The 67,042-nt window shown below is 45.0% G+C and overlaps 1 pseudogene; it reads right to left on the bottom strand.

Moving 5' to 3' along the window:
• Positions 1 to 9,259: 9,259 nt before the first annotated feature.
• On the bottom strand, positions 9,260 to 40,239 carry LOC119456780 (uncharacterized; annotated as a pseudogene).
• Positions 40,240 to 67,042: the final 26,803 nt, after the last annotated feature.

The following is a 67,042-nucleotide window of genomic DNA, read 5'->3' as shown; positions in this document are numbered from 1 at the left end:
TGGTAGGGCGCTCGCTATCCAGCGGCGCCTGCTCTTCGTGGCTCCCCGGTTTCGTTGGTCGTGGCCGGTGGTTGTGGCGATAAGGCAGTCTTGATGTCATTTCAAACCACGTCTCGGGGGAATCCTTTCGCACAGAAAGACGGACATGCTGCAATTCTCCGAGTGAAGCTCGCAGTAGACATTTTACCCATGTATTCTGTCACACCATCCTTGTGTTGCTTTTCCTTATCATGTTTTTTTTAAGGTTTGCCCGATGCTTTTCACTGCCTTTCTGCAGCCTCCCAATGGTCTCCACGTAGTTGACCGGTGCGCGCCAGTATCGTGCAGTGATGCTCGCTTTCCTCGGACTTTCCAGCGTCGTTGTCATAGCCACCCACAGTTCTGCCTTCACTGCGCGGCACTCTGACCGGCACTCAACCGAAGAAGAATAATGCTTTTTATGGAGCAGTGGCCGACGTGTTCCGCGTGTTCAACGACAGCGCGAAGCAGGAAAGTGGATTGACATTCACGACATGTGTGCACTGGATAGCTACTCGACTGTTTCCTTGTTTTTTTTTTTTTTTTTTTGAAGGCTGAGCCTCACTGACCACGAGAGAAAGAGAGAGGTGGCCACCTTTGTGATAACCTCCTGATTTACGGCCCGAAATATATAGCTTTAACATCGTTTCGCGCGGTCACGAGAGAAACGTCGAAAGGCACGTCGGGGCGCTCCCGTGTTTTGTCTCGTTCTTCAGGTATAGGCTGTTTTTGAAGTACTATTTATGTCCTTTTCCTTTACCACATCGAATTACTGGAAGAATGACAGCAATGTGCCCACATCCATTCAAACATTTCATGTGATGCTTCCATTACGTCTGAGGTCATCATGTGACAATGCACTGAGCATTTTTATTTTGGCTTAGTGATATCACTATAATTCTGAACTCTCGGTTAGGTAATGTCTTTAATAGTTTTAGTCGTGGTTGATATTGAGAGCAACGTACGGCTATAGCCTATTATTCTGTGAGTATATGTATTTATCTCCCGTGAGCTGTGTTTAAAATGTGGTAGAGAATATAAGTGGGGCCTTTATTCATAAGTAAATAAGTATTCAGTTGGGGATCGCTTGGTAGTATGCAGGGGGATAAACGTACCGTAGATTTCGTTGTTCATGTTTTGTGGAATTAACAATTCAAATCGCACAAACACCACTCGATATTTAAGCGTTCTTGCTTTAAGAACGGTCTTAACCAGTATACAATCCAGTGAATTCAGAAGTATATGCGCTTTTACTTTGCAGAAGATGCATCAGGCTTGTACATTCTACTACGCGAAAGGCTATGTAGGCCAAGTGCAATGAACTTTCTTTCTTTCTTTCTTTCTTTCTTTCTTTCTTTCTTTCTTTCTTTCTTTCTTTCTTTATTGATACTGTTAACCCTCGCTTGGGGGTTCTTACTAGAATCCTCACTTGTTATATAAGGGCTCACAGGGATCTTTGAAAGATAGGCAACGAATTGTGTATGGTGTGATATCTAAATCTGTTTTACTGTTCTTTTGAGAATGTCCCAGCGGAACACGGCTTCCCTGCAATCTACAAAACAGTGATTAATCGTTTCAACATGTGAACTCAAACGGCAGTTTGTCAAGCACGGCACAAAACAGCCCTTTTTCTGACCAGGTTTTGACAGGAAGGGTTGCCGAATGTAACTTAGAGAAGAACGTTTCAATTCCTGGACGAATGATCATTCGACGGGCACGCTTAAGTACATCTAGGTGATAACATTCCAAATAAGGCGCATGTGTTCCTAGCAGCTCGACTTATGTATGTCCTGCAGGTATTACACTGCTCGGGGCTTAGTTTGCAAGCTCTCCACCGTGTGTTCGCTACCTATGTATGAAGCTTAAGTGTTCAGGTCACGCGACGTGATAACCAATTTTTCCTCGTGAGAGTGCGTGTGTCGGCCTAGCTCACCTTTTTGTTTGGCAACTTGTCTCCCGGTTATTCTTCTTTCGTGATGTAAACAGTACATTTCTAAGAGAGATGTTACAAATTTCAATAATCAATTTACCTTCGAGAAATAGTGCTGTCATCTGTCAGAGATGCACCACCGGCTCCTTGGGGCTTCTTGAAGGAGGTTTTCACTGCCTTCCGCAATGAAATTTCTGCTCCACTCATAGACACATTGTTTCCTGTTCCCCATTATATTGGGTTTAACACCCACGCTTGCAGAAGGGAAATACATCTGAACCTTATGAAAGTGTTGTACCAGCGGCACAAAAAAAGTCATAGGCCTGCGCGGCACACGCAACACAGTCACAGCGTAGGCTGGTTGAGCGACGCAAGAGTAGCTCCAATTTCGGCACCACGCACAGCAGGGTCATCGTGGCAAAGTAACTTCGCCTCGATTTTGAAGAGAACGATTTGAACTATCTGCCCGGCGTCGATGGCGAGCTGCAGCTTGTAATGCTCTCTGCTGAGCCCAATCAAGCCTGGTTGTAGTCGCGCACGTAGCCCTACGATTCCCTTCTTCAGCTGCGGTTCATAACGTGCACCGAAGAGGTACCCAGAATACGTGGCGCACATCTAACATCGGGATAGCGTTGATTGCGCGCCTCGTCTGAATCGCATCTCGTCGTCTGCGCAGGCGCGCGCGGCGGTTGCAGGCACTTTAACTAGATAGCGCCACCATACTGGCGGAGGCTCGGGTCGTCTGCGCCTGCCTATAGGGCGCGTTTAAAAAGAATATTTCTGCTGCCTGATAGCAAGCGCTTGCGTTGCTCAGTGGTAAATTATCCGACTCCCACGCAGCGGGCCTGGGTTCGATCCCGGCTGAGAACGAGGACTTTCTTTCGCATTTCCGGCGATAGCGATTACGGCCAAACGCCGGCGGCGGCATCATCGCGAACCGAAATGGCTATTGGAATGAGCCCATAACAGCTTGCGCTGTAATACGTTGTAAAATGTCAAAGCACAGTTTCTATGAAGGGCTTGTTGAAAGATTTCGTGATGGTGGAATAAAAGTCATCTCTAGGACTACAATTTAGAGCCGACATTATAACATTAGGAAATTACGCATTGTAGACATTAGGAAAATTTCATTTTGCGAAAATTTGATGCCAAACACGCCACATCCCCGATGAGTTTCGGTGGTCGCGGGATGCGCCTCCATTGGGGCGCTCCTTCACTGACCGAAATGCAACCCATATATGCAACCCTTAGGTGCTTCACGTGACGCAACACACAGATGAGCACTCAATGATTTGTTAAGGAGTGATGTGGGGCTATGTGGGTCTCATGGCGGTTGTTAAGAGTTTGACTAAGATGGATAAGGTGCTGAAGAGCGATAAGGGCTTATAATAGTTGCAATCTTTGGGATTTCTCGTTGTTTATATGCTGCGTTGAAGTGCTCGGAAAGGACGGCACTCCTTTTCTACCACCGCCCTCTCCCCCTGTGGCGGCTATGACAGAGGGCTATGGTGGTGAAAAAGGAGGAAAGTGGTTGAATTCCACGCCGGCGCTAGTGCAGTGGTTGACAACACACATATGATGAATCGGCTATATGATGAACACGTATGGCAACCTATACCAGTAGTGATGTGTGGGTGAACGACTGTGTTCTCTACAGAATTGCGCAATGCAATCACAAGCGCTGCCTAAATGTCCTGAATGTAACAAATATACAGCTTCATACACATAATTTTTAAAGAAAGCGAATAGGTTATTTAACTATGTGAATGCTTCTGAATAATTTAACATTTAACATCTCGCCGAAGCGTATACCTTATTTAGCAACCAGTCGCTTTAGATGACACAGCAGAGTCGGGGACTGTCGGGTGGAGCAAGTTCTCGGCGAACGTCGTTCGCCAGGGCGATCACCGCATTTTCCTTCAAGGAGGCAGCGATGACAGCGGAAGGGCCATTTGGCGAGCGATGAGGAGAGCAGGAGAGGGACGAGGCTGCTTTCAGAGACTCGGGGGTCGCTGCCTATGCGCCTCGGGGATGGCCGGTATCGACCCCGTCAAAAGGCAGGAAACAATGGCTCGTGGCCTGAAATGACTTACTTCGCGTCGTTACACGATAGTTGGAGGAACGGCAGGACACACAGGGAAGATCACGTCGCGCGCCATATTAACGCATTGATGTGGAATCGTGACACATGTGTAAGGGCATCGGGGATCAAGGAAATTGTGCCGCGTATCGAAAATGTTTATTGGCTGTGCTGTTTTGCTTACGCGTGTAAGGTGCTAGCGTTTTTACGTCTGTTGAAATGGCATGTGCATAGCGAAGGCTAATGCTTCTGTCGGGGCATCGGCTTGTACGTGCTAAGGAGAGGCTGTTGCTTTCTAAAAAAATTATTACTAACTTTGAAAAGGCTTTGAATCCTCTGCCATGTGGTTGGACCAAACTGCGTGCGCTGTTAATATGAAAGTAGAGAGAAGGATTAAATAAAAGCACTGGCTTCGCTTTGTGCATTGCTCTGGTGATATAATTTAACAATTACCTACTGAACAAGTTTCCCGGCTTCAAGTGTTTGTGCTAGTGGTAAGAGGAAGCAAAGGAAATAAGAAACGGAACAAATGTCGCAATGTTTGTGGGGTGACACTGCTCTTGGGATATGCAAAAACAGGTTTAATATAGATTAGTTCTCGATTTGCTAGCTCGATGCGTTATTTAATGGAAGTCATTGTGCCGTATAAATCGGTTCTGTTTGAGTTTTGGATATGAACTAGTCTGCAGTCAGCTTACGTTTCGTATTTGTGCTACTAAATGTGCTTCCCGATGGTGTGGCTTCTCATAAATTTGTATTCATTCATTGCCGGTGTGGGCAGTATCGCAGTGATATAACTACGATGAGCCTGATGGCCTTAGTATTCTTCGAACATGCATATTTCACATCACCGTCTTGCACTTCATTGCTATAGCAAGAAAGTTCAGTAATAAATATATAATTATGTTATATTTAATTATATTAATAATATTACAATATAATAATAATGATTATGTTATATATATTATATAAATATATTTCGGATATATCATAATTCCTATACCAGCAACTGACTTCCAGCTTTCCTTCGAACAAGTTCATTCTGCTTTTTAAAATGAAAGATCAAAGGGACAGTCTTATGTACAAAGCAACTTTCGAAAAAAAAATCTGTAACTATGGTTTAGATCAAATTTACCTAATTGCAAGATATGAAATCAGGCGAATTAAACGATTCAGCAACCACACACTCATTATTTTGTGTTCGCTGCAGTCGGGGGGGTGTCACCTAATTATGTTAGCACTACCACTGTATGATTTGCATGTCATCGTCTTATGACCTTTAAAATAGGTGTTTTCTAAAGAGCTATGTCGTTTTCTGCCCTCATTTCATTACGCCTTAAAAAAAAACCTTGCACTCAGCCGCGCAACGCTGGAAACAGCGAAGCTGGGCGATCGTAGCCAAGTATTTTCCGGAAGTGCGCATGAACTTTTCATCTTATTATTCATGATGATGATAATGTCTTTTCGCACGTCTCGGACATATGGCCGTCACTGCGCGTTGTATAGCGCAGCTTGCAACACCGACACCGCGTTCCATGAGACCCGCTCCGTGAATGCGTCTCTCTCCCTCGCTCTCATAGCGCGCAAAACCTCTTCACCCAACACCCCCTAGGCTAGGGGGTGTTGCTTCACCTCACAGAGCACGAGCCTACGAACGCGCCAGCTGTGGGCGAAGACGACGCCGCTCGAACGCAATCATATAGTTCGTATAAATGCATGTTCTGCCAGCCTGGCTGTATAGCCTACGACGATCGCTTTGGGACCGGGGGTACGCGGGTTCGAATCCCGTCTCGGCAAGAAAGTTTATTTTCTTTTCTTTCTTGGTCGTGTCTTGATACGCACCACAAGTTACGGCAGGCTTAAACAGCTTCGCTGTTAACATGCTTTCTGGGCTCACTGGGAAGATGTTTACCAGGACATTACCTCATGTTATTATGAAGATCATCCGAACATACGGGAAAAGTGTTCCCTAAGCATGCTTTTATTCGTTGACTGACTACTCTATCTTATCTCAAAAAGATACATCATGTGCAAGTGGCCGTGCGTGCTATACTTCCACGCTCCGCCGAGAGAGAGAAGAGAAATAACTTTATTGAGGTAAAATAGGGTTAAGGGAGCCGGATAGTGGGTCCTTAGTCCAGGACTCCAGTGGCCACCGCCATGCGCCATACCTGGTCAGGAGGCTCAATTGAGTCTCCAGGTCAGTTCAGGCGAGGATGGCTTCCCAAGGCTCCCTAAAAGAATTTTGTGCTAATAGAGTTGAATTTGAATTTTGTGGTCGTGATTGACACTCCCATGTCAGATGGGGCAAGGATGGCCTACGCCCACACTAGGGGCATTGATTGGCATATCTGGTTGGCCAGATGGCATGCCATCGAAGTAACCAACGTGCATAATGGATCAAATTTGACACATTCGCTAGGCCAAAAGTGTTGATGTACATGGGATAAGTATTTATCCATAAAGTGCCACTTCGCTTTAACTTTTTGGTGGTTTGCTCAGCCCAAATGGGTCTGAGAGATAGAACGCAACTGCTTACACTGTGTTACAGGCACCAGCAACATTGGAGTCATGAAAAAAAAATGACCCTTTGTCACTGAAGGCTCTCGTGTTCGTGTCTCTGGAACGAAAGTGCAATGGGAGATAACTTGGAGAGTTAGAGTAAATACCTTGGTAAAGAGAGGGAAAAATGAATAGATGATGTTCTGACCGTACCATGTAATCGACAGTTTGCGTTAGATGAGCACTTAGCAATTAGAAAAACCAGGAACTAAGTGGACTTTTGCACACGTCATAATGAATATGACTAAGAGCCGCTGACACTTTATCTTGGTAGTATGATAAGTTTATTTGCTTTCGTTTAACACTTGCATTAATGTAAATACTTTTCCTTTACGTACTAATAGAATTTTTTGTGAGTTTATGTTGTATGTGCGTACAAATTTCAGATCTGTTGTCATTATAGCCACTGGTCTATTTTCATTATAGTTTAGAGTGTTTGACGTGCGACTGTTAATTAAGAGCAGAGGCGTAGCCGGCGCAGTCTGCAGGCAATAACGTATTCTTGAGCATGTTTTCGTCTTCAGAGCTAGTTTAATTTTGAGTTGCCGTGTAACAGAATAATGTTTGCTCGTGTGTTCAAATTGCAATCTGATGCTGTCATCTCTACAGTTTGTGTGTAAGTCGTACTTTAAAAATTCTGTGACACACTTTACTTTGAGAAATTGAATTATTTCAATAACGCACTTGCGCCAGGGGAAGGGTCTACTAGAATGAGGAAAAGTCACCGGCCTGCGCGGCACACACAGCACAGTCACAACGTAAGCTGGTAGAGCGGCTCAAGAGTATAGCTCCAATTTCGGCATCACGCGCAACAGGGTCTTCGCGGCAGTCTCTTCGCCTCGTTTTGACCAGAACAATCTGAACTGTCCACCCGGTGTCGAAGGCGAGCTGCCGCTTGTAATGCTCTCTGCACAGTCGTCTGCTGAGCCTGACGATGCCAGGTTGTAGCCACGCACGTAGCTCTACGATTTGTTTCTTCAGCAGTGGTTCGTGCCTTGCGAGGAGACGGCATAACGTGTGCCGACGAGGTATCCAGAATACGTGGCGCACATCTCACATCACTTGACTGGTGGCACAGTACGCTGTTGTTGGTGATGATGACGATGATTGTTTATTGGAATCTTCAAAACGGGCTGGTGACAAATAGTCGCCTAGCCTGTTTGAGTTAACCAGGCAACTCCTATATGCAACTTACATGTCGGGCACGCTGTGTTTGCAGGCGCCTTAACTAGATGGCGCCACCATACTGGCAGAGGCGCGGGATCGCGTTGATTGCCCGCCTCGTCTGAACCGGATCTCGTCCTGTGCGCCTGCGCGCCTGCCTATAGGAGCGTTTATAGGGCATTTTTTCGCTGCCTGATAGCAAGTGCTTGCGTGCTCAGTGGTTAAGAATCCGACTCCCGCGCAGTGGGACTGGGTTTGATCCCGGCGGGGACTGGGTACTGTTGTTCGCATTTCCGGCGATAGCGGTTACGGTCACCGGCAACGGTGGCGGCGGACACCATCGCGAACCTAAACGGCTATTGCAATGAGCCCGTAACAGCTTACGATGTAATATATGCTGTGCTGCGGTGCACCTGCGTGCACGCATGACGAACGTGTGCACACGATGTATCTGTACTTGATGAGGGGGCGCTCTATCCGTTGAATCGCTCTCGCAGAGTGTGTTGCGACCGTTATCGACAACAGGGCGCATGGACGCCGCGAACGTGCAGCGCGGCGTCGAAGCAACAACGGAAAGGGCGCGAACGCGGTCATGGACGTTACATTGATCTCGACGGTGCGGCGCCTTGTGGTGGTGGCGCATGTCCGAACGTTACTTCGACACACACAGCCGGCTGCATCAAATATCAAATGGAAGTTCAGATATATTCACTTTGTTACAAGCGACCATCTTGACTGCCTATTTCTAAGTTTGCTTTTCTTCCTGTCTACTGCAGTACTGCTGCCGGGACATCACAATGCTAGTAACTTGCATGGTTGCTTCCTGCTGTTTTTATTAAAGCAACGTAGCGCCAAGCACCATGATAGTTGAGAAACTGCGCTCTATAATGTCGTTTTTTATTTCCTCTTTCTATTTTTGTTGAAGTTTCCTCTTAAGGAAGCAATACCTAAAAGCACGTCACACGAAAGACATTATAGTGTGCGTATTTCCCTAATAACAAATTCACCTTTCAAATTACATAGGAAGTGTTGGCCTTACGTTCAAACAAAGAACGTGATGAATTGCTTACTGCCTTCCGCATTCTGGTGACAGCCAAAAGCATGCGTGGCTCTGGGCGACAATTCTCCAAACAACTTAAATAGACTTGCTTCAGTTGCATATATTCCTAGCCTTGAGAATTGTCATAAAGTTACGTTATTAGCCTTTATTGCTGTTGCTGATGAAACTTCCAAGCCTCATTAGATCTTTAACACTTACATGGATTATAGGAAAATGATACCTCTTATAGGGGATGTCATGCACAGTTAGCTGTGCAAAAGAAAACAATTGCTATGGCTGGAATTGAGACGTGGTAATACTGTACCCGTTGTTGTAGTCCTCCAGTGTTGTTTCTGTTTACCTGACATGCCACTTGTTTGATGTATTATGAGAACCGTGTTCCGACTCCCAGGAACAATTTTCTTCACAATTGAAGACAGAAATGTTCTGAACAAGAAACAACTCATTCATAAATAGGATATCTTTATTTTCACCTGTGCATCTCTTCTTTTTCTCATTTTAACAAGGGGCTATGTTATTTACAGAGCCATATTGTTTTATTCTGAGCTTTTATCCTGCGAAACATTTCGTAGAAGTGGAGGGCGATAAATTAAACATGAATAACAGGGAGTACAATGTTATTTCTATCAATGCAGCCATTTATATCTCTCCAATCTTTCTCCTGCAACAATACTGACTGTCGTCTCCCTCAGCAGTCAATAGCGCAGGACGAGGTGCCTCTAAATTTGAACAGGTTCCCAGAGAACGTGCGCCTACTGTTTAGTTTTGATGCGGTAGAAATGTACAACGCCTGTGTTCTTTTGATCTGGGCACTGGACTTTTTCTGAACGAAGTTGACTTGGTGTCCATAGAAGATCACCGGAAGCTGAAAAATATTTTAAAAAATAACAACATATTAGGCCGACGCCAGTAGTGCTTCGGTGAAAAAGTGAGAAGATTGTTACGGTAAATACAAGCAAATTCGTACGCAAGAATGATTCCTACGAACCACCATAAGTAGCATAAGTGAAGGTGGCTGTCCGTTGCTAAGCGTTTCGTAGGGAGTAAACATTTTTAAATCTCGCCTTTGTTTCATACTGTACATGTAAGCAGCAAAAAAATATAATTTGGTACTCACACATTTTGAATATCAGATATTACCACGAGTTTTTCAATGATCAGAATTTCGTAATATCAAGATTATCAGCCTGTGAAGAGTTTGTTGTCCCTGATCTACCTAATATCCGTACTTTTGACATATTTATTTACTGCAAATTAATCGACTACCACTTGCTTACCTCGTAGATGGGACCTCCTCGATGTTATCGTAAGGCCCAGATAAGTGAAAACATGGCAAGTGCGAGAGGCCAGCTGATCCCTCGGCAGCTGGCGCTGTCCATGTAGTATTCTGCGAAAGGAAAGAAATAGGATCCGTGGGGCATTACTTGAAAGGTTTCGACTAATGCGAGTCCCTAATATGTTAACACTGCACTTCATTAGAAATAAATCGGCACCTTCCACCAAAGACCTTCAAGGATCCCCAAAGAATCGTAAGAACGAAAGAGAAGTAGCCTTAATGCGCCGAATATATAGGTTCGAAAGTGTAGCTCGACTGTTATAAACGTTTATTCCAGAAATGCAACAGAAATGCAGTCATTTGCATTTCCCACATAAATCAAAAGAAAGACAGTGTCGTCTCAAAATTACAATTTACCATCTGACAAAGCTAAAGAATATTGTACATATGAGTGCTTGTGTTCCCAAATATGGTAGAAGATTTCGCGGTTACCATAATATTATGAACGCTTTCGCACGAGTACACGATTGTACATCTTAAAAAAAAACGCACGAATTATTCCCGATAGCAAAGCTAGTTGGTGACGAATATTCTCATTACGTCTTGTACACAGTCTAACCAAAACGGGCAGCCGGCCACTGAAAAATAGTTTTGCTAGTTAGACTTGCTCATTTGGCCTTCGCTTTTTATTACCAGCACATTGCTTCGAATGCCTAGACACGTCGCTTTGCGGAACAGATTGGAGGGATGGTGTTCTTTTTTTTTTAATTTGAGGTATCGTAAATTTCTTTCCACGCATGCCAAATGAAGTAAAGAATGAACGAAATTGTAAAACATGGAGAAACCTAAAGGATGAAGAAAGAATAACACTTATACAATGTGCCATAGTAAAATAGAACCAAAGCACGAGTAGCACGAACAAGTAAGAATTATTATTTATTGATAGGGTTTACGCTCTTGGCTAGCATGACTCATATTTCTACAGAAAATTTCATTCCTTACGTCCATAGCGGACAAAGCTGGCATAGTGAAATAATAAAAAAATACTACCAGAAAACTTCCCCAGCAACAGTAGATCGACGTGGTCCAAAACCCATACACAAATTTCGCATCAAAAGCACATCCGGATTTCGGGCACATTAAAAAATCGCCAATCACTTTGTAGCATTATTGAATTAGTGAAGATAAGCTCGAACAAAGCAATAACATTCAGAATTTGGTAGGAGTTGAAAAGAAGCGATAACGAACAGAAAATAAAATGTTGGTTTCAGCATCACTGCTGACCTCCATTCGGGTGCCGGTCCTTTGTTTGGTGCTGGCGTCGGTTCATCCATAATTCACCACCAGAAATTACAGCCTTCCTTCGTGCTCTCTTCTACGGTAGGGAACTAAAAATACCGGGTCCGAACCAAAGCGCACCCACGGAAACGAGAACAGCTTTACACCAGCGATCATTTGCCGTAAGGCCCAGGGGCACCGCTTAGGGTTCACACACTCTTCGCCCGCGTCATTATCTGTAATGCACTGAAAAGCCATTCCGCCAGAACCATCGTCCGCGCTGCCTCATAGGCCCTTCAGTCTTGGCGCTCCATGCGCTGCAAGCATCGCGTGGTTCATGTTTAATGCTAACAGCATTTCCACGAACTACAGAGCGCACGCTACGCTTCCACCTATAAATTTGCCTCAAGAGTGATGCATGTTTCAGAGGGCCGCTACGAAATGTACGTAGCATACAAAGTGACGCTTACTTTCCAATGCATCAACTTGGGCTGCGGCTTGTGCGCTCATAAACGGGCAGCTACGTACGTCGCTCGTTAAAAAAAATTGCGTGACAGGAACCTTTCACTTTACAGAAGTGCCTACGTTTCACTAAAGCGTGTATAAACTGAGTTGATATCTTGCGTCTCTCGTGTTTACATAGCAGACTGCATCTTAGCCCAGGATGTGGATTCGTTCAGTTTGTTTCATTGCCATACACCAGAGGGTTGCTGGTGAGATCGCCATCTTCATTAGGAATTCGGTAGTTCTCCGAATGTAGATCGTGTTAGGTGCAATAAATAAGTAACGCGAAGTTTTAACCCTGGGGGAAAACGATCAACGAATAATCACCGAGATCAGGTGCTGTAAAAGAAACTATTAGTCTATAACTAAAGAAACGAAGTCAGGGATGAAAGATTCAAGGACAGTCTAGTCAAACTTGCTGCGACACTTCGAAGCTTCTGAAAGATCCGTTCACCTTTACTTCGCTATAAGTACATACAAATCCAAAATTTAAAAAAAAATTCTCATATATAATAAACGAAGTGCAGACGCACGTAGAAAAGCACAAACATTGAACTTCGACGTGTCGGCCGGGCCCCAGACGAAACGTTGAAGTTAAATGTTGCGTTTCTACGTGCGCCTGCCCTTCTTTTAATGTATGAAACACCGGATCCGGAGACATACTTCCTTCACACATATATATATATATATATATATATATAATATATATATATATATATATATATATATATATATATATATATAAAAAGGTCGGTCCACCGACCGAAACTGTTGGGAAAATAATAAACCTAAGATAACCGCGAAGTTGTGCTTCTGATTTTCCCATATATATATATATATATATATATATATATAAACGAGAAGAAACGGAACTGAGGGGCCCGATTTTTATAAATCATATCATAAGAAGCCAACAAACACTGACACCAAGGTCAATATAGGGGAAATTACTTGTACTTACTAATTGAAATAAAGAATTGATTTTCCCATCCACTTTCTGGGGTATTTATGTTTTTACAATTAAAACTAACCCTGTGAGTGTTAGCCAGCGCCACAACTCACAAACCTCGGGGCGGATGTTCTATCCTTTCTGCCGCAGGCGTCACGAGCACCTCCCCTATGTTGTCCTTGGTGTCATTGTTTGTTTGCTTCTTATGATATATATATATATATATATATATTTATATAAAGAGAGAGAGAGAGAGAGACCCGTCGCGGTGGATTAGTGAGCGAAGGCGTTGCGCTGCTGAGCACGAGCTCACGGGATCGAATCCCGGCCGCGGCGACCGCATTTCGATGGAGGCGAAATGCAAAAACACCCGTGTGCTTGCGTTGTAGTGCACTTTAAAGAACCCCAGGTGGTCCAAATTAATCTGGAGCCCTCCACTACGGCGTGCCTCATAATCAGAACTGGTTTTGGCACGTAAAATTCCAGAATCAATCAATCAGAGCGAGAGAAAGAGAGAAATAACATTTATTTTTCATGAGGTGGGGCGACTTCCTCGTAGCGTGGAGCCTTTAGTTCAGGGCCCCATTGGCTCGCGTCACCCCGTGTGCCCGCTGGATCAGCTGTCGCTGCTCTTGCGGGTCTGAGTTGGTCAGCGCAGTCTCCCAGGAGGAAGGTGAAGGTGAAGGAATAGGGGGGTAGCCAGGAGGGTGTGAGACTCCCAGGCGCTGTACTGTCTCCCAGGCGCTGTACTGTATACTGTCTATACTGTAGGATTCACTCCACAGTATAGACAGTATGAGGAATATCGTGTGGGATGGAAGAGGTGAATGTAAAAGAGACAGGGGAATGAATTGGTCTATAGCTGTCGCCATGCGACGGCATCTTCTCTGTTAAGAGACTGGTGTGGTGGGGGGAAGTGTCTCCTGCTATCTCTGTAATGTTGTAGAGTTCCAGTGTAGTTCAGTGGTTCTGTCGGTGCGTCATCTGGGTTGGACAGCTCTTACAATGGCACCCGGTTAACTAGCTGTCGGGCTACCGCATTAGCGCGTTCATTAACATGGAGAGAGGCGTGTCCAGGTGTCCAGACGATACGCACCCTGTGTAACGCTGTGGGGTGTAATGATGTAAGGATGCGGTGTGTGTAGGGTGTCACCACCCCTTGTGCCAAAGTCCTGCACGTGGTTTGGGCATGAGTCACAGAGAGAGGAAGATAAGAAAGGCAGCAGTTTAACCAGATGCGAGTTTCCGGTTTGCTACCCCTGCACTGAGGTGTGGGAAATAGAGCTTGGAAAGAAAGAAAAGCGAGAGGGAGAGAGAAAGAAAGAGAACGATCCGCTAATTGGTCTGCCTTTTCTGTAATTTTATTTTCTTCTTCTTCTATCTAGAATGTTGTGAAATACCGAGGAACGCACATATCAAAATTGTTTTTATTAATACTATTATTACTATAATCGTGACTTTGTTAATTCTAAAGTGACTTCCGTAAACTGAATTACATTATAACACAAAACGTGCTTCCTCCTCGTCTGGTGACAAGTTTCTTCTCGTAAGTGAACACGCGTTTTAGTGAAGATCACTCAGAACATTGTCTCACAGTTCTTAATGAAGCAAACACGCGGCGGTGGCTTATCGGCTATGGTGTTGCGTTGCTAAGCGCGAGGTCCCGGGATCAAATCCCGGCCGCCGCATCTTGATTTGGGCTAAGTAGAAGAACACCCGTGTCCCGTGCTTTGGGGGCACGTTAAAGATTCCCTGGTGGTGAAAACTCATCCGGCGTGCCTTATGATGAAATCGTGGTTTAGGCACGTAAAACTGCACAATGAAATTCAATAATGAAGCACAACGTCTGAAAAAAGTACCGTGGTCTATTATAAAATTGTGTACTCAACAATCTGTTTTTGTTACTTAAGTTGATACAAGGTATGTAATAGTTGTTTCATAGACATTGAATTTAATTCTAGGGTTTTATCATTTTATTATGAGGCACGCCGTAGTTAGTGACTCCGAATTAATTTTTACCACCTGGGGAAGTGTAGATGTCGCGGTCAGGATCTGATCCCGCGAACTAGTGCTTAGCGGCACGCCACCGTAGCCGTGAAGCCACAGCGGCTTGTCATTTTCATAGACTTTGAACTGTATAGTATGGCTGAGAAGTTAATATCCTAAAGCGTAAGCTATCAAAGGCTGTTATCTTAAGGTTCTCCTACGGTACTTTCACTCGGCTGTCCAGAACCAACACTGACACCACTCTGCTACTCGAAGTACTTAAGATAGCCCAACAAATCGACTTCAAAGGAAGAACAGTCATGTTTCAATGGATACCATCACACACAGGTATCTCCGGAAACGAGGCCGCTGATGCTTTGGCGGTGTCAGCCCATCCCTTTCATTTGACAGATGACAATTTCTGCACATTCGACGACACTGGACTATTTATAAGACACCACGTACCGCACTTACACCCGGATGAACGTGTAGCACAGGAATCGTACCCTACACCAACCACTGGCAGTGATCTAACTCGCCGCAGTAGGTCTCTAGTTCTCAGGTTACGCATCGGACGTGGTAATGTGGGAGATCGCCTTCACAGACAAGGACGTGCGCCGAGCCTTTCATGCCTCGCTTGCGTATACACTCCAGCAAAACGCTTGAAGACCTAATGTTACACTGTCAAACTTGCTGCAGTTGGCGCTCAGCGCTGCTGAGCTATAGTTTCAACAACTTGATCTTGCGCGAACATCACCTAAGGACATTTTGTTTCCCAAGGGTCTTGCATCCACTCTATATGAGGCTTACAAAGCTGTGCTGGAATTCTTGCCAACCACGTGATTAGATTTACGTCTGTAACGCTGGAAATCTGCCCCGTGGTACTGTGTGATGTATTGTTTATTTCTTACTCTCTCTCTCTCTCTCTCTCTATTATCTCTCTCCTTTTTTCTCTGCTCTGCAAGTGGGTGGGCGTGGTGTCCCTCTTAGGAGACAAATGCTAGCCCACTTTTCTACATCTTTGTGACGTTTGTACATGTTTACATGATTATTAATTGCAATATTACACAGGTTGTTGCTTTAAGGATCTCTGTGGTATTTTCTGTGAACCCTTTAGGGGTAGTTCTTAGCAGCCACTTGGGTATCATTAGTAACCTCAATAGGGACATCGTTTTTTGCACCGTTTCGAAATTACTTTGTGTTCCACAATCTAGCACACTGGTCGTCAGAGTCGAGATCTACCTCTGAACCTTTGTCATCATGCAAATCACCACAATAGAGATTAGCACCAGGTGAAGTTTTAGTATCGACATTTTTCTTTAAATATTTCAAAGGATACAAACAATGGCTTCCTTGCACAAATCGCACCTTTTTTTTTTAAACGGTTGCCAGTCTAGGTATAGTGGGAACGCCGACAGCATTAGCGGCATCAGAGCCAACTGTGGACGAAGAAGACGACAGGCACGCGAGGGAAGCGCGAGCTGCGGCTGGGCGCCCGTCGGCGCAGCCGGCCAAGACTGGAGCCTGCTGGCGTGGACTGCGAGACCGCTCTGTTTCCCACAGCATCAAGCACGAATTACTGTTAAATAATTATAGGGGCATTGACTATACAAAAACTAAAAAAAAAGTTGGCTGCCAGTTACCTACTCTTGTGCAATAACGTGTTCATAAGGCCAAAATTCCCCGTTCAAGATTGAGCTCAGATGTAGGCGTTCCACATTCGGCAAATAGCAAGCATAGCCCTTAACCCAGCTGTACGCAATCAGAAAAACGGCGCTGCCGTTGCGTCATTAGCTCAACGGATCCTAACGGACAATACAATGTAGAAGCTCCCACTTCTCAATCGCGAGTGGTTTTTCATTCTAGCAAAACGACACGAAACGCTTCATTAGCGAGGCATGCCAAAACACTAGCGGTCGTAACGACGCCGATTAAGGTCCACAACAGAATCTTGCGACAACGCATTGCAACCCCATTTGTCTCGCGTGTGGTTGCTTTTTTTATGCGGTTGCTTAATTGTTGTGCTTCGTTTATGTGTTTCTCTCCTGGCAAGCAGAAGGACTCTGGTTCCAGTTGAGAGAGCTTAGAGAGCCCGCCATTTGCAATGCACGCCCGTTGCCGCCCATGTCTCCCAGAGGGCCCAATTGCCGAAGCTCCCGGCTATTAGTAACGCTGAGAACAGCACGTCTCCGCCGCGAGGACGTAAATCGCGAACCACATTGTGCGGCCAGCCCTGTGTGGCGGACACGCCGCTAACGAACGTTCTGTCGTCTTCGTCTCACTCACACTCTGTGTCTCCTCTTCTTCCTTCTCAACCCATTCCTTGTGTGCGTCAGTAATGGCCTTTTCGGTGCCGAAACCCTCGCGAAATTAAGGAAGAAGCAGAACACTTCCGTTTCATTCGGTACTCTTCCCGTCTAGCACTCTCCCTTGCTCGCTGGCTTCACTTTTAGGTCTTTTCTGACTTAATTTTTTCCTTCCTGAAGCCGCCGTGTTCTGCAAGCAGTTCTGGGCTCTCCCCAAGCTCTCTTCCTGCCCAGGGTGTTTCCCTTCCCTACTGCACCGCAAGGAATGTGCAGACGCAGTCTGCACCGTGCGCGACAGCACGCATGAATCTTCGTGTTAATCGCGTTTGCCGCCGCCACTCCCCCGTTCCTCTCAAAAGCCGTTAGGACGGCGGATAGGAAGGAGGGGAACGCCTCCGCAGAGTGTGCGTACACTGCCGACGAGGCTTCGCATAAGTCTACGTCTCCGCACCTCCGTGCGTGCGTCTGTGTGGACGCAAACACAGGCAATACCCAGTGCGGCTGCCACGTCACGAAGGCCCCATCTGGAACTTCGGTTCCCTTGAACGTGGCGACAGACGATAAGCGCTGAGCGCCGTGATGTGTGTTCGGGGCTGCGAGAGCGTGTAACCGGTCAGGACTGTAATTAATTGAGGGGGTTGAAAGGAGTTGTATCAGAAACAGCACCTCCTGATTAGCGCACCCGACTCAATTCCCTCAATCTCCCCCCGCTTTTTGATGCCCGACCACACACCTCCGGTTATTTTCGCCCCGTATTTGTCTCCGACAACCGAGTGAGCAACCCATGGGAAACAGAGGAATGGGAGGTGGTGTACATTCTTCTACGCACGCCATTAAGGCACACAGTGCTATTTCGCACTCGCGTTGCTTACGCGATGGCAGCTAGAGTGAGCTCGGGATGTGCTCATGGCGACGTCATTGGAGAATTGTAGCTGCCCACGTGGAAAGCATTTCGAAGCTTTTCGCGCAGAAGCACGATTGTGGAAGTGCTCGTACTGTTCACAACCGCACCACGTGCAAGACTTTTCACATTCATATATATCATCTCGAGAGCGTAACTGAATACAGCAGTTAAGCACTCTCAGTTGCTTAAACTGGTGAGACGAGTTTAAAGAAGCATCAAGTTTTTGTCTTGTGCGTGCTATTACGTCTACTATCTTTTAACGGAGCCATGCTGTGACAGAAAGTAGTTGGAGAGATGATATTCCGTTGGCGAGCACATGTTTGTTATACAGTAGAGAGTATGTCATCTCCAGTGGGAGATGACATACTCTCTGGCAGAAGGGAGACCTATGCTGTAATGTTTAGATTTTTTTCTATTTTTCTCGCCATTTCACTACCATATTAGCCCACATTGTTACATACACACTAATTTCAACAGTTGGCTTGCTTGTGAAAGAGTTGTTAGGCTCTTACAATGTTCATCAATCTCCCCTATGCCGATACGAACACTCCCCTACTTATTGCGGACGTCCTACGCGTCTAGCTCCTTTCCCTTGCTGCAGTGAAGGGAACAGGACGCTTTTATTGTTGGTTTTTTCGTCAAGCTGCGACGCGAGAATAAACATAACCCACACTTTTCACAACTCATGTGCCCATAATATGAGACATGAAGTTTATGGGGAGTTTCATGACTGTTATGATTTGAACTACTCTGCAAGCTTGAAATTCCGCCAGACCTCGAACAAACATCTCTTCCTATAACACAGTATAGACAGGGTGCTAAGCTGAAATTAGGGCAGTCCAGCAATATCTGAGATAGTTTAGCGACTCTGACATTAACGATATTAAAATTGTGAACCTGGTCAATCCATGAAATTGCATCATACAGGAGAACAACGGCCGTGGCTTACCTGGGTAGAACTCGATAAGTCGCTGATTCTTGAAGTCCGTGCCCGGTATGGAGAGTAGGCACACGAACAAGTGCCGACCCGAGCGCGAGAACTGTTCGTCGGGCACTTGGCTGGAGACGCGAGTGACGTAGGATCCATCCTGTCGGGGCGTAACCCATTGTGTTGGGGCGAGGGCGTGGCGCCGCTGCGGGGACGCGGACGATCCCTCATCTAGCTGGTAGAGCGCCAGCGTGGGCAAAGGAAATGCGCCGGTCGCCTCGCACACGAACGTCGTCGCCGACTCCTCGGCGGCTCGCGAGAAGTTGAACACGAAGTGCTTTGGACGTGCTGCAGCAGAAAGTACAAAAAATTTGTCGTACAGTAGGTATCAAAACTTACCTCTCGCGGAATCTTACAAAAAGCTCAGTACTTCTTGCCTGGGCAGGCATCCGTCCATTCATATTATCACCCTGTGCTAGTGCATGCAACCAACATTGTTTTGTACTGTTTGTTACATTGGTTCCAAGTTAAAACTGCGCTAGTCTGTTTTTTTTTATAGAACTCACGTCCCGCATATTTCTGAATCCGACTCTACATAAAGCCCTTTCAGCCTCGTCCTATGCCATCACGCCTCCCGAATTATACAAGCGAAAAGACCGGAGAGGCCATTTCATCTTTCTGTTCACATATGGATAGCCAAGGAAAAACGTTTGCAATGACGCTGACAACCAGTCATAGCTCACGTCTTGTATCTACTACTTAGCGCTGTGGTGCATTCTGTCATGAGCTAAACTAATATGGCGATTTTGTCTTCGGAGTTTACTTGATGAGATTTCACCAACATGGGAATTTTTCCTTGCACAGGTGACAGTGAAAACTGGTGGAAATTTCCGCTTAGCAACAACGCGTAGCACTCACCATAGACGGTCATGAGTTGCGACTTTTGGTCCTGGTTATTGTGCGAGGTACGTGACACGAGTACCTGCCGCTCAGCTCGGTGGTCGGTCTCAACAGGTTGAGAGCGCGGAACTTTGTGAAGTGGTTCGCGGTGACCGTGAAGTCGGTGTTCAAGCGCCCCTTCAGCCTCTGAGAGACGTGGCGTGTCTCCAGCTCTGGTATCCACTGGTAGATGGGCTTTGGGTCGTCATTCAGGAACCACTTGACCACCAGCTGTGAGTCGTCGCGCTCCGTGTACGCGTACTCGCAGTCCAACAGCACTGAGTCCTCGGTGCCGTTCTCCACCCACGTGGGCACAGATAACCGCACAATCTGCACACCACTCGCAGTCCGGATTGCTGCAAACACACAGTGCAGGCCATCTCAGTTACGCTCGCCAAAGTCTCGAAAATACTATGCAGCTAGACAACAGTTTTCGTAGTACATTGTCAAACAACTACACTATGTTATCACCGTCGTATTAGGCTAATGATCACACCAATTAGAGCGAAAGAAAGTAAAATAATTTACTGCCCAAAGTAAACCTCCTCGCCGAGACGTGGGAGGCCAAGATCTCCACCCCGGACCTGGACGAACAACGACGTCTTGTCGCCAGAGTCCAGGATGCTATCGCGGCCAGAGGATTCCTGGAATGAGGGACCCTCCCGCCTAGAGTGATCCACAGCTCAAACGCTCGGGACACTGTCTCGAAAATTAAAGTTTAATTCATCTGCCCAAAGTGTTATTGAAGTATTTTCTATGCGGTACCCAAAGTATTTTCTATGCGTAAGCAAGCCCAGAGCCTCTGTTCGTGTACTTTTTCCTGCTGACAGGCATACACGTGATGGAATGAACGGGGTAAATGTAGGGTTACTTCCCATGTTTTCGACATTCGAGCGTGGACTCAAGAAAGGAGGCACGAGCGAGGAGCCATATATGAATTTTCGCAGCATACCTCACTGGTGTGGTTTGTGAACGGTTTCTCTAGGTGAGATTGTACTTTCACATCCAAGATCCTACTAATTCACAATACTCGCTTTATTTGAAATGTTATATTTTGATGTAATATCGGTTCCGCAAACGATCCTCCGCAATGGCAGTTGCTTGATCTGGCTCTATACAGAATAAATAGCTGAGGTGAGTGGAGCAGTCGAACAAATCACCTTAAATTTAGCATGCCACCTGCGCTCTATGTAGATTCGAAAGAATCGAAAGATTCGAAAGAAAGCCTTTACAACATAGACATATTCTCTAATTTGCATGGGTGCCACGCCTTTTTTTGTTTTCCATAAATGCTAATACAGATCATGTCTGAGTATCTATTTTGTTTTCTGAAACAGCATTTTAGTTAGATATATCTTTGCCTCTAAAAAAAAACTAAAGAAAAAAAGAAGCAATTACAACGTGCTCCTAGACACGTTTCATGCATAATCTACCTGCGTTAAAAAACACCGGTAGTACCATGAAATATGCAAACACTTCTGCATCGATTTAAAATTACACACGATAGAGATCAATGCAAAATGGAAGTAGCAAATACTGTTATTATGAGCAGCGTTTCTATGAATAGGTCGAAAAAAATATCTGCAGAGGCAAGTACACCTAACTGATATTTACTAATAGTTTTTATTGAGACTCCCAAGAGTGCCATAATTAATCAGAGTTGACTCTCCCTGAGTTATCTGATCGACTGATATTTATCGTCATAGCATTTTAATTTCACATGCAAATTGCACAGTACTATACTTTTGATAGTATTAGTGCACGTGCAATTCTGATAGCGCTGCTCCGTACAATTGGAAACGCAGAGCGAACGTACACATGGTGAGATAAAGAACAGAGCGGGATTTTTTTCACGAGTTTTTGCAGTAGTTCGCAGCAATGGGTTAATGAATGGACAAACGCAAAGCTTAATCGATCAGACGTAGTCGCATTCATGCGGAAAATCTATAGACACGCAGCCAAGACACGTCCAAATATACGTGACTTCAATACTCGGCGCTGCCTGAGCGGAAACACTGCGGAAACAGTGACATACCTTAACTAAAATAGAAAAGGCGGCACATGCTTCCCCTTTCGGGCACAGATCAATTAGGGCACTCGATACAGACATACAATGGGCTTAATTAAGACTGCTCATTTCTGTGCCAAAAGTAATCACGTTAAGTGGGCAACAAAGCGATGGTAGCTGGCTGCGGAATGAAAGAGAATCACTCCAGTGATTACAAAACTTGCTGCGCTGTGTGTTTTCACTGTATTTACTCAATGGAGCCATACAGACCGCTGGAAAGCTCGTGCAAAAAATAGCCCGGGAAAAGCTCATAGGCCGGAGCAAAGTAAAGAACAACTATGCTTGAACGCGTAAAGGAAAATTATTCAAAAAAGAGCTCCATTTTTGTTACAAAATAGAGAGAGACGTCCGAACACTAAGGATCGAGAAAATTAAAATTGCTGTTATGCATAGGTTTACGTTTTCGCAGCGCAGAGCATTCGATTTGTTTGATTTCTAATTGGCAGATACGTCATACATAAGCGTGCACGCTCATGCAAGCTGGAAACACTGCGCACTCAATTGCTGCCGAATGCCTGATAAAACGGAAGCTTAGGAAAGAAAACGATAGGGAATTTCCAGCCAGCATAAGCGAAAATCAATAAACGAAGGCCGCTCTCGTATATTTAACGTAGTCCTCTTTCTTCCGCGCGTCGTACTCTGTAGCAGCCGGCAGAACTTTAGTAAACGAATTATCGACACGTAGATTACTGCCTCCCATCCTGCTCATAAATTTTAACGTGCGGGATTTTGAGTTCCATTCGTTCCTAATGTGCAGGTTGCCGCATACTAAAACGTGCCCTACGTAAATCGTGAAACACTTCGTTTTTTATGTGGTACAAAAAGCTCAATTATTCATAACGCATTTTAGTCATCCCAACTTTTAGCAAGATTCAAGCAATTGCCCCCTCTGATGCTGCAGCTGAATTATTTTGTTGGTCTGCAGGGCATCACGGTTAGAATTCTGATCTTGTCTGCAACCATGAGGGGATGGAATATTTATTACTCTTTAGGCGAGCCCCACTATTAACCGTTCTTTGTTATGCCAAGATGGAGGCAAAAATATCCTGAAGCTTACTCGTTCGTACTGGTTTGAGTACGTTCGTACTCATTCGTATAGTGGTTCGTACAGAGCTTGGGGGTTATAGGCTCAATACCCTTGTCGTTGTGACTTCAGTCAGTGTCTCTCACAGTTTTCTTTGCGATTTGCAAGAGTTCCAAAAAGAAAAACTGAAAAAAAAAAACATGGCAGATGCTACAAAAAGATTTGAACTTTGGTCCCACAGAGTGGCAGTCGGAGGTTTTAGCTCTGAGGCACTATATTCATTACAGGGCAGAAACTACTCTTGCGGGAAACGTAAACACACAAACATTGTAGTGGGTGTCTTGAATGTGCACGGCGAAGCAGAAGTTCGGCATGGCGAACGCAGAACCCGGGACTAACGCCCCGGAAAGGCGTTGGTTCCGGGTTCAAATCTCGGAAAAGGATGACTTTTTCTTCAAGTGCGAAGTTTCTTTCTGAGAAACGACCGTACGTAATTCCTTTGCATCTGTGTGCTGCATTTGGGTGGATGACAGTTTTACCTTTGAAGAACTTACAAAGTGCCCCATAATGGAGACATGCTGCTCAGGCAACAGCAAAGCTTCACAAGAAACACAAAATATTCAGACACTCTAGCGATAATAAAGCCGCGAAGAATACTTGGCATGGAGAACATGCTTATGCCGCAAGCTGCGATGATTGGAGGACCACATGCTCTGCAGCTTACTCAAAAACCAGCATCGAGGTAAAATGCTGAAATAAAGCAAGCGCGGTAAAATGCTAAAGCGAAGATAATAAAGAGCAAGAAGAAATAGTGGTGTCTCCACTTCACCACAGGCGAACGCTAGCTGCACCAGCAATGAAGTTTCGTTCTTCGCGAATGCTCACGGCTTTCCAACACAGAATCACCTAGCGCAAGACAGGGGTAATTGGAGATCGCAGGGAGAGGCCTTCGTCCAGCATTGGACATAAATATAGGCTGATGATGATGATGATGATGATGATGATGATGATGAAACCGACACAACATGAAATAGTGCAGGACTCACTGCGTGTATTATTCCTCCAGCCATCGAGCCAATGCTTCGGGATGTCGACGAAAATTTACGTTGGTTACTGTTGTACATTTTATATGTTTGTCACAGCAATCTTCAAACCGTCAATAGAACAGATAAAGCCCGGATGCTGTCCCCCTGAAGCAATTTTCGGTGCTCATGTTCCTAGAAAAGGCAGATTGCCATTGTCATTGCATTTTTAACTTTTATAGAAAAGCAGGCTACAACATTCCTCCTGGTCAAAAATAATATTGGTCCGTAGACGCACGTAATACGTTTTCCTTCAAGCCACGCTGCGCGCAGCTGAAATGTAACCAGTTAGCTTCACTTTTCCGAAAGTACCTCTGTAGATTCCGCTGTTCGACCGCACAGCAAGAAGGCCATAACGGCGAGCCTTCGATCTCTGCAGGAATTTAAGAGTCTCGTTCAATGGTTGAAAAACGAGCGAACTACTCTGTGTCGGATTGCGAAATGAAAGCAAAAATAAAAACATGCATTGTACCCCTAACTCCAGTGAACTGGCATCATTTGCTGATTTCGTTCGCGCGCTGCACCTGTATAGAATGAACAGAAGCAAGAGAGAACGTGGAGTATCGGTGACCTCTTTATGAAGTCAACATGTACAGCGGGCAAGGCAACCACGATCGAATTTCCGGGCCGCTTTTTTCCCCTCTTAGACCGCCCGCAGCATTCTTCGTTTCTCCACTACTGGATACCCTCGTGCTAGCTGCTATTACGGTTCTGGGCTCTTACAAAAACAGTCCTTTCATAGCCCTTCACGTACTTTATTTTGTATCGTATATGTCGCTCTTGCTCTATTTCTACTTTAGGCATCGTTTATTTTTGTAATTTTCTTACTATTTATTAATTTTTAACAAAAGGCGCTTTTCCGTGCTTTATTTAGGCCAATGAACAGAAATGCGAGGGCACGGTCGTATATAGGAGATGTCATGTCAATAAAGTGGGCGCAATACTTTCAAGAGATCTATAAGGCTCACGTTCGCGTCGTCCTGTTGATACAAGAGCACTGGAAATTTATACTGATGGTGGCCGAGAACTATACGTTGACATGGTAACGGAGCTGTGGAAGAACTGAAACGGTTTTTATTGACCATAGTAAAAGAAAAAGCAATATTCTCGTCTGTGCGGATCCCGTGTTGACAATCGAAGTGTAGGAGAAGCAAACTAAGAAGCCTTGCTGAGCTTACTGCATATGGAAATTAACAATAGGTTTAATTAGAAAGAAATGGTGATGTGCGAAAATTGGAATTTTGACATCACTTATAGATTTCTAATGAAGCTACCACTTAAATATACAGCGTGTCCCAACTATCACGTGCCAAGATTTAAAAATATGTAAATGCCACGTAGCTAAAGAGAACCAAGGTAATGTTGTTTGCTGTTGCAAACATACATACTCAGGTAATTTCTTGCATTCCGCCTAATGATATACTCTGTCCTAAATAATTAATCAGCTTCTCAAATATTATAAGTAGGTGAAAAGTTCAAATGAGAAAACTGTAGAGCAACATCAAAAACTACAAATACAGCTTCCTGTTGCACAATACGTGCTACATAAAAGTGTTTTTCCGAGCGTGAAAGAAGCCCGCGAATACACGCAAAGTGTCTCGAGCGGCCAGTCGCACGGCAGTTTTGCGTGTATTCGTGGGCTTCTCTCACGCACAAGAACACTTTTATGTAGCACATATTCAGCAACAGAAAGCTGTATCGGGAGTTTTTCACGTTATTCTACAATTTTATCATTGACACTTTTCGTCTAATATTTGAGAAGTTGATTATTCCATGAAGACTAATTGTGTAATTAGGTGGGATGTGAAAAATAATCTGAGTATCTGCAAGCGACGGCAAACATCACCTTGGTTCTGTCCAGCTACGGGGCATTTGCAAAATTTTAAATCTTGGTACGTGATTGTTCGTGCACCCTGTACACACACACACACACACACACACACATATATATATATATATATATATATATATATATATATATATATATATATATATAATGGGAACGCAATATTCTTCTATAAAAGACAAACAGCGGAGACCTGTTGAAATAATACACATAAATATTGATTTAAGGAACGGCGGACAATAGGCAAAAAAAGATATCGAGGGTTGCAGGGCGGCTGATTTCTACATACCAGGACAAAGTGGGAAAAGATTTTCAGTGGAAGCAACGTAAACTTCTGCTGTTTGTCTTCGTTGAAAGACAAACAGCTGAGACCTGTTGGCATTACAATTACAATATACGAGTTATATATATATATATATATATATATATATATATAACATTTATTTTATTTATTTGAGGAGACGCGAACAATACGAAAGAAAAAAGAAATCAAGAGTGTCAGGGGGCTGCTGTCTAGATACCCGAAAAGCCGATTGTGCCTGTGGTGGAAAAAAAAATCATGCTTTTAGAATAAACAGAGTAACCTCTAGACGCTGTCGCAGTGCTTGTATAAGGAATTCGGAACTAAAGAAAATACAATGAGTGGAAATAGAATGCCGATGGGAGAACAATGTAGGCCTTGGTAAATTGAAAAATCTGGCTGGACATTCGAAAGCCGATGAAACAAGAACGCCCGCCCACGGAAAAATGAAAACAGCCCGTGGATGTTCCGTTTCTAGAGTATGAAAAGAAGTCAGGCTCTTAACAAGTCTGTTGGGGCCTTAAAAAGAAAAGGAAGCGGAGCGGGCAAGCAGGATGAGAAATAGGATAAAGGTGAAAAAAGGAGGAACTAACAAAACATATTTGATGGACAAAGCTGGAAGAGATTTTTTGCGAATGCAACGGGAACACCGGAACAAAATATTCTTCGTTGAAAGACAAACAGCGGAGACCAGTTGGAACAAAAACAGTTTGAGAAAGCTAACGAGAAAACTAACGCCAGTAAGTTATTAAGTTATCGCATTTACCTCAGCTAGATATAATACTGTCAGCAATAGTAGTTTACTTCACCATGAGATACCGTTATGAACCATCGTATTCTGCTTGGTAAGTTATGAAAACACATAGTTTTTTCCTCTTTTGGCTGAAATAATTCTACCGGTGTACTCCACTGGTATTGTCTTCCTCACACCCGCTAGTGGCTAGTGCAAGAATGCAGTGGTCATCAGCCCAAAGGATACACTGTTGCTTAGCTGGTGTCGTGAATTCAGACCAAAGGTAAAAATGTCTGAATGTCGGCGAATTTCCACTCGAGTGACAGAGGGCAGGCAAATCGACGAATCGCCGTAATGAAAAAATAATGAGCACGATAAAAACACAAGGACAAAAGTGCTCGCCGCTTGACGGGAGAAGTTGGGGTTAAGATTGGCCTTTAAAAAATGCAAAACAAATATGCAATACCTGTAAACGTGAAACTCTCAGGGCACAACAAGGAACAATTGAGATCTGCCAACTGTCCCAAATATGGAGATTCGCGGTAGCAAGAAAGAAAGAAAGTGTGATTGGCAGACCCAAAGGAGTCATAATCACTCAGACGTTGCCAGGTTATGCGCAGGGTTGGTTTTCAGCATGTGCCGATGCCCTATATAGGTAACAGCAGCTGTAACACGGTATCGCATTCCTGTTGGCCTGATCAATTGACCCCATTTGTCGTAATACATTCAGTTCATCCTTGAACGTTTTTTCTAGTGTTTAAGTATAATAGCTATAGTGCGGGCTGTATACTAGTCTGCGCGCTTGAGGAGCGTGCATCTGTCATCACCACATTTCTTGGGTCACCTTCATGGATTCTTGGAAATTGCCAATGAATTCTCACCTGCGCAAGGCCTCAAGAGCCCTATTGCACTTCTTGAAGCTGACTCGACTGGTCAAACGCTTGTGACAGCTAGCGAACCATCTTTGACGAGTGCGCCCAGAATTACTGCATCTCTATTATTAATTTTAAATGCGAAGCATTTCTTGGCGAACATTTGCTACTTTGACAGTATCTATCTATCTATCTATCTATCTATCTATCTATCTATCTATCTATCTATCTATCTATCTATCTATCTATCTATCTATCTATCTATCTATCTATCTATCTATCTATCTAGCCGCCTACATCTTTGTGCTCTCATGGTCGTTTTGTTAACTTGGCATGTACCACAATTGGCATACTATGACAAGAGTATATGAGGAACACAAATGATATGTTATAACATGAATGTCATGGCATGCGTTTTATATAGGTCATGAAACAGCAGCCTACGTCTTGGTGCTCTCATGGTGGTTTCGTTAGCTTGGTAGGTACCAAAATTGGCATAGTATGAGAGCAGTGTATAACGAACATAGGTGATAGGTCATGACACAAATGCCATGACATGCGTGTCATGTAGGTCATGACAATGACCCAGCGAAAAAAATTACCACTCAAAAACCCCTGGAATGGCTTCGGACGTGGGCACTAAGTGAAGGAAACACTAAAGGTAGAAGTCAGTCATGAGCATGACTCAGCAAAAATGAAAATAACTCAGTGAAAATAGCTTAACGCTCAAAAGCCACTGGAATGGGTTCGAACGTGGGCACTAAGTGAAGGAAACACTAAGGGATGATGGTAGACATTATAGTCATGAGCATGACTCAACAAAAATGACAATGACTCAGCAAAAAAGGTTTCACACTCAAAAGCCACTGAAATGAGTTCGAACGTGGGTACTAAGTGAAGGAAACACTAAATGATACTGGTAGAAATCATAGTCATGAGCGTGACTCAGCAAAAATGACAATGATTTAGCGAAAAAATGATACTCAAAAAGCAATGGAATTGGTTCGGATGTGGTACTAAGTGAAGGAAAAGGCTAAAGGTTGATGGTCGAAGTCATAGTCATGAGCATGACTAAGGCTTTTGGCTTAAGGTCTCTTCGGTGTAACTAAAGGGACTCCTGAGTACTCATGACATGAATGTCATGACATGCGTGTCATGTACGTCATGAAAGAGCCACCCACGTCTTGGTGCTCTCATGGGCGTTTTTTTAACTTGGTAGGCTCCCCGCACACTGAATTTTAATATTCCTTTGTTATTTATTCTGCCCACTTCTTCAGCCCCAACTGTAGCCTAGCCAGCAGGTCACTCATTGGTTAACCTTCCTACCCTTCCATCTTCGTTTTACAGCGAAGCTGTATATGGCTAGTGTTCCGTGCATTTTTCCTCTGCGTCAGCAAATACTAAGGTCCCGAGCGAGCGCACTCGTGCCAATGCTCGCGCGTTCGTCGTCGTCTTCTTTCACAGCTGGCTCGTCGGCGTCCCTCGGATATGCGTTTGGTTAGATTCGTTATCAAGCGGCACCATTTTCAAAATCAGTAGGCTCCAAGGCAGATAATAAAGGTTTCTCAAAAATTTTCCGCTGGGCGACCCACGTCGGCCATTTCTACGTTAGCACTACCCTCTCTTTGTCGGCGTTCCAAGCGCTTGCGCATCTAGTTTCCATTTCTTTCCGCTCTCCCGTGGTGGCGGTGCCGTCGAAACGTCAGGCGTGTCTAGTTTCCTCCGGCTCCTCGGGGCGACGGTCCCGTCGTCCATGCGAATGTACATAAAAAGAAACAGAAAGAGAATTTTCCGTTCTCCATTTTGAATTTCAATTCTCTTCTGCCGTTGGAATGGGGAAGACTCTGTCGTCGTAACGGACTCCCGAAGGGAACGCACCAACGTGCTAAACAGCTTCGCTGGTCATCCACCGTCACAGAGTGGAACAGCTCATGATTTGGTCTCACTCTCTCTTCCCTCGACAATAGCTATTCACCGTCCTCCTCAAGACATTCCGGCGTAGGCTTTTGTCACTGAATCTGGCTTATTCGGTCCTTGCATTTCGACATTAGTTGTGAGCGGTTTATTGCATAAACATAAAACTTGCATGATAATAATGTTGTGATTTAATTGATTGTGAATAAACATAAACATTGGAAAATATTGCACGCTTCATTGAGTGAAAGTAAACACACTTCTACGCAGTAAAGATGTACTATGATATCGTGTTCAATTGTGTTTTAACAGTTAAGCTGTTTAACCGGGGCGTTCGTCGTCAGGTGTAACGCCAAAATGTGGGCCGATCCTGGTAGTAGAGCAGAAAGGGTCCAAGCATAATGGAAACATCCCTGGTCATATCATAGCAAATGGCTTCATATAAATATTCTACCCTGAACAAAGCTTGTTCACGTGTGAGATCTTCATGAAGAATACGCTGTTGAGACGGATTACAACAGGATATGCGCCAGAGTGCATATGATAGCTCTAGTGCACTAAACCCACCGCAAGAAGCAAATGGTGAACATAAGAAATGGGTAGATATAGCGGTTGAGATTCGTCGACATGAACCTGGCGACTGCAAGCGCTATCTAATCGACTACGTGCGCGAAAGCCCGAGAGTGCAGAGTCGTGTCGTTTTGAGTAAACAGTGCGCTACCGAACGTATTGTGTGCGCACGACACGGTACGTCGGTGTCGTGGCTTCCAAGCCAAGGCTTCCAAGGTAGTGGTCTGAAGAGACTCGTAGCTCGTGTATTTGCTTTCTTTGTCGTGAAATGCACGTAGCGCGAAGCACAGATGCAAATTGACAAGGTGACAACTCGTGAATTCTATTCTTCTGGTTTGCATACTGTCACTTGACGGACATACAAAGGAGGTTTTATTTTATTACGAAGTGAAGTGTTCATTCGTATTTTATGAATTGCGCGACGATTAAATCTCAGACAGAGTCTATACGCTGCGTGTTTGCTGTACTGATATGCTACCTGCTGACCGAACCGATGTTCCCGGACAACTGCCAGTATTGCTTCTAATTATGGATTAGCATCAATCTATTTCATTTGCGTATATTCTGTTAAATACATAATGTAAATAGTAGTTAGTAAACAAATCGAAGGCGTTTATTATGCGCACGACTGCTAATGTGTGACATCTTGTTCAACATGGAGAATACACATCCGGGCACTGACTGGACCTTAAATTAGAAAGATGCTGGATATTGATACGCTGTCACTTCCTTCGCAATTTTTAGAGACATTTGCTTTATTTTTTCTTGCGGTAACAGTGCATGGCCATTTGGATGACCTATCAACAAGATACGTTGCTACAAAACTGCAAAAATTTATGTCTATATAAAAGCACTTGTGATTGAGCCAATTTGGAAAGCTGTAAAAATCGATTGTAAGTGAGACCTAAAGGTGTTATGGAATGCCAACGCAGAGAAATTTCAGTACGCTAAATGTTCAGGGCTATTGATAGTGAATGTGGCGTTATTACAGTAACGGTTTAGAGAATGAAAGAAATACTACGTAATGAGTGATTATCTGCGTTGTTAAAGCGTGTAAAATGGTTCGATGACGCTGTTATCACTTTCTCCTGTAGGTGGTGAGTTTAACATTTACATCGTTCACTAGGTGAAAGAAAAAGTAAATATGCCGGCTGGTACAAATAACATTCGTTTATTTGATTACAAGCAACTCAACCACTCCTGCTAAATCGAAGCTCTTGCAGGCCTCGTATAATACAGACAAAAATGGGATGAGAGGAGAATTAGGGACCACCATACTGTGGAGGCCACCTTATTTTGCTCCAACTGTTTCCGCCTCCACTCGTGGATATCGAAGAGGCCAAGCACGGACGTCAAGTCCACTCAGCACCAGCATCCAGAGTGGCGTTGGGCGTGGCACTTTGAAACTTCGATCGCACAAGCCGTGACTGGGTTTTTTTAAAAGAAGCAAATCGGAAGTACGTGGTAGGGACGGATTAAGAAAGCGATAACAAAAAAATGTAACGGGGAAGCCAGTGAAACACAGTGGCAAGTTCAACGACGCCCCTTCTTTATTGGAAATCGACGGGGAACGCACACACCAATCGAAGCAAACCCGAAGATGGCAGGGGTGGAGCAAGCCTCGTCACTCGAAGCGCACACACGGTATTTCGGCCACGTTGCACAGGAGCCCTCAAACGGGAAGAAAGAAATAAAAGGTGTTAAGCGGGAATAAAAAGATAGCTGGGTAATGGGCGATAGAGGGAGCTTTAGGCCGGACGAGGAGCGAGAAATGGCGAGCAGAACGCCAACCCTGAAGAGAGAACGAAGCAGTGGTTCGGCTGTGTAACAGAGAATGGATCCAAAACAATTCACGCAGGGCTGGCAGGAATGAAAGAAGTTTGCAGACTACGATTGGAGCGAAACAGAAAAGGGATGGCGCAAAGTATTTGCACAACTCCTCATTAGGAACACAATTGAAGCGAGGCGAAATTAGCTCGCACCCACTAAGTTCTCATGATGATAATGGGCTTCCAAATTACTCGCTTGATCTTTCGATTGAATCCGATAAGACAGTTACCGCCCGCTCTGAAACTGCACCACTTGTTCGGCCAGCTACACACTCGCGTCTAGCTTGCCACGACCTACTATTCCCTAGAAACCTGCTTTCTGATCTCCCTTGGTCTCCCCTAGATCCGAGCGATGAGGCGAAAACGGTGGCGTGTGGAGAAACGGGCGGCGTAAGCAGTGGACGCCGTGGAAGCGTGGAATGAAGGCCACTCGCTCACAAAGGATCAGTGGGGTCCTAATAGTTCGTAGGAGCCGTTAGAAGCGGTATCTTCAGTGCTGCTGCGGAGGAACCGGGGTGATTGCTTCAGCCGCTGAGCTTCTGGAACCGATGAGCGGCCCTTTGTTCGCACCGCACCATTTCAGCCGTTAACAAAGTGGCCGCTTTAATTAGCTGGTTTCACTGTAGTACTTTTTTTTTCGTATTCCCGTATTGTCTTCTTTTTAAGCAATTTACTGGCGTCGTGCATCGTGGGTGGCCACCGAAGTAATTACGGTTGAAAAACTAAAGTAGAAAGCCATACTTCATTCGATAACTCATGCTATGTGAGAGCCACATTTTTTACAGTAGCGTTTTATTTTTTGTACTTTAGTTTCCCTAAAAGCTTAGTTTTTGAAGCAAGTGTTCTCGATACCTTATACTACATCGTTCACGTTTTGCTAGAGCCGCACCACTAAGTGTAATTGCGGACAGACATGATTCGTATTCGAGAATTTTCAGTGATTAGAACCAACCAAGCTCTCTCCACTATACCTTGTTGTGCAACGTGTGCACGTGTCCATTTTCAGGTAAAAGATAAGCGAATTCTTTATTTCTCTATGCTTTCTCTGAATTTACTATGCTTCATTTCTTTTTTTAATTTCTTTTTTTATTGGTGAAGAACCCCATTTCGATTGCATTTCCAATAAAACACATTGATATGTTTTGAGGTGTATTGTCGCAGTTAAATAGCCTAGCAAGGGAACAGGAATTCAGGATTACCAGCCAGCCTTTATAGTGGGTAAAGGAGTACGTTTATTTAGGTCAATAACTCACAGGGGACCCTGATCATGAGATGTAAACTTACAAAAGAATAAAATTGGGTTGTAGTGCATACGGCAGGTATTTACAAATCCTGACTGGGAGCCTACCACCGTCGCTGAAAAGAAAAGTATACAAACATTGCATTCTACCTGTGCTAACATATGGGTAGAAACGTGGAGGTCAGCAAAGAAGCTCGAGAACAAGTTAAGGACCGCACAAAGAGCGATGGAACAAAAATTGTTAGACCTAACATTAAAAGAGAGGGAGATAGTGGTGTGGATCACAGAGCAAGCGGGGATAGCTGATATTCTAATTGACATTAAGAGAAAAAAATGTAGCTGGGCCGGCCGTGTAATGCGTAGGATGGATAAACGGTGGACCGTTAGAGTTACAGAATCGATACCAAAGAGAAGGGAAGCGTAGTGGACGACGGCAAAAAACTAGTTGCAGTGATGAAGTTAGGAAATTTGCAGGCGCGAGTTGCAATCACCTATCGCAATACAGGGGCAGTTGGAGACCGCAGGAAGAGGCCTTCGTTCTGCTGTGGAGATAAATATAGGCTGATGACCATGCTGATGATGATGATTGTCGCAGCTGCAGCTTGTTTAAAGAAGATCAGTGAATATTATTCTACGTGACAATGCAAAGACCCTGAAACCAGCACCAAAGCTTTCACGCGCAGATGATTAGAGAAACGAAAGATCAGGATTATATGTTATTTTATTTTCACCATTGAGCGGCGAAATAATACTGTGTTACAATTTCCTCTGAGAAAACATGCATTCGTCAAACTGCCACGTGCCTTAATTAGAAATTAAAGTAGGAAACTTGTATAGTTACGAGGCATTTCTCAGGACATGTTCGCAGAACCTTTCAGAGACTGTGGTTGTCACTAAGATTCAATGCGGCGAATATGAATAAACAGTAAACAGTAAACTGCAGTAAACACTAGGCGTCATTTCTTATATGTTCCATTCGTCTGTGTCATTCTTTGCGCCAGATGTGTTGCAATATACTGATGGTTACAACTAAAAAAAAGAGTATTGTTCACTTAAATAATTATTATGCCGATCCAACGCTCTTGCTGGAATCTATGTGAAGCGAAGCAATCGTCAAGGGCTGTGTAATAAATCCTAAACAACTAACGGCGATATGTACAATTGTGTTTACTTTAATCCTGTACACTGTGCTGCCTCGTTCAGGACTAATGCTTATCCACCACAAAGGTTACGTAGTTAATATCGTGCAATGTTTATGTTTATACACTCAACTTCTCACTGGCTATATCAAAATGAAAACAACAAACAAGGCAACGCATAATGTTAAACGTCTGCGCAGCGATGTTACAAGGACGAAGACGATGTATCACGCTTGTTGAGCGGAGAATGGTGGTGGCAGGTGTATATGCACACTAAAGTACGACTCATATGTAGCTACGTTTAAGCATTCTGTACCTCTTGTGCCACAGTGGCGGGCGGATACCCTTGCTGGAGGATTGGGCAAAAATAGGCACACACCCAGTGGCACATACTGAATGGTTAAATAAAAAATACTCAAAAATCTATTAATATTTTCATTATAATACACTATTCTATTAGGAGGTTGGTGTGCTTCATAGATGCTTACTAGCTGATACTTTATTTTCAATGTTTTGTGTAGCAATTAATTTGTATTCCGCAAAACATAGGTGCGCGTCTTTAAATGACCAGTGGTCGACCGAAAGATGTTGCTGGAGCCGCCGCTTCGACCCGGGCGCCTCTGTTCATGAGGGCTCTGACGAAAATTACACCCCTGGATTAAATGATGTCTCAAGCAGGGGATCTACGTCGAATGTTGATTGAGATCTAGAGAATGACGGGGCACAGTGAGTATGAGTTGAAACTGGAAGGCAATTGTTTCCAATTCTTGTGGCTATCAGAAGCGAAGAATTTTGAGTGTCGTGGACGGAAGTTCCAGCGTCGGGGTAGCTCTGCACAAAACTGAAGTTTGCCACATGAGAACTCCATAGGCAGCTTCCACAACAACTTGCATACGGTGTAGTATACTATGGTTTTCCTATAAGCGTATAACATAGAAACCATGCTAGGCTACCACCATCTTCTCTTACAAAAGAAGCGCATCCTGTTATGCTTGTTAGCGACGTGCTTTAATTAGAAGACACCAGTTATTGAAGTACACGGTAAGTCCGGTTTTAAATCAAAACATACATCGAAGAAATTCTTAGGTCTTCAGAGGTGGACAGATTACGAAGCGAGGGAAGAAGAAAACAACTGTTGCTCTCACACCTTCGCTCCGCACTCACCGCGTTCGTTTACTAGTTGTGAAAGCTTGCATGTTATCCACGTCGAAGCTACTACGTGCCAACAAGGCAACGAACAAAGCGCACAAATGTATTGTGAAAACGCCTGAAAAAGAAGGACAGTCAACTAATGCTTTCTAGGTCTTTAGGGTTCGTTAGGCCATTTGGTGTCATTAATCTCGCTCGTAGCCAGGAAGGGACATTTATATTTATCAGAACATTATCACCCAGGCGTAACGCGCCCTGGTGCCCACGTCACAAGACAACAAATGACCACCACCTCAAATGGTCCACTGGGTTGTTCTTCCGAGCTTGTCGCTCAAATCGATTCAGTTCTTGGAAGTGGTGGGTTTAGTAAAGAGGTGATGTCATATTTACCACTGCTAAATATATTCTGGCTGCTCGATACGGCAACTGCACTTTCAAAAACGAAATTTCTGCATGGGATGGCTTATTGATGAGTGAATCAATTGCCGCCGACCTTTGCATGACGAATTTCACAGTCAGGCGAGACAAAAAAAAAAATCACCAGCAATCATTTTTTTTCTTAGACATCAAGGATGTTCTGGAAATACATCACCATTTTCGTTATTGGTCCGTTGTTGGTTCGAAATGTGGCCAATAACCAGGCAATGTCAATAACCTCTGTGTTAATTTTTTTCTCATCACCAATTTTGAATGTACCAAATAATATAAAACAGCCAGTTTACACACACACAATGAAATTCAACTAATAAGGCGGTACAAGTTTGGCAGGGAAGGCGCGATACGGGAAGCTACCAGTGTAACACCCTGATGACCTTCACTTCATCACTGCTTCATCTCAAACAAGCCCTTTTCAATATTCAGGGCTTTTTAATGTGCGCCGACGGCGGCATTTTCAAAGTTTTGCGAGTGGTGCAGTGTTCTTTATGATGAAATCAGCGTGCTGTATTTTTTTTCATTTTGTTAATGATCGCAACAGAGATTTTTTATCATGCATCCGTCCCAATAATTGATAAAGTATTGCTCCGTTTATTTTCTGCTTTGCTGTAGGAAACTTGTTTGTCGTTCAAAACGGGAACAAATGGAAACCAATTATTGACATAGATTGAAGCATAATTTTTGTAGAAAAAAAAATTCGGAGATTCTTTACGCTGTGGAAATCCGCTGAAGGGAAGCTTCCATTGTTCTCAATCAATCAATCAATCAATCAAATTTTTATTAATTCACAAAAAGGTTTTGCAGATAGAAGTATACAGAAGGAGGTCCCATAGTAAAGTAATTTGTTCTCTGCGAACAAATCTGTTATTGTTTAGCGAGCATTTGCAACTATAGAGCGCGTAGTCATATTGAACACATTTTCGCCGGAAAATGCCTGGTTCAACAAAACGTTGTCCGGCAATAACAGGAGATTAAAGTATATTCAAGCGTTAGAGTCCGTATTGTGTGCGTCCAGTATTAAACTGCCCCAATATATATCATGGAAATAGAAGCGAGAGATGTGCGCTCAGCTATGCAAAAATGCGTAGAACAAACAAAAAATGTCATTCCTGTTTTATGTCGATGCGCTGACCACGCCTATGGCAATTGTCCAACATTTCTATGTTGAAACATTATTTTTCGTTTCATGAGTCCTCGCTCTGTGATATTGGCGTTAACTGGGTGAATTTGTTTTTATTTATTTGTAAAATACCTTACAAGGCCCCTACATGGGGCATTGAGTAAGGGGGGCATAGAACTTAGTACACAGACAACTAATAGAGACAAACTCGCAAAAACATCAAGGTCGAAAAACAACCGCAACCAGTTGCGCAGCTTAAAAATCAGAAAAAAATTTTAACATGCAGCTGTGTATTATAACAATAGAAACAGCTCGATAGGTTTGTAAAGTATTGTACAACAATGAACGAATATAGTAGAGAAAGACGACCAAACAGTGATTCGCTCTTCCAAGAGAGACGCATATATTTTTTGTAAGAAAGCGCAGTCATGCTTTCCGATGTGAGGTACAATTTCGTACGAATAAGCGTGCATGAAACTACAAGTATATTCAAACGAGTAATTTTGAAGCGATACGATAAAAATAACTGGTTTCGCTCAGCAATACTAAATTCTTTATTTACGCTGAATTGCAGAAAAATCCTAGAAAAAGGGGCCTCGGTAACAAAGCTTCTTTTTCGTTCTTGTTACTTCCTATTGGTCGGTCGCTTTCGCTAATGATACGTCCTGCATCGCAATTGGCTGCAATTTGTTCTTACGAATTCCTCTAGTGCAAGAATGATTCGGGAATGCAGGCCTAACTTAAAAGTAACATAGCTAACAAAAAAAGCCTCCAGAGAAGATGAAGAGATGAGATGTCAGCTAGAAGCGTGCGACCCGCTAGGCCAGCACTGCGTTTTTCTTCGCAACATTTGCGACTATTACGATGGAAAATGAATTAAAGTGCAACTGCCTGTAATTGGGTGCAATTCGAAGCTTCCTGCGTGAACAAAAATAATCGAAAAAAAGAGGTCAAAGTATTCGTCTTGTATTCGACGCTATCATTAGGTAAGAACCTCTGGACGGTTGTAACAACTTCCGATGAACAGACAGGCAAAGAAAAAAAAAGCTATCTCCGGTAGACGAATTATCTCAGCCACCTTTAAAGCGCTTACTTTCTGGAAGTTAGAAATAAATCTTGAGTGAAACAAGTGGTGAACTTGAGCATTAATCTTTGCCAGCGCCTTTAGGAACATATCTATGTAACACCTAAAAATTGGCAACGAAAAATAAGTCGCTTCCTCGCGTCGGCTCTACGCTTAGGGTCGCTTCTTGAGGGCGCCCAATCTAGCATCGAAATTTTTTGATGAAGCACCGTAACCTACTTTTTTTCGCACCATCACGTCATGGAAAGCACGTTTTGATTTATTTTAGGTCGTTTTTGTTGTGTCCGCGTAGCGGCGCGCCTTGATATCCGCGAGCGTTAAAGGGGAGGAAAAAAATATACTAAAGAAGACGAGGAGTGCATGCACGCAAGATCTTATTTATCTTCGACAGCTGTCTGAGCAAATTTACTCTTGCAAGTTGACTGAGTTCAAAACTATATCTCTTTTTCTCGTTCACCGTGTTGTTGCTGAGTGAGCGATTTGAGTAACTAATGCTGAAAAAAAAAGAGAACTTGCAGGCAATGAATTTCATTGCTGAGTTCCTGAGCTGTAAACTTGATAGTGTCGTTTTCTGAACATTTTCTGAACCAGGAGGAGCGCTGTTGGCTGCGTTGCACTGGTGAATGGAAATAAAACCAGAAATTAACACGTGTCAGCGAAAGAAGACACCACAGCTGGTACTTGTAGAGAATGACAGAACGAAGAAACAGTTATTTAATTTAAATACAACTCAGTGGTTATCTTTATATTATTTTTCATTAACTATCAAGGTGAAACTGGCCGCATCGATTAGTACTCTTGTCTTTCTGGCAATCTGCATGGCTGTCATTTCTAACACGCCCAAAAAGAGTGTCTGGCGTCTCAAATGGACACCACTACAGGTTAACCTGCTCAATATTGACACACTTGCCTAGTCGGTAACGCCAATCGTTCCGAAAATGAGGTTTGTTTTAAATGTATACATGCAATGGTCGCAAGGCTAGCCGTTTACTTTCAATTTGAGCTTTCCACACTTTTCAAAGTGCTTTTCTGACCATATTGTTAAATTCTTGTTTAAGACTTCTAGTGAGCAAACATTTACGCAAGTCAGATATCTTAAATTTGCGATGTCGAAGAGAATCTCAAATTAAATATGGATTTTGGCCTTTGCAAAACCATATGAAGCGCGGTTGTTGTCTAGCAAAAAGTCTTATTGTAGCCCAAAAAATAACGACTAAGTGCGTTTTTTTTACCTTAGTTTGCGTTTATACACAAAAAGTGTGCTGCATGGGACGATGAGTCTCTGTCTCTGCATGAAGCTAAGAAAATAGCCTAAAAGAGCTTATATAAAACCGTACACTGATGCAGCTGAGGCTAGCAGTTCGCGAGCTCACTACTCAGACCAGAGACGTTGTGCTTTGCTGGAGAGAGCCGTAACCACGCCGCCACCGTGGGTTGAGGTTTGAACAGTGCAGGCCTCAGTGGTGAGCAGGTCTTTCTCGCAACGTCTACACATAACGCGCCCGCTCTAACTTTTGTTTTCACACAGCCCAGCATAAGCTTAAACATGGCACGTAGAACTTTTTTTGACACCTGCGGCGCAATACCTTCTCCATGTTGATACTTACCGACGACGCACAGAATCATCCAAATAGCCGTGGTGGTGGTAGTAGAGTGCACGATGCCAGAGTATCCCAGTCGTATGGCTCCAACCATGAACAACATAGACGTGAGGGCACAGACCGGACGAACAGGCGTGCGGTGTCAGTGTTGCGGGAACTCACGATGCCCTATTTGTTGTCGTAGCCGTCGCTCCCCGCGGTTGACGGCGAGCCTGAACACGTGGTTCAACGAAGAGGAGCCTGGCCGGAACCGCCCGGCAAGCAGCAGGCAATTCCGGAGAGCCGCACATTCGGTGCGCGCGGGTGCGCACGTGGGGCAGTGAGGAGCAGTCGCGACCGTCGGCGCCGGCCGAAATGGAAAACTGAGGAACGCAGCGGCGGGCTAAGACCCTGCTCGGTTCCCGACGTGGCCGCTAGGCGAGGCGCGTCCATCGACCTGCTCGAGGGAGAGCCGTGGTGTTCGAGTGCGATGCCGTCGCTTTGCGAATATTTCGCGCGAGCGTGGCGCCCTACGAGTGTAAGCTGCAGTTGGCTTCGCCGCATTATGTTTATTATTGGGGTGAAACAAACTTAGGCAAAACAATCTTTTTCTTTTTTTAGACAAGCTACGCGTGGTGCAAGCACTCCTGACCAATCGAATAACATACGGCACGCCCTACCTCGCGCTGAGGAATGCAGAGGTAGAAAAACTTAACCTTATAATACGCAAAGCCTTCAAAACGGCTTCGACCACCAGACTTCTCAAGATGGGCGTACACAACACCTGGCAAGAACTAGCTGAAGCTCACAGAGCCCGTCAATTAGAACGACTGAAGCTCACGCCCACCGGAAGATCAGTGCTCCAACAGCTGAGCTACGGCCAAACCTTTATAGCCGCCATGGGCCGAAAAGAAAGAATTCCCCCGAACATCCGCGAATTGCTGTGCATAGCACCAATCCCACGCAACATGCACCCCACGTTCCATAAGGAAAGAAGACAAGCCCGACTGGATACACTACGGTGAAGCCACAGGCAATCCGGACGCCAGACACCGACGCAGCCAAATACCGCAAAGAAACGCTTACGCTCTGAGCGTAGTAGATTCCCAGGGCAGAGAGCTAGCGTCTGTCACAGTCCGGGCACAAAACCCTGAGACTGCAGAAGAGGTGGCGATCACCCGAGCGACTACAGCGTGCATGGACGCAGCTGTCGTCTTTTCCGACTCTCAAGCAGCTGTCAGAAACTTCGCTAAGGGTCGCGTGTTGACAGAAGCCCTAAAAATGTTGAAGCACCGAGGCACTCCGATCCCGTACAGCTGCCTGACATGCGTTCCTGGGCACGAGGGGCTGGAGGGGAACGAAGCGGCACACGCCGCGGCCCGGGCTCATGCCTGCCTGGCCAACCCTTCCTACTCTCAAGACGCCCGGTCAGCGTCAGCAGGGCCAGAGTCTATACCCATCACATACTCAGCGATCCTTCAACCCCACAGGCTGGAACGAAGGGTGTACCCACCACCTCACCCAAGATTAAACAAAGACGAAAGCACCACACTCAGAACCCTGCAAAGTAACACAACCACGGCATTGAATCTACCCGACGATACAAGGATATCTCTGTCCAATTTGCGGCTACCGGACACCTTGGCGCGCCTGATCCTTGAGTGCCCATGGCACCTAAACACAGACGCATCGCCCTCACCAAACGACTGTAACGCCAGACAAGAAAGCGAAGACCTCATCGAAACGTGGGAGGCCAAGCTCGTCTCCGAGGACCTGGAACAACAACGACGCGTCGTCGCCAGGACCAAGGAGGCAGTGAAGGCCAGATCGTTCCTGGAATGCGGAAATCTCCCACCTAGATTATCCCACGCGGGATACTGTTTCGAAATAAACGTTTTTCCTCCTCCTCCTCTTCCTGCCGGTTGTCATACCGCAAACTATTTAAATAAAAGCGCGCAGTCTTTCTTCGTGAAAAAGCTGCATACGTGGCCTGTGGAAGTTATCATTCATAGTAACCTTTTCTTAATCTTTGGCCTATCTTTCAGCGTCCCGGCCCCTCTAAGCACTTTTTTATTTTGTTGATTTTGTCCCTGGACTATGCCACAGCAGATGTGAAGGTATCCGACAAAAAGACAAGAACAACAACAAAAAAACATTTGTCAAAAAAGCTTTTTTGATCATTCCCGGGCTTCATACATAAAAAACAACACCGGTAACAGAACACATCCGGCTGTTAATTGCAACATACATTTTAGTTTGAACACATTGTGCATGTCATCACGACAGTTTTGGTAACACCTTCACACGTTGTTCCGGGCCACTGTAAAATAGAACAGAAATGGAAGATTTACACCATGAAAGAGACGCGCCATTCAGCTCATCGTAAAGTGTTGTCGCAAAGGCTTTTAAAGTCGTCCGCCCGTCCTGCTGCTAATTCTCGTTTTCATGTAGTCCTGGCAGTGGTTGATATTCTAAAGTAAAGCTCACAGTATGTTCCATGCATTCGTTTCTATAAAAATAAGTCGCCACCATGTCCCTGAGGAAGCAGGCTGTGACTTGTAAGAACTGTTTGTAGAGGCTGACAACAAACAGCCACCCCACTGAGAAAACAACTTAAAATAAAATAATATTATTATAGATGAAGACATTATTCCGATATTTCTGAAACGATAGGATGTAAAGAAAATCGACGTGGTGTTGACGTTGTCTACACAAAGAAAGCTCATAATAATTTTCTATCTCGAAACGTGTTCGCCAAATGCACAGCGCGTCATTGTTAAAATCTGTCATTGTAATCAAGCCAGCTGCCACTGTTCTGGGTTCCGCTTTCTTGCGAGTGCTCCTAGCTACGCATTGACAATTTGTATTTTAATAATGTGTGTGCAAGGGTTTAAAAAGGGCAAAGTTTAGTTTCTATTTTAAATATACAGGATCGCTCACATCTACATCTTTATTAATTAGACAACTGAAACATTTTAAAATGTTACCCAATAGCGCACTCTATGTCGTTTGCTGTCGAATAGCGTACACAGGCATTATGAAATAACATTCGTGTGTTTCTCTTTTTCATACGTCTAGTAATACAACCGGAATGGCTGGCGGCATTTAACACCTTTCCTGGAGGGAGGAGACTTTCTCCTGTTTCAGCTCCCTGTTTAGGAGACACCAAGCCACTTTTCTAGCAATCCCTTTATAGAAAAGTATTTATAAATTTGCCGCTAAAATAGTTGCTGAAAAAAAATTAGTCCTAAAAAAGAGGCATTAAGGCGCAGATGGCGATGAGAATCTTCGGTGGCGCACATCTTTGTCAGCAATTTGCAATGAGCCAGTCCCAATGCCGACATCTGTTGCAGCTTCAGTTCGCGACCCGAGGCAGGCCTTTTTTTTTTCGTTGCCGCATAATGCATAACGAATGAATGGCAGCTAGTACAGATCATGTCACGGGATTCTGCGGTGACAGCAAAGGGCAAAGTACCACAATTTGGGGAAGTCTGCTGCTTAGTAAGTAAGCCTCGGCCTCCGGAACCACGCAGGTTGGTTCAGCCCCCGACGCAGCGACTGCTTATTTCTGAATTACCCACCACTGTTCTGTGAGCTTGCTCCTCGTGCACAAATTGAAGTTTTCTTCAACAGCCATGTCTCTACGAATCGCACACGTGATGCGCGAAGTCAGCCACAACGTGCGCCTTTCGCTTTCACCAGACTTGCCTTCTTTCTAAATTCTCCGTATTCTCACCATTTTATATCTGCATATATTGTATCACAAAAAGAGAAATAACTGTAAATTTCGGTTGAAACCTGGAATAGGTTGGAGTAGTAACTACGTCTAGTCATCTGTCTATAACGCGCATACCCTTCCTTAATGAAGGGCTATGTTGGCAATAACAGTGACGTAAACTGGTTCAAGGTGCATTTTAAGTACAAGGTAAACGCTACGAAAAGAAATAAAACACACTGGATCATTCTGTTTATTTATGTCACGCAGACAAGCGGCAACCATTATATTGATGCGTAAATGAATTGAAGATGAAAGAAAAGGAATCTAGGAAACCTGTCAAGCATTGCAAAAAAAGATCATGCTTCCTTCTTTTTTTTATTGTTCAGTAAACTCGAGATGTGTTTAGATGGCCTAGTGGCTCAAGAGAGTATCAATAGATAAAGATCTCAACAGCAAAATTAAGACAAATGCGTGAGTGAACAGCAGGGAACGCCTGGCAGCAATGGTTGACTAGAAAGAGATGGTCATTGCGTAGCGGGGCCATAATGCTAGGCAATACGAGGCTCCGCATCATCCAACAATGTGATTCCGTCCGCGCTGATACTGTTCGGGTTTGTCATAAGAAGCATTTCCTCGGGGCTTCTCTTCTAAAAATTTCTCTTTTTTAGTTTCTTGTGCGCGAGCACATTCAGCTTCATACCATATTTTCTTCGAGTTGGAGACTAGGATGGTTTATTGCGCTTCGGGGATGCGTGAACCGAGATGAAAAACAAAACAGATAGGAATAGAAGGTTGCGGGGCAAAGAAAACAGAGCAAAAAACATTGCTGTTCCCTCCAGCTCTTGGCAAGAAATCCTCACCGAGTTTTGTTCCTACAAAATGGCTTCCTTGATCTTCAAACAGCAACCCAGATATGAGGTAAACAAAAGCAAGGCGAGGCTAGGTTCTACAGAAACGCGAATGATATTAAAATGGGTAATAGCCAATGTCATAATACATTTGTGCGGACGCTGAAGATGCCACCCGTGGGCAAATAAAAAGGCTGTTTACTTGGGGAAGGTTACGTTGAGTTTATAGGTCCACACGACCGAAGTAAAGTAAATCTCACTTGTGCAGATACTGCAGCTTTGTGTGTTCTTCTAGGGCGCTCTAGCGTTTTCTCTGCGTCGGCGCTTTAGTCTCTGCAAAAAAAAAATGTTATCACCGCTGTCAACATTGAAACGCCGGTTCGCGTGTTGTTTACGGTCCGATTACGCGCGGCAGCCGTAGCAAATTGAATTCCAGATAGGTGGCAGAACTTTATCTTGCTTATATTTTACATCTATCATTTTTCTGCTCAGATCCTAAGGAAAAAAATTAATATAGAGCATCTGCTAAGATCGCGCTTCTATTTTGTAGTTAGCTGCAAAATATGGCCTTGGAAATGGACGTTGACGAACATGTCCACGTTAAAGTGACGCTTCCGGGACGCGGATTTTTTCCTTTCACTTATTCTTAAGGTAAGTCGTAACTAAAGCTCTGTTATAAATCTGTTTCGCCTGCTAACTTAAACTTTAAAAAGGGTGATTGAAGCTTACGTCAGGTTAGGCAACGACAATAAGACGTCGCACGTTTACAACATAAACTTACTGACGTAGTGTACATCGGCGACCTATATTTACATCTTTGAGAGACGGACTTCCGTTCACAGCTTTATCACGATCACCAATGTGTGGTGTGCGCTTATTTTTGAATATGATTCACTCTTTTTTCCGCTCGGAAACATAGTGTCTGTTTTTATACATTAAGCTTTCGTTTTCTATTAGCTTTTCTGTGAACCCGAGAAATGTTACGGCAATTATTACCACTTACTGGCTCTGCTCTGGTAAAAATTATTCCCACACAGAAAAAATAACTAAAATCCAAACACATGTTAGAGTATATGTGAAGAAAAGCTTTAGTAAAGCAGTTAATTAAATACTATGCAACTAACGGCCATGCATACAATTGTGTTTAGTATCATCCTATGCAACGTGAAAACTTACAGAACGTTTATGTTTATCCACTACACAGGTGCAAACATTATTGTCATGCAATTTTTATGTTTAGGCACGTCATCGCTCACAAGCTATGACGAAATATGAAATACGAATCAGGTGGCTGCACAGTAAAGCGCCTGTGCAGTGATGTCAGAAAGAACGAAGGCAATGGATCGTGCTTGTCAAGGGGAGGGAATGACATGTGTAGGCACAGAAACGTTCGGCCCGTACCAAATATTTAAGTACTGTGTGCCTCTTTTGTCGAAAGGGCGCATACCCATTTTGGGGGATTGGCCAAGTACGGGCACACACTCAGTGGTACATACGTATTAGCTAAATGAATGTAAAAAACTTAAAGAACGATTCGGTTAAATAATGCCACGTCTACTCTATGTAGATGACAAGCAAAATGCCGAGAGCTTTAGAGGACTCCGTCTACAGAGAGAGAAACAACTTTTATTGAAAACGGCAAGTGTAAGAGGAGTTTATCTCCCCTCCCTTAGATGGCGGCCAGGAGCCCTTGGGTCCTAGCGGCATCGTTGGCTTGCCTGATGAGTTTCAGTTGGTGCTCGCTGTCTGAGCTGAGCAGCGCGGTCTCCCACTGCTCCGCGTTCGTATATGTGTTCTTTGACCCATCCACTATGTTGGGGCAAGACCAGATTATATGTCTGAGGTCCATCCGCTGATTGCAGTCGCTGCATTTATCTGAGTAGAGCTCTGGATAAAAATGATTAAAATCCGTCTAGTGGTGTGGAAGATCTGAAGGCGTAGACGATAGCTCTACGATTGCTGTCTTAAACAGACTGTTTTTGTAACACGTGTGCTAGTTACCTGTTGTCGGTACACCATGACAATAAATCACCGCCCAAGCACTCCGTACAGATGGTTAGCCAGCGAAGCTGAGACGTGCGGCCCCAGTGTTTAACAGTGGGTTAATCCCGACGCTCTATTGAAACGTTTATAAATTATTGGTTACATGTTTGTCTTTCTGGTGGAACTCAAGCGCTAATGGCGGGTGGATGCGGCTAATCTCGACGCCGAGCTAACTCTAGATATCGAACTCATGCGACAACGGCGAGCCGAGGAAGCGGTTTTGCGGGCAGAGCAGCGTCAACGTGGCAATGGCGGGGACGCGTTCGGCAGGGCACACACCGTCTTTCGGCGGGAGTTACTCGACCGGCACTTTGGCTTCAGCTGCGACGAAACGTCCACGTTGAAATCGCGAAGTGGAACACAAGCGCCAATGGCGCGCGGATGCTGCTAACCACGACGCCGAGCTAACTCGAAATATCGAATGCCGGCGACAACGGCGAGCCGAGGAGGCGGCGTTGCGAGCAGAGCAGCGTCCACCTGGCAATGGCGGGAACGCGTTCGGTAATGACGTCACTAACAGCGCTGCCAATGGCGCGCGCGCTTGGGTGTGACGTAGAGAACGACGTAACTGGTGGCGCAGCCAATGGAGACGTTTTGCGAAACATGTGGCGAACGGTTTTGTAGCGAGATCTACATTGGCCACATTCTCGCCGTTCCGCTGTGGCCGGTGGCCGCGCCGCGAGCTGAGCCGTTGCCTAGCAACCACCGGAGCTGGCAGCACCGCTTGCCGCGCCATCTGGCGTCGTCTGCTTGAGTTACCATGGCGCAGCGACGGGCGCCACCACCGTAGTTGTGTTGCGAGCATTCGCCGCTTGCATCTGGCATGACGTCAGAGGAGAAGCCGGTGAAACCGCGTTGCAACAGAGGAGGAGCCGGTGTTGCATCGTAGATATAGAAGGGGCGGCTCGATGTGATTCGTCGCAAGATATGGAAAGTGAGTCGGATGGACTGAAAGAAGCCAGGCTTCTTTCTAAGAGGAGGCAGCGAGCCGAGGAGACGGAGGAAGAACGAGCCGCACGCCTCGAGAAGCGTCGTAAGTACGAAGCGGCCAGGCGAGTGGATTCAGATAAAGATAGCACCCGAAACGTGTTCAAGTTACTGGACGACAACCCCTTATCCTGCCACCTCACCGACCATGGGACCGTCTTTTTGGCAGTTCAGATACAACAAGATGAAGACTTTCAAAATAAAGGCGTTACACTTTAAAATGTATAGTTTTTAATGTAACCGTAGCTTAACGAGATGTAACAACCAAACCTAAACACTCAGACGTACGAAGCTAAACAATAAAGATGTAACCGTAGAAAGAACCAAGCTAAACAGTAATATTACCGTTCCTGTCGCTACGCACACCCAGGCATAACAGTTGGCATCACGCAGGCATAACAAAAATGGGCCACAGCCAATTTTTTCGTTTCGCCTAGCCATATTCACCTTTCGCTGTAATAATTCACCATTGCATTGACAAGTCTGTGTGCTTCAGAGATACTTGGAAGCCGACATTGTATGTTCGGGTTTTATATAGGAAATTATACTTTTTGTTATGCAGTACATGAGGTGCGCATACTTGCGCTTATATAAGCTAGTTCGCCAGTACTTTCATTTCTCTCGCGTATAACCTTTGTGTATATTGTGAGCGCTGCATGTGAATTTCATCTTCCTCATCTGGACATATTCATTATCACCACTCGCACCGTAATAGTGGGTGTCTCGATCGCTGGTATAAAAGGGAGATCTGCGAGAAGTTATCGTGGCATTCAACCTGATCCCCACAAAATTCATGTCGTGAAACATTTCCCTGTGCCGCGTTCGGCCAAGGACGCCCGGAGCTTTGTTGGCTTGTGTTCTTATTTCCGGCGTTTTGACAAGAACTCTGGCGACATTGCCCGTCCGCTAACACAGCTCCTGAAGAAGGAAATCACATTTTCATGGGGACCTGAACAAGCCGATGCATTCCGAACGCTCACCAGCCTACTACTCCTCCCATCTTGGCGCATTTTGACCCCACAGCGCCTACAGAAGTTCGAACCGATGCCTGTGGACATGGCAAGGCGCTGTTCTTATGCAGCGGCAACAAAGCCAAGGCCGCGACATCGCCTATGCCATGTGCCTCCTCTCCGCTTCAGAGCGCAAGTTCTCGATCACTGATCGTGAATTCGTAGCTCTAGTTTGGGCAGTCGCAAAATTTCGAGCATACTTGTTAGTTTTGCCGCGCCTTTTCGGTTATCACGGATCACCATGCGCTGTGCTGGCTCTCGTCCCTCAAAGACCCGACGTGACGACTTGGTCGTTGGACCTCCCCTGTGAACTTCTCTGTCACTCCCATTGAAGCTCCTTCTGACCGTTGTTGCCGTGGTTCCGAGATTGTTCACGTTTCTCGTCTGAAACCGTTTGTTCGGCGTTTATTGTCAGTCTAAGTTGCGGCGGGCTGCCCGCTTTGGCGCGTGGGAGTATCCAGCCAGGAGCCATGTCAGACGCAGCAGGGCAAGCGTAGAAAAAAGAAAGAAGCTTCGATTTGAAATTCCGCTTGCCTTTAAAGGACACTAAAGAGAAAAATTATTTCTTTTTTATCAGTAAATTACTCTTCCAGAGGTCAAAAAAGCCACTCTTACCATGAGAGGACGCTTGGTAAGCCAGAACGAAATTTAAATTACAAAAGACGAGCGGCGACGCTTCCTTGAAGTTCCAGTACCAGTTAACTGGGACGTCATAAACTTCAAGAGCGTTTGCTAGCGCCCATTTAGTTATTTAGCGATAAATATTGACTCCATAGGATTCTAAAGAAACCAAAGAAAGCATATGGCAAGCTTTGCAAACTCTTACAGAGCCAACAGGGACCCAATACAAAAAAAATAAATACCTTGAAATACGTGACGTCACATTGACGTACCAGCGCTGGGTTTAGGCACTAAATAAAAAAAATGAAACATTGATCTTTAGTTTCTTCTAATAATCGGCTTTTTGTCGTGTACTTAACCACAACAGAGTTTTCAATAAGTTTATCAGTCTAAATTTATACATTGTTTTGCTTTACTGTCCCTTTAAATTTTACGTCAAACTGTTTTCCGTTGCCCCCTTAGGTATTATGGCCCCATTGAATGGTATACCTTGTTACTTAACAACAGTGTCTAAGATAGTACAACTAAATGGAGTGCACCAACCACAGCTGCGGCTTCCTTAAGATTTTGAGGCATTGTACAAAGTGTATCTTACGTAGCTTAGCCCTCATGAGACTGGTGCGCGTAAAACTGTATAGGCTTTCCATAGTGCGTCCTAAATTTTTGAGCACAGCGGTTCCCATTTTGGACATTTCGCAGAACATATTTCCATGTTTTAAAGAAAGCAGGACAAGCGCTGCATCTGGAACATCTTGCTGAATCATTGATGCAACAGACGCGATGAATGCTATACTTCCCTCGACTCCTCTTCCTTTTCGAGATAGCAGATTTCATTCTCTGGTTGACGGCTCCACAGCTAATTTCAAATAAAGCCCTGATGCAGTGCTATTAAAATCACACGTACAGCTACAAAGCGGTATTATTTATAAATGCACCACAAGTTACAATCGAAACATTTAGTGATGGCGAAGAAAGTACAAGAACGTTACATAAAGCATAAACTGGAGCAAGGGAATGTTATTAACGAATATGAAAATTTTATACAATACTGTACATATAACGTGTACAAGTGAGAGTACAAATTCTCGCGGAATGTTTCATGGTAGTGATGGAAACAGCGCTAGCAGTAACATCATTCAGAGTATACGAGAATAAACGGGCCTCTAAACAATATTAAAGCTTTAGTGTCATCATTAAAATAAAATTAAGGGATCAAGAAAGCTTGCTTGACCCCTTAGACGACCTCTTTATCACTTCCGGAGTGTTTCTGCAGAGGCTCTGCTGACAGCTCTGCGCAGTGAACTTCACTTTATTGACACGGAGGATCCTGGCATATAGGCAGTTTTTTACGACTCAAGACCGGCTTCACACCTTATATAGGCAGTTCTCGAACAGGAATAGGCAGCTCACGAACAGCTAGCACACGAAATTGACAAACTCCACCACGACAGCAAAAAAAAAAAAAAAGAAAGAAAGGCGTTGTGGGATCAGAGGCAATGATCACGCAGACAAAGCTGCCCGAGAGTCGCATCAAGAAGAACGCAGCGTTCCCATTCCTCTTTTCAGGACAGACGCTGCAAGGCAGCTTTCGTCACTTGGAACGCAAGCTTTTTTTACCAGAGTGGAACACTCCAAATATAAGGCGCACCAGGTTACACGAACTGAACCGTTTGCTCCAGCTCCGACCTGCAACAGGGCTTCACCAACGTGAGGCATCGCTTTTATACTGGCTGAAGTTGGGAGTAGCTTTCACGAATGGTTACCCTACATTGATTGGAATGACCAACAGTGCAGCGTGCGACGTCTGCAGCAGTGAAGGGAACGTCAAACATTAGTTATGCCAGTGTCATCGATTCCAGTCAGAAAGACAAACACTAGCTATGACATTTCGACGACTGGACGATCGGCCGTTGTCCGTGCAGGCTCTACTCGAAGACCGTCCCTACCGCTCGTCGGCCCACAAACCTGTGAAGGCACTTCTGTCTTTCTTGAGGGCGACTGGTCTGTGCGCACGCCTTTGACTTGGTGGGGTCCTCCGCGCGTGTGCCCAAACTGACCGCGTTCCATCCCCCGCCCCCCCCCCCCACCCCGCCGCCTTCTCAATCCCTTCTTTCTACTCCCCCTTTCCCGTCCCCCAGTGTAGGGTAGCCAACCAGACGCATTTCTGGTTAACATCCCTGCCTTACCTCTTTCTTTCCTTCCCCTCCTCCTTGTTTTGCAGCTACCAGTCGACTAATGTCATTGGTTCTCTTTTTTCTTGGTTCTGTTTTGAATTCTTCTTGAGAGGAACGTGACTTGTTGCGCCACTCTTGTCCCGTAAAGAAAATAACTCCGAACGAATAAAAACAATAAAAGTCAAAGACGCTCTGCCTGAGAGCAGCGAATGCCCTAAGCCACATGTACAGAAGAGGCATGGAATAAATGTGCTACCTCGTATCAATGAACTCTAGCTTCTACCCCTCCCCAGCTAGACTCGTCAGCTTCCCAGCAAGACGGCCGTGCATTATACAGGTAGAAGTCACCTAAAGCAGTTGGTGTCTGCGCCATATGCTGTGCCCAGAGCAGGGAAAGCTTTGGGTAGTGTTTGCATCATGATTGACAGCAATGTGGGGTAAGAAGCACAAGGAAGTGAGATAGATAAAAGGAACGCAGGAGTCAGTGGTATTAGCTATGAAATCTGCTGGTTGATTACCCTAAACTGAAGAAGCGGAACAGAAAAAAATTTAAAGTGATGATTGCGTGAACGCGTCCGCTCACGGCTCCAAGCAGTCAAAGACGTTCACACTAGAGCACTGCACAGGCTCGGGCTTACCCGAAAGCCCGGGCCGGGCCGGGTAGAGCAGTTTTTTCACGGGCTCGGGCCGGGCTCGGGCACGGCGTGTGCTTTTTGACCCGGGCCCGGGCCGGGCTCGGGTTCTTTGACGCGGGCCCGGGCCGGGCTCGGGCTTTCTGCGAATTATTCTCGGGCTTCTCAACTATCAAAAACATGTATTTTTCGGTCTCGGGCCGGGTTCAGGCCGGTTTCGAGCCGGGCCGGTTTCGAGCCGGGCCGGTTTCGTGCCGGGCCGGTTTCGAGCCGGGCCGGTTTCGAGCCGGGCTCGGGCCGGGCTCGGGCTTAAGGTAAAGGGGTGGCGGGCCGGGCCGGGCGGGTAACGTAGATTCTTTCCGGGCCCGGGCCGGGCCCGGGCCGCAAAAATCGGCCCGTGCAGTGCTCTAGTTCACACAGACCAGTGGTCCTGAAGAAGCACGAAAGTGCCTTCACTGCCGTGTTGACCGACGATAGAGTGACAGGGAGAGTGTCACAGTAACGCCTGCATGCACAAACGGCGACCATCGAGTCGTCACAATGCGTTGTAGAGTGAATGTTCTTGTAATTAAATGGTGCACAGCGGCCTAATACTCGTATATCAGCGATACCTTAAATCTGCAAATACGCCTACATGAGGCTCTGTAGATACTTTTGTGACTTAGGAATTCGGGGACATTTGCCTGTTTGCGTTGCACAATGTGAGGATGGTACACCCTTGTATCCCATGTTCATGCTGTATCACACGATTTATTCCTCTCAATGTTTCACTGCTTGACGCAACCACAAAGTGTCCTTACTTTCTAAACAAACGGAGCCCAAATTAGCTGTGTGCAAACTCGACGTGACGTGTCATAGCATAAATGTTTTCCCATATTTCTATTTGCTCGGCTTAGTGGAGAGCTGGACCACGAGGGTTTTGGGAGCGATAATTCTAAAGATTGCAGCGCAATCGTGCTTTTAAGTATGAATATTATGGAGTACGAAATTAAATTTGCATCACCGTTACATGTTAGATGGTTACATTATTGCATCAGCATTATATTACAGTGCAGTTGACACTTCCAAACGGCGGAAGCAAAGTTTAATTGTTGCTAAGAATATCTCCATTTGTAGCACATCAAATAATGATTAGAGAAAAATTCCTGTACTCTACAGAACTTCATTTGAGTGTGGGAAAAAGACAGCAATAAAGAAACACTACTCTACCTACCATGTTCCATGCGAAAGACATAGCCTTTGCAATGTAGTCTTCACCGATAAGTTTGAGCTCAGGCCTCTCTTAGCAGAACACTGTGTTTCCACACTGCTGTCCTATTTGGCATGCTTAGAAAAATGTTCAAGTATGCCGCTCAGTTCCGTGCTCACTTTTATATTTTGATCTAAATATTTCAGGTGCATGCTATTGTGCGCTGAAGAAATGAATGCTGCATATCAGTGCAATATCTCCGCGTATCCGCACTGTGGTCGTCCGTTAATCTTGAGGCACTTGAGATCACAGTAATTAGACTGGAAATACGTTAAAACCTCAGTAATTTGCAGGGCAACAACTGCGGCTGCAAACTGCCACTGAAAAACATAATGGTCAGCACTTACCACTGCGAGAAGAGCGGCGCGCTTGCGAAATTGCACTGGTGCGAGGATACGTTCCTCCTCGACTAAAAAAATGTCTATAGAGAACAGCGCACATCATTGGCCATTACTCGCACAACGTGATAGCAAACATTATACGCAGCCTGGTTGGTCTATTTTTCGAAAACGTGGCAATGTGACACTGGAGAAAAAATGAACGGGGAGTGTTCTTCCAGTCTTAGAAAAATTTAGAGAGCTTGAAACCACACGTCCAGAACGCAAAGCGTCGTGAATTTTGTGACGCTGCCTGGAACAAAGAAATGAAAACTCTCGCTTTTTGAGGATCACATCCTAGTCCCGAGTGGTAGAAACATGGCAGAAACATCAAGCGGGACACCTGCTGCGCGCGCGCTGATTCCTGGAAGTTTGATTATCGCGCGCCGGTTTATGGTAGCAATACGAAACATAACAACAATAATAACAGCAATAGTGTATTCATTTTTATGCACTATTTCGCGCACGAGCGTATTTAGCAGGTTTTAGTTGTCACGTTATACTATTAGATGAATGCAGCGTTAGCTTCGTACTTTATAAAATAAGAGCTGTTGTTTATATATGCTTTACGTTTTCTATCGCAAAAGCCTAAATATTCACAGTGCCTGTATGCATGAGGAAGTAAAAAGACGCCCATAGTCTCAACATTGCTTACTCAAAATACATTTCAGCCTCATACAGATATTTTGGACCTTAAATACAATACAGGCGCGTATGTGATAATGATAGATCGCGAATAATTTTCTAAATCTAAGGAGTGTTAGGAGCCTGATAAATAATATTCACAGTAATTTAGGAGTTAAAATAAAATTCACTGTGGTCTCGAGAAACTTTTGATGTGCCTTATAGATGTGTCTATGATTTTTGCATAAGCGAAAATTTCTCTTGCACCTAACCTGACGTCCAGGTACGCGCTTCACTTTTTTTCATATTTCTGTCACACCCAAATTGTTTACTTCGGGCTTCATTTTTTGTCGTTCTGGAAAAGCCCGGGCGCTTATTTATTTTTGATCCGTTACGCCTAATCTATAAATACCATCGCAGCATTGCAGTCTGTTCTTTATCGCTAATTAAGTGTTGTAACGCAGGCCATACAACGCACAAAATAAACTGTAATAAAAGACGAAAAAAAGGAAGAGCTCACGAGCACTTGTTGGAATCCTAATATGCCCTGACACAGAATGTCCAATTTCTGATTTTTGAAGAATAAAGAAATGTTGAAACATAAAAATGAGCCATTTAGTCTCCTTACCTTGTCATCACCTACTCAACAGTTTATTTTTGTGGCACTGTCTTGTGGGTGCTGGGGAAACTGATCACTTTCTTTTTTTATCAACAAGCGCTTGCAGACGTAACGACTTGCCAGTTTTCATCCTTCATCCCGTTTGCTTGACGCTATTTTCCGAACTACATAAATCATCCAGCGAACGTCCTTTCCTAAGTCCTTATATAAGCGAAGACATTTTGGTAGCGGTAGTAGCTAATGTTCCATCTAACTTGTCATTCCCACTTGTCATTCCCACGTGAAGTGAGCGCCCATTTTTATACATATGTGGCGTGGAAAACACTAAGTGATGTCTTTGATAAAACTCGGTCGTCTGCCACTTCCAAGTATTATACAGGCGCGGGAAACAGATAAAGCACTGCTTTCAGCTCCAAGATTAAATTGCGGCAGTTTCCGCGACTAAGAGAGTGACACGCTATCGCAACATATGGATAAGTGGTCCCAAAAATTGTGTTGCGACAAGAATAATCATCCCAGCTTTTATGCCATACCTCGTGCTTCGTCCGATCTACCCTTTCGCGATTCATACTTTTTTTATTGGGACAATTTCGTTCCTGACGCAATCCCTCTCTCATAAAGCGCCTGTCATCTATGGCAAACTGACGTAAAAAAAAAACACGTGTGGGTTGGACCAATTGCCCAATATATAAATCGACTGTGCCCCATTTTTTCTTCATTCTCCTTTTGGTCTCTGTTTTTCTGACGAATTCCTCTCATATCTTAGTAATGCGCTTTCTTGGGCGAGTTGACACGTACTTAGAGGAATAGGAAAGAGTACAAAATTTGATGACGGTGAGGAAGGACACAGGAGAAGTGCTCACTTATAACAGCTTTTTTAAATGGCAGCACGTCAGAAAGAAACCTTCCCCCAGATTGTCAGGCACACAGTGAAGACCACGAATCTCATTCGATGAAGCTTGTCGAATATATCGAATTCCGCTTTCCTGAGTAAAACAGAGCTGTCAGTAATGCACATATTGCCATCCCGATGAACACAGTGGATCCTTCATATCCTTGGCATTGCTAGAACACCGGTGCTCCTCAGTCTAGCGCACATGAAAGTTTCCGACATGAATCATTAGCCTCTATTATCAGAGTCGTTTCATCATTTTTTCATGAAAACCGTGCAACAAGGCTCACGAGCGAGATAAAGCAAAGGTGATGTTCTCTGTATGTCAAGTTTCTCATTCCGAGTCATCATCGGTGTGTTTTCGTTTCGTTTTTCCTCCCAAGTGCGCAGGCATTGAATGCCTCCCATACAACTACCATTTCTGTGTCCACGTGCCACCACCTCTCATCTTTTTTTCGCCGACAGGTGCAGGTAGCAGGGCAAAAATCTTTCCGCCTGTACCGTTGCATTGTTGATGACGTCTTTCGGCAACATCGTCTCCGACGAGCACTCTGGCCAAGCTATGCTGCGGTCTCGATTCATTTTCTTGCTGCCCGGTGGACACTAAATTAGCCTCACGTGAACCTGCAACCTGCTTCGATCGCCGCAACAATCGCCGTTGGGCCGCATTGTGCTAGGCAGCGGTCGGTGAGGTCGTCTCACCAAGGCTCGTGGTTGCGGCGGCTGCAGCCTCGGTGCGCCCAGAGAGAAGCTTCGAATCTGTTTTCTTTATATTGTCGCTTGTTTTGTTTCTTCTAGCCACTGTGAGCTTAACACCGCTATTGAGAATAAGACAGAGGACTGTAGAAGGAAACTGCCGAAGTAGGATTTACTCAGGAATAGCAACGAAAATATTTGTGTTGTGACGTGCAATGAAGCAAGGGGATTTGAAAGAAATAAAGCGCTTCTGATTCGAGATTCCAGAAGCACAACTAAGATTTCCTGATAGGGTGGTGTGCCAAGAGCAAAAGAAAATTGTATTATGCAGACATCACAATCCGTGACATACTCTTCTAATAGAAGCTGTTTCTAAAGAACCTTTAAGGGTAAAGCTCCATTTCACAAGCGCTTCGCTAATGAATTGACCAAAACAGTGAAAGCTCGGCTGAATGCTCAAAATTCTACGTATAGAAATGATTTGACCCTATTAAAAAATTCAGCATCAGATATACGCGAATAATCAAAGCAACAAGGATGCACTTCGAACAAACTATTTTGGTCACCTGTTTCTATAAATGTTTCTTTTGTTCTTGCTCTTTTTTTTCCTTAGTGGTATGTGCGTTTACCTATACTATTTAGGCAAGAATTCGAGAATGAATTTCGAAATACTTTAAATAATAACGATCGTTCGAAATGACATTTCTGTATTGAATAACACATTGCCAGATAAAAATCGTGATAGGCGCATGTGCGCCTATAAACTTTGGTCATTTTATTGCGATAGCAATTATATGGACACTCAAAAGCAGATTTCTGCCGTCGGCGTCGGCGTTGCCGTCGCCGTGAGGTTCCGTATGACGTCATTTGGAGAAGAAATCGTCGCCGCGGTGGTAAGTGGTTCTTGAGGGAAAGGGAAAGGTTGGCGCTATCTTCTGCGCCGCGCGCCGAACGCTGTATGTGCGAGTGAAAGGGCGCGAGGGGCGCGTCTTTCACGGGGAGTGAACGCACGGCGGAGAACAAACGCGCGTTCCGCGCCGTGCTCGCTTAAGGGCTGCAGAAGTAGGCGTCTCTTTTCTCCTTTACAATCACCATATATGTAGAGCAAACGTGCCTTCTTCCGACGCGCGAGAAGCTGTGGGGGAGGGGGAGGGAAGGGAGGCGACGTTTAGCTGCGGCACCAAGTGCCTATTTATATCAGAGGCTCCAGCAACAGTCGCCAACGCCACACGCATTTTGAGCGAACGCGGGCAAAACGCCGATGGCGTCGACAACAGTTCTGCGTGTTGCCGATGCTGCTGCATGTCCAAGTTTATACAGCTGATAAAGCTAATATCATTACTCCTTTAGTACCATAATCAAACAATATCGGAAAACATAGTAAGAAACACGTTCGCCGCATACTTGACACCTTCCTTAAAACATTATAAAATTTTTGCGAGAACGAGTAATTCTTAAGCTACACAACTTACAGGATGTTCCCTACTATGCCCCATGAAACAAAGCAGATGTCTGGTCCCCTTTGCAACACGACTAAGGGCAAACTGCAAGTTATATACGCATGAGTGCGGGAGCTTTATTTATTCCGAATGCAAATCCAACGAATGAACACTTCCACCTTTCATTTGCAAGGTATGAATGATTGCTCCCTGGCGCAACATAAATACCACGGTTGATGGTGGCGTAGATTATAATTTTGCGTGCAGCAAAGTGCGAAGAGTATTTGGCCACATCTCACAAACAACAAATTTTTCCCTTGCAGCACAAAAAAAATCAAAGAGATTGAATGAGAAGGCAAAATTTCATCTCTTTTCTTACTGTGACTGAGCGCTCTCATGACTGCAATTTCCTATCTGGAATCCGAAAGCACTCATTTGGTGGGAACGACCTTAGGCTGGGAAGAATCGCCCCTGTCCAAGCGTTGAGATCCAGTACTAGCCGAGCACCAGGCCGGGCGCGCGCGTGTGCATATTTTACCGGTAGGTAACCGGCGGAAGCGCTAGTCTGCCTCTCACATCTGTGGCAGATGCTGTGTCCCGAAGCCATATGTGGTTCGACAAGCAGCGCCCAAAGACCGCACCTAGAAATTTTTACAGGTCCCCCTTTTGAGATACGCACCCACGGAAGTAGCCGAGCACCAAGCTGGGGTATATCTCTACCCGATAGGGGGTTTCGCCCCCAGTACCTCCTGCATGTGCGGCAGATGCTCTACCACTAGGCCATCGCTGCGGTAGAGGGCTTCGGGTAGATATGCTTTAGTTTTAGGGGCGAAGCTCCTTAGGGTCGAACCTTGTCCGCCGTCGCGCTGTTGTAGCCACGCTAATACTCGCCCCTCCCGCTAGAGGCGCAGCTGTGCTCTCTTTCTCTTTCTCTCTCGTTCTCGACGCGCTCTCTCTCTCTTGTCCATAGCTAGGGGCGCTGCGGTACACAAGGGCGTTCGTTAGCGACGCACGCTCTCTTTCTCTCTCGGTCCCGACGCGCGATCTCTCTCTCTCATCCGTAGCTAGGGGCACTGCGGTGCACAAGAGCGTTCGTTCCCGACGCGCGCTCTCTTTCTCTCTCGTCCGTAGCTCTGGTTTACCCGAATGATCCCCCGGTGCTTCGCCCACTCATCATTATTCACGTCGTGGATATGCGGTTAATATTTTTACTTGCGTTCTCTGACGCTCATCAGCGTTTTGTGTTAACTAATCCGTGTTTTCGGAAATATCTCGCATAAAAAATGATGAAATAAAGTTTCAGCGCAATATTTTTCTCTCTTGGAAATGCTAATTCAGTTATAAGAAGGGACTAAGTACCACTCATATGGGTGAAGAAGAGCATGATGATGTTGCCCCTTAAAAAAGTCGTTTCTATCATTACAGGAACGCAATAATGGGATAGGCAAAACGTGCAATTTATGGAACGGCGTGAAAATATGGAGTGCACAGCCGTCCAAAATACGAGGCTGTCGGAAAAGGTATTGGTGAGACGTCACTATGAGAAATCCGTCTAAACAGCAAACTAAATGTATATGCAGCTCAGCATGGCAATTATGTTCTTATTTTTCAACATAAACAGCTACTATATCAACTGATCTAAATTGTTGACAATTAAAGGAAGCTCCCATAATACAAAAGCAATAGAAAATTCGTAAGGAGGTTTTTACGTGCAACTAAGGATGGATGCTCTTGCGACAATTTCGGCCATAGCATCGGAAGCAACAGCCTCTACCAGCAGCACGATCACGACAGCAAACATGGGCAATCATCGAAGGCGGCCTTTAATCGTCTCTGATGACAGTAATCGAGGAGTGGAAAGATATCTCAATGAGCTTATTTTCTTTTGCTCAGAAGTCAAAGTAAAACCATAGGTTATCATTCAGATAAAGATAGCTGAATGTTAAGTTCTGGCTTTGTTAGTCTTGACCTTGAGCTAAACGTGGAAAGTGAAAAACTTGTATGCGCTTAGAGATTTTTATATTTTCCTCCTCTTCTTCTGAGACTTTCTGTTTCTCTTCCTGTTTTAGGAACAAGAGAACCCGACAACGTAAAGGCCTGAAAAGTTAGCCTTGATACTTCGACGAAAAGCCACTAAAAGGTCGCCAAGTTCAAATTGTGAAACTTCCGGTGAGTAAATTATCACCGCCCAAGCACTCCGTACAGATGGTTAACCAGCGAAGCTGAAACGTTCCGCCCCAGTGTTTATCACTGGGTTAATCCTGACAGTTGATTAAAGTCTTTCTGAATTATTGTACACGTATTTGTGTTTCCTAATGAGGTTACACACACTTTGGCTTTGGTTTGCGTTGTAGCACTGCTTGTAAGGCTGTCAGATCCTTGGTACGCAGTTGCTGCTTGAGCTCGGTTGCACGAGCCTGTTCTTGTGCCCGGGCTGTAGCATCGGCATAGCGTAGACGAGCTCGTTCCAGGTTCTGCTCGCGGCGTTGCTGATTGAAAGCTGCCTGCTCCTCAGGAGTACGTATGACGCATGGCCTATAGCCATTTCGGAGCCGGGGACAAACTGCTGCGCGCGCGCTCGGCTGCGACGGAGAGCAACGACGTCACTCCTGGCGCAACCAATCGCGCGCCTCTCGTTCTCGTTGTTGTTTTTTGCGCATGCGCATGGGGTTGCGGCGGAGGAGTTTTAGGCGTACAGGCGACAGATGGACGAATCGGCTAGCCGCATACAGCTTCGCTGTAAAAAGAAACTCCCAATCCCGACGCACAGAACACCACACATTGAAAGAAATCCAGAAAACAATTTCATTAAAGCAACTACATTTATAGATTACCAAAGTACCCTTGCAGCAATGCCCTAGATGACGTTGGCGGTGGAGACACCTTGCTGTTTTGGGTATACGTAAGCTAGTTGTGTCCCATACGCTGTATTTCTTCTTCTTTGTTTTCACCAAGTTTAGAAGCCTTCGCATACTATATTCTATTTCTCCTCGACGCCTTTTTGTAAAACTTCGGGTTGTTTTGTCAAATTTTTAGGCCTTCTCTCACAGCTGGTCACCGACGTCAGCTTTAATCCTTCGTCACCAACCCGCATGCATAATTAAATGTGACTGCCGTGGCCTATGAAAAATAATTACTAGGAACTTTGTCGCTCCTAGTGTCATTGCCGCTGCCGCCATTTTAGCGCTGCTGCTAGTTTAGCAACGGTGGTGTATGCTTGCGCTCGCATTATGCGCACGGCCGCGCGACCTCAAGCTTGGCTTTCAGAACAAAGCTGAGGCTCCTTTGCTTGCTGACGGTGACAAGTGCTCTATCGACGTCGACAGTTGTTGCTGGAAGTACGGTGTCTTTATTCCTTAACTCTCTCTTTTTTTAACAACGGCACCCGATTACGATAAACCCATCGCTCGACCATATCCATGAGTTAAGGTAGAGACTCTTCGATGACCCAAAAAACAACAGCAACTGCTGGCATTAAAAATGATTTTTTATTTCCTATAAAAGGCTACGACCTCCGTCTTACTGTTACCATATGGGAAGGAAGGAAATTAGAATGGGGTTTTATGGGGGGGGGGGGTGTACTTACAAGCACCTGAGCAGCTGCGCTGCTTGAGCTTAGTTGAGAGAGAGTCCAAGATTCGTTTCCTGTGCTCTGGTTCACCGCTTGAGGTTATCCACTGCTACATATTTGCCAGCCGTAGCGATAAGGGAAGCTTCTGGATATATTGCCGTTGATGCCTCGTGATGCCCACCCACGAGCCCACCCTTTCTACCCGAGGTAGAAAGGGTGGGCTCGTGCTCCGCTTCTGTATCATCAACAGCAGTTCTTCATAGACTGTGAGGCAGCTGCCCTAAAGCTTATTGCTTTTCTGGAAGAGCGCTAAGCTCACCAGCGTAATGTCCGTCTCCATTCTCATCTTGCCGAGGCAGGTTTGCCTGCTCGTCCGTCTCCTTGAATACCGAGATCCGGATGGCAGCAGGCCTTTAAGCACAGCCTTGCACTTCACTTTCGCCTTTCTGCTGTATTCTTCGTGGTCGTACCTTTCTTCTGCATGTGACTCTATAACTGATGGGTGCGTGGTCAGTGTTTCTATACTACTTTTGAGGGTAGGGCCTTGTGCGGGGGTCTCGAACAGCGTCTCCCGCGCGGCCTCACGAGCCCACTATTTACCTGCAATTACCATCATTCTTTCCTTCGCGTTTTCCTTTCCGTCATTTTCTCATTTCTGAAGCTCTCTTTGCACATACTCGCACAGAAATATTATTCGATGCGTATCATTCTTCAGCCATCCGTGCCGTTCTGACCTACAGAGATAGATAAGAAAGGAAAACGAAAAAGAAGAACCCATCCTAAGGTATCTATTTAAGAATTGCCAAGGAAGCAGAAGAACAGTGCATCAGTATATGGTGCTAGCGCATTAGGTCATGATCAACCTCAAGCGTCGTTCTCATTGATTGTAGGGATGGTCCCGTTGCTGTTCACATTTGAGGAGGATAAGCAGGAAAAACCTGCCGAACTCTAACACTCCGTTCCTAATTGCGGGCTTCAAAAAGGCGTTCGCCGCAAGAATTACCACTGCACGTTAATGGACACCGTTGTGTCCATTACCAAAAAAACAACAACAACAGAGGCTTTCCAGAGAACATTAAAATTAAAATGCACAACGAACCCCGTCGAAACGGGACCTCGGCTGCCGATTCCTATAAAACGCAAATATGGTATATTTGCAGCTGCCATTATCGCCAGTTATCCTCCCCTTCAGACGCAAAGGGGCTAATGCACGTTTATGCTTATAGGTATTTGTGGGAGGGATATATGCTACTGACACCGTCAGTTCTGTTCTCCAATCTTTCCAAGCTTAGGCGTCTGTGCATACGCAGAAAATGTACGTAGGCAGGAATGTCAAGGCAGTTAAGCTTTACAATTAGCGCATTTTTAAGTGCTTGTCGCCGTCATAGGTGTAAATTGCTTGCTCTGCCGGGTTCGCATTACGGTCGGAGACGAGCCAAAGGCCAAAATACTGATCCCCTCGCGTTGTTTTTGGCCCAATGCACTGCACCGGATGTCGTACATCAGCGCAAGATTAAGATAAAGCAAAGTCGTCTGAAGGAGCCATCGATCCCCCGGACACATTTTACCATATTTTCAGTCTTCATTCTCCACAGTTCTTGTCGTCAGGCCTACGTTTTATAGTGAAGCTTTCTTTGACTCTTCATTCGACTTTTTCGCTGCTCCTGCTGCTGCAGTTGCTCTCTGGCACACCGCGTCTGAAGGTAGTGTAGTTGAGAGAGTGTATATGTATGGCAGGAGCGCGACACAGCTGTAAGGCGACATCGGAAACTCGTCTGGAGTCTGCTACACCAATCCAACATGTCGCCAGAATGACCTCTAGAGCTCCTGGGCGTCACCACAGTACCCCCCAGACTGCTGTAATTCTACGCTATTATCATCATCAGCAGCCTATGTTTGTGTGTCCACTGCAGAACGAGGGCCTCTCCTAGCGATTTCTGATTACCTCTGTCTTGCGTTAGCTGATTACTACTTGCGTCTGCATATTCCTTAATTTCATCACCCTATTTAATTTTCTGCCATCCTTGACTGGACTTCACTTCCCTTGGCACCTTTTCTGTAACTCTAGTGGTCCATCGTTTATTTACCCTACGCATTCCATGGCCTGCCCAGCTCCATATTTTCCTCTTAAGGTCGACTAGAATATCGGCTATCCCTGTTTTCTCTCTGATCCACACCGCTCTCTTCCTGTCTTTAATGGTACGCCTAATTTTTTTTCGTTACATAGCCCTTTGCGCGGTCCTTAACTCGTTCTCGAGCTTCTTTGTTAACCGCCAAATTTACGCCCCATATGTTAGCACCGCTAGATTACAATTATTGCAGACTTTTCTTTTCAACGTCAGTGGTAAGCTGCCAGTTAGGATTCGGTAATGCCTGCCGTATGCACTCCAACCTATTTTTATTCTTCTGTAAATTTTCTTCTCATGGTGAGGGTCGCCTGTTAGTAATTGACCTAGATAAAAGTACTGCATTACAGACTGCAGGAGCTGACTGTCAATTATGAATTCTTGTTTTCTTGCATTATACGTCTCCTCACGTTTCCTTGCACATTATACGTGTGCTCCCCGCAAAAGCCCTGCAGAAGCAGCAGCGCTCACCATTGTACTCACACGTCACAATCCAGCAGGTATATAGACAGAATGGTAGAGATGATGTAGGGAGGGGAAGCAGAGAATGGGCAGAGCCGACGCAGTCACGATACGAGAGAATAACAACCTTGCCATTCTTCAATTCTGATAACTCGCATACATGGGAGCAGCCCGAAAGAGACGAAAGGCGATGTCAGAAAGCGTGCCTCTTTTGGGGTCCCTTCACTACAGGAAACGCTACCACTGGACATGGCAAAAGTTGCGGACAAGTGAGATAATTGTAACTTCAAGGTACCGTTTGATGAGGCATGGTGCTTTTCTACTATTTCTGAAAAAAAACACCCTGGAAATTTGTTTAACGGAGAACTGACGCTGAGCGTGCTGTCGTAAAGGCACTATAATTTACCGCCGCCTCAAGACCACACTACACAAGCGGCCTGCCCCGAAAATCAGCATTTCTGGTTCCTTCGCGGTAGCTTATTGGCTGTGCCGTTGCTAGAGCTTCTGGGTTTGATCCCAACAAGCAGCGACCGCATTTTGACGGGCACGAAATGCAAAAAAAAAAAAACGCTTGTGTGCTTAGATTTAGGTGCACGTTAAAGAACCCCAGGTGGTCAAAATTAATTCCGAGTCCCTCACTACTGCGTCAATCATAATCCGGTTGTAGTTTTGACACGCAACCCTTCATAATTCAATTAAAGTGTAACAGTTTTGCAGCAATACGATATGCTATGTGAGGCAATGACAATACTATCCTTCTCGGAAGCTATGCACAATGGCGCACAAGAATGCCTGAAGCAAACACGTCTCGGTGTATGTTCTGTGTATTACGCAAACAGAAGTGGTGCGAAAAAGGTAACGTTTAACATAAACTCACCATTCTCGTATTATGGTGCTAGCACCTGGCGACATTATGTTTCTCAAGGAGCACATGAAATGTCGGCCTCAGGCAACCGGAAGTTGAGGTGTCTCCGAAACCTTGAGAATAATAAAAACCCATCTAAAAAGAGGGAATGGTTCAAGTGAAGAGTTGTATAGAATAGATAAGATATAGGAGCATAAGTTTAGTTAAGGAAATGGCCAGTTAACCATCAGGTCTTTCTCATCATTATGATAATTAAGTATCATCATCAGGAATGGCTCGAGCATCGTCGTCTTCTTCAACAGCTGGCTCCGTTGCCGCTTATCATTCTAACGTAGAATTTCACTTCTCTTCAGTCATCGTAATGGGGAGGCCGCGTTTACGGGGGTATGAGCCATTTGCTTAAAGGGGTATGCTTTATCCATTGTTCGTGCGCTAAGGCGAGCTTCGCCGCACGTTAGGACACGTCGTCAGTTGCTTCTCTGGGTGTGGTAGGAGAAGGACGTGCGTTACCTTAAGGTCTAGGAGCTAGCACCATTAAACACACTTAAAGGCAAACATTATGGTCGCCTAATGTTTTGTACTAAACCCTAAAGATATTAAACATTCACCGCTAACGACACCGGTAGCTATCGTCAATCATTTCCAACACGAAAGAAAGCTTCGCCCAAATCAATTCCCCCAGTGCGTGGGAGCCGCATGATTTGTTTTGTTCTGAGTTTCCTTCTGCCTTCATTGTTGATTCTTCAACATTACTCTTCTAGTAATATACCCGTTGCCGAACTGCCTCTCGAGACACTGCTCATGCTTTCAATGACAGTGAAAGAAGAGCCAGATAGAGGGATGTCTGTAGGCCTTGGCTTCAAAGTAGATATGTGGGAGTGTTTGAGGAGGGAGGTGTGTGTGCAAGATTTAAACTCGTAGCATCCCCTTTTCGCTATTCGGCGACGTGAGACAGACTTACTGAAACACCTTCTTCGAAGGAGAACATTTCCCTCCGAGCGTTCTAACGCGAACACATGGCGGGAATTCGACATCAAGACTGAGCAGTTTGGTGCTACAGACTTCAAAGTGCAAAATAGTCACATATTTTGCTGCTTACCCGCTTACGCGACACTGTGGAATGCTGACGATGTGTGCAGCTGAGAGGCATATAAGGCCTTCTGTCAAGCGTAGGTTCAGACCAGCGCACTTTACATTTTCCGAGCTAGAATTGACTATACAGGATGCCTAAGCACGCTCCAGAACTGCCCATAACCCACGCCCGCTTTTCAATGCCTTTTGCCGATGTCACTAGACATGTCGAGAGCAAAGACTGGTAAAGGTTTGTGGGAATCTGGATATATACGTGTCCTCCCTTGGTTTGCCACTGCCATACTCTCGAAGCATACTCTCCTTCTACCTTTTCGCAGTGGGCTAACCGATTTCTTTGAAGGCTTTGTAAGTGTTCTCGGAGTTTCCAACTCGAAACTATTTGTTTATGTTTTTGTGCGTCTTACATAGTTCTCACTTCTTCATTGTATTTCGCAGAAGGGCATGTATATGCAGTGTGTCTTATAATGTCTCGCGGCATCGAAAGCCTTTCGAGAAATGCTGCAAATGTGCACAGAAGCGAGCAATGCAGGCATGTCTGAGCATATATTGGTCGTGTCTTGTTTCTGCTGCAATTTCATATAAATATAAATCAGCAAACGAATGTAACCTGCAGAGCGAGTTTTTTGTGTAGACATCGTCGCCTTCCGAAAAGGACTTGAAGGGTGGATTGAGGATTAAAACCAAAATTTAACATGAATTTTTATTGCCGAAGTGGTACTTTTTATTTTTCATGATTTCAAATAACATTTTTAAATAGATATGCTAGACAGTGTATATATATATATATATATATATATATATATATATATATATATATATACTGTAACGGTAACGAAGAACGCCGCAAGTGAAAGAAGAAGAAGAGAAGGGCAAGCAGAAGGATAGAGTAGTACTGGTTCAGGGGAATAGTTGGGTTTTGGAACGGCTGAGATTTGGATGTGTCGTGTATGGCTTGGAACCAGTTCAACGCGCCGGACTCCATTTACATTTTGGTGGCCGCGGTCATGTTAACCTGCCGCGAGAAGTCCCCCATTGCGATGCCTCCGCTCGCATCGTTGCCGCAATTTATGACGGCACGGTCATCGGCCACTTATCTGGAGCACGCCGTTTCCGCGAGCGATGCCACC

This window comes from Dermacentor silvarum, chromosome 6 (genome assembly GCF_013339745.2).
Source record: "Dermacentor silvarum isolate Dsil-2018 chromosome 6, BIME_Dsil_1.4, whole genome shotgun sequence".
NCBI lineage: Eukaryota > Metazoa > Arthropoda > Arachnida > Ixodida > Ixodidae > Dermacentor > Dermacentor silvarum.
The sequence above is the reverse complement of the archived record's forward strand: the minus strand, read 5'-3'. Positions and strand labels throughout refer to the sequence as shown.